General features: G+C 43.6%; 2 protein-coding genes across 2 annotated transcripts; both read left to right on the top strand.

The window, feature by feature from the left end:
- The first annotated feature begins 38,639 nt into the window (after positions 1 to 38,639).
- Positions 38,640 to 40,486, top strand: LOC125529047 (scopoletin glucosyltransferase). The gene has a single exon (XM_048693452.2). The coding sequence runs from the start codon at positions 38,775 to 38,777 to the stop codon at positions 40,248 to 40,250; it is 1,476 nt and encodes a 491-aa protein (XP_048549409.2). The 5' UTR covers positions 38,640 to 38,774; the 3' UTR covers positions 40,251 to 40,486.
- Positions 40,487 to 41,347: 861 nt separating this feature from the next.
- Positions 41,348 to 66,614, top strand: LOC147973195 (UDP-glycosyltransferase 73B1-like). Its single transcript, XM_087524602.1, has 3 exons — positions 41,348 to 41,445; positions 42,219 to 42,536; positions 66,230 to 66,614. Exons 1-3 carry the CDS (start codon positions 41,348 to 41,350, stop codon positions 66,612 to 66,614), a joined length of 801 nt encoding a protein of 266 aa, XP_087380728.1.
- Positions 66,615 to 72,089: the final 5,475 nt, after the last annotated feature.

Genomic DNA, 72,089 nt, shown 5'->3' with positions numbered 1-72,089 from the left:
ATCCCGTGATCAACTCCTTGGTCACATTGTGCACATTACGATGATTTCCTACCGAGTGGGCGCAGAGATACCTCTCCGTTTACACGGAGTGACAAATCCCAGTCTCGATTCGTGCCAACCCAACAGACACTTTCGGAGATACCTGTAGTGTACCTTTATAGCCACCCAGTTACGTTGTGACGTTTGGCACACCCAAAGTATTCCTACGGTATCCGGGAGTTGCACAATCTCATGGTCTAAGGAAATGATACTTGACATTAGAAAAGCTTTAGCATATGAACTACACGATCTTTGTGCTAGGCTTGGGATTGGGTCTTGTCCATCACATCATTCTCCTAATGATGTGATCCCGTTATCAACGACATCCAATGTCCATGGTCAGGAAACCGTAACCATCTATTGATCAACGAGCTAGTCAACTAGAGGCTTACTAGGGACATGGTGTTGTCTATGTATCCACACATGTATCTGAGTTTCCTATCAATACAATTCTAGCATGGATAATAAACAATTATCATGAACAAGGAAATATAATAATAATCAATTTATTATTGCCTCTAGGGCATATTTGCAACAGTGGGATGATGTATTACAGAACGAGTAAAGAGACTTGCCGGTAACGAGATTGAACTAGGTATTGAGATACCGACGATCGAATCTCGGGCAAGTAACATACCGATGACAAAGGGAACAACGTATGTTGGTATGCGGTTTGACCGATAAAGATCTTCGTAGAATATGTGGGAGCCAATATGAGCATCCAGGTTCCGCTGTTGGTTATTGACCGGAGACGTGTCTCGGTCATGTCTACATAGTTCTCGAACCCGTAGGGTCCGCACGCTTAACGTTTCGATGATAGTTATATTATGAGTTTATATGTTTTGATGTACAGAAGGTTGTTCGGAGTCCCGGATGTGACCACGGACATGACGAGGAGTCTCGAAATGGTCGAGACATGAAGATTGATATATTGGAAGCCTGTGTTTGGATATCGGAAGTGTTCCGGGTGAAATCGGGATTTTACCGGAGTACCGGGAGGTTATCGGAACCCCCCGAGGACTTAATGGGCCTTAGTGGGCCTAGGTGGAAGAGAGGAGAGGTGGCTAGGGCTGGGCCGCGTGCCCCTCCCCTTAGTCCGAATAGGACAAGGAGAGGGGGCGGCGCCCCCCTTCCTTCTTCTCCTCCACTCTTTCCCCCTCCCAAGTCCTAATCCTACTAGGAAAGGGGGGGGGTCCTACTCTTGATGGGAGTAGGACTCCTCCTGGCGCGCCTCTTCCCTGGCCAGCCACACCCCCTTGCTCCTATATATACAGAGGCAGGGGGCACCCCATAGACACAACAATTGATCGTTTGATCTTTTAGCCGTGTGCGGTGCCCCCCTCCACCATAGTCCACCTCGATATTATTGTAGCGGTGCTTAGGCGAAGCCCTGCGTCGGTAGAACATCAACATCGTCACCACGCCGTCGTGCTGACGAAACTCTCCCTCAACACTCGGCTGTATCGGAGTTCGAGGGACGTCATCAGGCTGAACGTGTGCTGAACTCGGAGGTGTCGTACGTTCGGTAATTGATCGGTTGGATCGTGAAGACGTACAACTACATCAACTGCGTTGTGCTAACGCTTCCGCTGTCGTTCTACGAGGGTACGTGGACAACACTCTCCCCTCTCGTTGCTATGCATCACCATGATCTTGCGTGTGCGTAGGAATTTTTTTGAAATTACTACGTTCCCCAACAGTGGCATCCGAGCCAGGTTTTATGTGTAGATGTCATATGCACGAGTAGAACACAAGTGAGTTGTGGGAGATATAAGTCATACTGCTTACCAGCATGTCATACTTTGGTTCGGCGGTATTGTTGGATGAAGCGGCCCGGACCGACATTACGCGTACGCTTACACGAGACTGGTTCTACGGACGTGCTTTGCACACAGGTGGCTGGCGGGTGTCAGTTTCTCCAACTTTAGTTGAACCGAGTGTGGCTACACCCGGTCCTTGCGAAGGTTAAAACAACACCAACTTGGCAAACTATCGTTGTGGTTTTGATGTGTAGGTAAGAACGGTTCTTGCTAAGCCCGTAGCAGCCACGTAAAACTTGCAACAACAAAGTAGAGGACGTCTAACTTGTTTTTGCAGGGTATGTTGTGATGTGATATGGTCAATACATGATACTAAATTTTATTTTATGAGCTGATCATGTTTTGTAACCAAGTTATCGGCAACTGGCAGGAGCCATATGGTTGTCGCTTTATTGTATGCAATGCAATCGCCCTGTAATGCTTTACTTTAGCGGTAGCGATAGTCGTGGAAGCATAAGATTGGCGAGACGACAACGATGCTATGATGGAGATCAAGGTGTTGCACCGGTGACGATGGTGATCATGACGCTGCTTTGGAGATGGAGATCACAAGCACAAGATGATGATGGCCATATCATATCACTTATATTGATTGCATGTGATGTTTATCTTTTATGCATCTTATCTTGCTTTGATTGACGGTAGCATTATAAGATGATCTCTCACTAAATTTCAAGATAAAAAGTGTTCTCCCTGAGTATGCACCGTTGCCAAAGTTCGTCGTGCCCAGACACCACATGATGATCGGGTGTGATAAGCTCTACGTCCATCTACAACGGGTGCAAGCCAGTTTTGCACACGCAGAATACTCAGGTTAAACTTGAGGAGCCTAGCATATGCAGATATGGCCTCGGAACACTGAGACCGAAAGGTCGAGCATGAATCATATAGTAGATATGATTGATACGTCTCCAACGTATCTATAATTTTTGATTGATCCATGCTATATTATCTACTGTTTTGGACATTATTGGGCTTTATTATCCACTTTTATATTATTTTTGGGACTAACCTATTAACCGGAGGCCCAGCCCAAAATTGCTGTTTTTGCCTGTTTTAGGGTTTTGAAGAAAAGGAATATCGAACGGAGTCCAAACGGAATGAAACCTCCGGGAACGTGATTTTCTCACCGAATACAACTCAGGAGACTTGGACCCTACGTCAAGCCAATCAACAGGAGGCCACGAGGTAGGGGGGCGCGCCCTCCACCCTCGTGGGAACCCTGTTGCTCCACCGACGTACTTCTTCCTCCTATATATACCCACGTACCCCAAACGATCAGATACAGAGCCAAAACCCTAATTCCACCGCCGTAACTTTCTGTATCCATGAGATCCCATCTTGGGGCCTGTTCCGGAGCTCCACCGGAGGGGGCATCGATCATGGAGGGCTTCTACATCAACACCATAGCCTCTCCGATGAAGTGTGAGTAGTTTACTTCAGACCTACGGTTCCATAGTTAGTAGCTAGATGGATTCTTCTCTCTTTTTGGATCTCAATACAATGTTCTCCCCCTCTCTTGTGGAGATCTATTCGATGTAATCTTCTTTTTGCGGTGTGTTTGTTGAGACCGATGAATTGTGGGTTTATGATCAAGTCTATCTATGAATAATATTTGAATCTTCTCTGAATTCTTTTATGTATGATTGGTTATCTTTGCAAGTCTCTTCGAATTATCAGTTTGGTTTGGCCTACTAGATTGATCTTTCTTGCAATGTGAGAAGTGCTTAGCTTTGGGTTCAATCTCGCGGTGTCCTTTCCCGGTGACAGTAAGGGCAGCAAGGCACATATTGTATTGTTGCCATCGAGGATAACAAGATGGGGTTTTCTTCATATTGCATGAGTCTATCCCTCTACATCATGTCATATTGCTTAAGGCGTTACTCTATTTTTAACTTAATACTCTAGATGCATGCTGGATAGCGGTCGATGAGTGGAGTAATAGTAGATGCAGGCAGGAGTCGGTCTACTTGTCTCGGACGTGATGCCTATATACATGATCATACCTAGATATTCTCATAACTATGCTCAATTCTGTCAATTGCTCAATAGTAATTTGTTCACCCACCGTAGAATACTTATGCTCTCGAGAGAAGCCACTAGTGAAACCTATGGCCCCCGGGTCTATCTTTATCATATCAATCTCCTACTACTTAGTTATTTACTTTGCTATTTTACTTTGCCTTTATTTTACTTTGCATCTTTATAATAAAAATACCAAAAATATTATCTTATCATATCTATCAGATCTCACTCTCGTAAGTGGCCCTATAGGGATTGACAACCCCTATTTGCGTTGGTTGCGAGGATTTATTTGTTTTGTGCAGGTACGAGGGACTTGCGTGTAGCCTCCTACTGGATTGATACCTTGGTTCTCAAAAACTGAGGGAAATACTTACGCTACTTTGCTGCATCATCCCTTCCTCTTCGGGGAAAACCAACGCAGTGCTAAAAGAGGTAGCAAGAAGGATTTCTAGCGCCGTTGCCAGGGAGGTCTTCGCAAAAGTCAACATACCAAGTACCCATCACATACCCTTATCTCCCGCATTACATTATTTGCCATTTGCCTCTCGTTTTCCTCTCCCCCAATTCACCCTTGCCGTTTTATTCGCCCTCTCTCTCTATCCTTCCTCTCTTTCCGCTTGCCTTTCTTCCGCTATGTCTGAGTCAAAAAGGGTTGGGGGTTCTCTCCAGAGCTTTAGTATTTTGGACAACCCCTCTATCCTTGCTAAACTTATAAATAAGGATACTATGGAAAAACCTACCGGCGTTATCAATGAGTCTTAATAATTTTGTTGAAGATGATTCTGGAATTTTTCGTTATTTACTTGATGAATCTTTGAAAGATGCTTGGTATAGGCTATTAAGGATCAGGGCCAGCTATGTTCCTCAATATCAAATTGAAGTTTACCTAATAAGCTTTTATATTGCCCTTCCTTCTTCTTTTAAGCATGTCCTAGATTCTATATTTGAAGAAGGTTTCCTTGAAGGGGATGTCGTAGACACTTATGAAAAAATGAAAACTATAATTGGGCACCCCATGAATGAGAAAGTTGAATCTACATCTCTTTTTCTCTCTTACCAAAATGAATCTATTAAAGAGATAAAGGCTAGCCTAGATACAAACTTCCGTAACATACTTAATCTTTCTTCTACCATCAATAGCCATGTGCTTTATCAAAATAGAAGGATTAATTCTATAGATAGCAAGTTTGCTCTTTTCTTTCCTACTACCAAAGATGGCAATACCTAGATCTATTCTTGCTTGTTATGCCTAGCTAGGGGCGTTAAACAATAGCGCTTGTTGGGAGGCAACCCAATTTTATTTTTATTCCTTGCTTTTTGCTCCTGCTTAGTAATAAATAATTTATTTAGCCTCTGTTTTGGTTGTGTTTTTTGTGTTTAATTAGTGTTTGTGCCAAGTAGAACCGTTGGGAAGACTTGGGAAAAGTCTTGTTGAACTTGCTGTAAAAAACAGAAACTTTAGCGCTCACGAGAACTGCTGTCATTTTTATTTGGGAAGTGCTATTGAAGGAAATATGCCCTAGAGGCAATAATAAAGTTATTATTTATTTCCTTATATCATGATAAATGTTTATTATTCATGCTAGAATTGTATTAACCGGAAACATAATACATGTGTGAATACATAGACAAATAGAGTGTCACTAGTATGCCTCTACTTGACTAGCTCGTTGATCAAAGATGGTTATGTTTCCTAACCATAGACATGAGTTGTCATTTGATTAAAGGGATCACATCATTAGGAGAATGATGTGATTGACTTGACCCATTCCATTAGCTTAGCACTTGATCATTTAGTTTGCTGCTATTGCTTTCTTCATAACTTATACATGTTCCTATGACTATGAGATTATGCAACTCCCGTTTACCGGAGGAACACTTTGTGTGCTACCAAACGTCACAACGTAACTGGGTGATTCTAAAGGTGCTCTACAGGTGTCTCGGAAGGTACTTGTTGGGTTGGCGCATTTTGAGATTAGATTTGTCACTCCGATTGTCGGAGAGGTATCTCTAGGCCCTCTCGGTAATGCACATCACTTAAGCCTTGCAAGCATCACAACTAATAAGTTAGTTGCGGGATGATGTATTACGGAACGAGTAAAGAGACTTGCCGGTAACGAGATTGAACTAGGTATTGCGATACCGACGATCAAATCTCGGGCAAGTAACATACCGATGACAAAGGGAACAACGTATGTTGTTATGCGGTCTGACCGATAAAGATCTTCGTAGAATATGTGGGAGCCAATATGAGCATCCAGGTTCCTCTATTGGTTATTGACCGGAGACATGTCTCGGTCATGTCTACATAGTTCTCGAACCCGTAGGGTCCACACGCTTAAAGTTTCAGTGACGATTATATTATGAGTTTATGTGATTTGATGTACCGAAGGTAGTTCGGAGTCCCGGATGAGATCGGGGACATGACGAGGAGTCTCGAAATGGTCGAGACATAAAGATCGATATATTGGATGACTATATTCGGACATCGGAAAGGTTCCGAGTGATTCAGGTATTTTCGGGGGTACCAGGGAGTTACGGGAATACGAGGAAGAAGTAATGGGCCTCATGGGCCAAGTGGTGGAAGAGAGGAGGCAGGGCGCGCGGCCCCCCTAGCCCAAACCGAATTGGACTAGGGGGCCGGCCCCCCTTTCCTCCTTTTCCTCCTTCTCCTTCCTTCTCCTTCTCCTCCTTCCTTTCCTCCTCCTAGTAGGAGTAGGAAAGGGGAGTCCTACTCCTACTAGGAGGAGGACTCCTCCTCCTGGCGTGCCCATAGAGGGCCGGCCGGCCTCCCCCTTGCTCCTTTATATACATGGGCAGGGGGCACCTCTAGACACACAAATTGATCAGTTGATCTCTCCCAGCCATGTGCAGTGCCCCCCTCCACCATATTCCACCTCGTTCATATCATAGTGGTGCTTAGGCGAAGCCCTGCGTCGGTAGCAACATCATCACCGTCACCACGCCGTCGTGCTGACGGAACTCTCCCGTTAAGCTCTGCTGGATCGGAGTTCGCGGGACGTCATCGAGCTGAACGTGTGCTGAACTCGGAGGTGCCGTGCGTTCGGTACTTGGATCGGTCGTATCGTGAAGACGTACGACTACATCAACCGCGTCGTGCTAACGCTTCCGCTTTCGGTCTACGAGGGTACGTGGACAACACTCTCCCCTCTCGTTGCTATGCATCACCATGATCTTGCGTGTGCGTAGGATTTTTTTGAAATTGCTACGTTCCCCAACAGTGGCATCCGAGCCTGGTTTTATGCGTTGATGTTATGCACGAGTAGAACACAAGTGAGTTGTGGGCGATATAAGTCATATTGCTTACCAGCATGTCATACTTTGGCTCGGCGGTATTGTTGGATGAAGCGGCCCCGACCGACATTACGCGTACGCTTACGCGAGACTGGTTCTACCAACGTGCTTTGCACACAGGTGGCTGGCGGGTGTCAGTTTCTCCAACTTTAGTTGAACCGAGTGTGGCTACGCCCAGTCCCTGCGAAGGTTAAAACAGCACCAACTTGACAAACTATCGTTGTGGTTTTGATGCGTAGGTAAGAACGGTTCTTGCTTAGCCCGTAGCAGCCACGTAAAACTTGCAACAACAAAGTAGAGGACGTCTAACTTGTTTTTGCAGGGCATGTTGTGATGTGATATGGTCGAGACGTGATGAGATATAAGTTGTTGTATGAGATGATCATGTTTTGTTGAAGTTATCGGCAACAGGCAAAAGCCTTATGGTTATCTCTCTATTGCATAAGATGCAAGCGCCAATAGATGCGATAGCAATAGTTGCAAGAGCAATTGTTGGCGAGACAACCATGTGACGACACATTGATATAGATCAAGATGATGGAGATCATGGTGTCATGCCGGTGACGATGGAGATCATGACGATGCTTTGGAGATGGAGATCAAAGGCACAAGATGATGATGGCCATATCATGTCACATATTATGTTTGCATGTGATGTTTATCTTTTATACATCTTATCTTGCTTTGATTGACGGTAGCATTATAAGATGATCTCTCACTAAATTTCAACATAAAAGTGTTCTCCCTGAGTATGCACCGTTGCCAAAGTTCGTCGTGCCCAGACACCACGTGATGATCGGGTGTGATAAGCTCTACGCCCATCTACAACGGGTGCAAGCCAGTTTTGCACACGCAGAATACTCAGTTTAAACTTGACGAGCCTAGCATATGCAGATATGGCCTCGGAACACTGAGACTGAAAGGTCGAGCGTGAATCATATAGTAGATATGATCAACATATTGATGTTCACAATTGAAAGCTACTCCATTTCACGTGATGATCAGTTATGGTTTAGTTGATTTGGATCACGTGATCACTTAGAAGATTAGAGGGATGTCTTTCTAAGTGGGAGTTCTTAAGTAATATGATTAATTGAACTTAAATTTATCATGAACTTAGTACCTGATAGTATTAGCATATCTATGTTGTAGATCAATAGCTCGCGATGTTGCTCCCAGTTTATTGTGTTCCTAGAGAAAATTATGTTGAAAAATGTTAGTAGCAATGATGCGGATTGGATCCATGATCTGAGGATTATCCTCATTGCTGCATAGAAGAATTATGTCTTTGATGCACCGCTAGGTGACAGACCTATTGCAGGAGTAGATGCAGACGTTATGAACGTTTGGCTAGCTCAATATGCTGACTACTTGATAGTTTAGTGCAACATGCTTAACAACTTACAATCGGGACTTCAAAGACGTTTTGAACGTCATGGAACATATGAGATGTTCCAGGAGTTGAAGTTAATATTTCAAGGAAATACCCGAGTTGAGGGATATGAAGTCTCCAACAAGTTCTATAGCTAAAAGATGGAGGAGAATAGCTCAATGAGTGAGCATGTGCTCAGATTGTCTGGGTACTACAATCGCTTGAATCAAGTGGGAGTTAATCTTTCAGATAAAATAGTGATTGACAGAATTCTCTAGTCACCATCACCAAGTTAGTAGAACTTCGTGATGAACTATAATATGCAAGGGATAACGGAAACGATTCCCAAGCTCTTCGTGATGCTGAAATCGACGAAGGTAGAAATCAAGAAAAGCATCAAGTGTTGATGGTAAACAAAACCACTAGTTTCAAGTAAAGGGAGAAAGGGAAGAAAGGGGAACTTCAAGAAGAACGGCAAGCAAGTTGCTGCTCAAGTGAAAAACCCAAGCCTGGACCTAAGCCTGAAACTGAGTGCTTCTACTGCAAAGGGACTGGTCACTGGAAGCGGAACTACCCCAAGTAATTGGCGGATAAGAAGGATGGCAAAGTGAACATAGGTATATTTGATATACATTTTATTGATGTGTACTTTACTAGTGTTTATAGAAACCCCTCAGTATTTGATACTAGTTCAGTTGCTAAGAATAGTAACTCGAAACGGGAGTTGCAGAATGAACAGATAGTAGTTAAGGGTGAAGTGACGATGTGTATTGGAAATGGTTCCAAGAATGATATGATCATCATCGCACACTCCCTATACTTTCGGGATTAGTGTTGAACCTAAATAAGTGTTATTTGGTGTTTGCGTTGAGCATGAATATGATTTGATCATGTTTATTGCAATACGGTTATTCATTTAAGTAAGAGAATAAATTGTTGTTCTATTTACATGAATAAAACCTTCTATGGTCATACACCCAATGAAAATGGTTTGTTGGATCTCGATTGTGGTGATACACATTCTCATAATATTGAAGCCAAAAGATGCAAAGTTAATAATGATAGTGCAACTTATTTGTGGCACTCCCGTTTAGGTCATATTGGTGTAAAGCGCATGAAGAAAACCCATGCTGATGGGCTTTTGGAATCACTTGATTATGAATCAGTTGATGCTTGCGAACCGTGCCTCATGGGCAAGATGACTAAGACTCCGTTCTCCGGAACAATGGAGCAAGCAACTGACTTATTGGAAATAATACATACTGATGTATGCGGTCCGATGAGTGTTAAGGCTCACGTCAATTATCGTTATTTTCTGACCTTCACAGATGATTTGAGCAGATATGGGTATATCTACTTAATGAAACACAAGTCTGAAACATTTGAAAAGTTCAAAGAATTTCAGAGTGAAGTGGAGAATCATCATAACAAGAAAATAAAAGTTTCTACGATATGATCGCAGAGGTAAAATATTTGAGTTAAGAGTTTGGCCTTCAGTTAAAACAATGTGAAATAGTTTCACTACTCACGCCACCTGGAACACCACAATGTAATGGTGTGTCCGAACGTCATAACCGTACTTTATTAGATATGGTGCGATCTATGATGTCTCTTACCGATCTACCACTATCTTTTTGGGTTTATGCATCAGAGACAGCTGCATTCACGTTAAATAGGGCACCATCTAAATCCATTGAGACGACACCGTATGGACTATGGTTTGGCAAGAAACCTAAGCTGTCATTTCTTAAAGTTTGGGGCTGCGATGCTTATATGAAAAAGTTTCATCCTGATAAGCTCAAACCCAAATCGGAGAAATGTGTCTTCATTGGATACCCAAAGGAGACTGTTGGGTACACCTTCTATCACAGATCCGAAGGCAAGACTTTTGTTGCTAAATTCGGAGTCTTTCTAGAGAAGGAGTTTGTCTCGAAAGAAGTGAGTGGGAGGAAAGTAGAACTTGATGAGGTAACTGTACCTGCTCCCTTATTGGAAAGTAGTTCATCACAGAAATCTGTTCCTGTGACTACTACACCAATTAGTGAGGAAGCTAATGATGAAGATCATGTAACTTCAGATCAAGTTATTACCGAAACCTCATAGGTAAACCAGAGTGAGATCCGCACCAGAGTGGTACGGTAATCCGGTTCTGGAGGTCATGTTACTTGACCATGACGAGCCTACGAACTATGAGGAAGCGATGATGAGCCCAGATTCCGCAAAATGGCTTGAGGCCATGAAATCTGAGATGAGATCCATGTATGAGAACAAAGTATGGACTTTAATTGACTTGCCCATTGATCGGCGAGCCATTGATATTAAATGGATCTTCAAGAGGAAGACGGACGCTGATAGTAGTGTTACTATCTACAAAGCTAGAATTGTCGCAAAAAGGTTTTCGACAAGTTCAAGGTGTTGACTACGATGAGAGTTTCTCACTCGTATCTATGCTTAAGTTTGTCCGAATCATGTTAGCAATTGCCGCATTTTATGAAATCTGGCAAATGGATAAACAAAACTGCATTCCTTAATGGATTTATTAAAGAAGAGTTGTATATGATGCAACCAGAAGGTTTTGTCAATCCTAAAGGTACTAACAAAATATGCAAGCTCCAGCGATCCATCTATGGACTGGTGCAAGCATCTCGGAGTTGGAATATACGCTTTGATAAGTTGATCAAAGCATATAGTTTTATACAGACTTGCGGTGAAGCCTGTATTTACAAGAAAGTGAGTGGGAGCACTACAACATTTCTGATAAGTATATGTGAATGACATATTGTTGATCGGAGATAATGTAGAATTATTCTGCAAAGCATAAAGGAATGTTTGAAAGGAGTTTTTCAAAGAAAGACCTCGGTGAAGCTGCTTACATATTGAGCATCAAGATCTATAGAGATAGATCAAGATGCTTGATAAGTTTTTCAATGATTACATACCTTGACAAGATCTTGAAGTAGTTCAAAGTGGAACAGTCAAAGAAGGAGTTCTTGCCTATGTTACAAGGTGTGAAGTTGAGTAAGACTCAAAACCCGACGACGGCAGAAGATAGAGAGAGAATGAAAGTCATTCCCTATGCCTTAGCCATAGGTTCTATAAAGTATGCCATGTTGTGTACCAGACCTATTGTATACCCTGCCCTGAGTTTGGCAAGGGAGTACAATAGTGATCTAGGAGTAGATCACTGGACATTGGTCAAAATTATCCTTAGTGGAATAAGGATATGTTTCTCGATTATGGAGGTGACAAAAGGTTCGTCGTAAAGGGTTACATCGATGCAAGTTTTGACACTGATCCAGATGACTCAAAGTCTCAATCTGGACACATATTTAAAGTGGGAGCAATTAGCTAGGGTAGCTCCGTGCAGAGCATTGTTGACATAGAAATTTGCAAAATACATACGGATCTGAATGTAGCAGACCCGTTGACTAAACTTCCCTCATAAGCAAAACATGATCACACCTTAGTACTCTGTGGGTATTAATCACATAGCGATGTGAACTAGATTATTGACTCTAGTAACCTCTTTGGGTGTTGGTCACATGACGATATGAACTATGGGTGTTAATCACATGGTGATGTGAACTATTGATGTTAAATCACATGGCGATGTGAACTAGATTATTGACTCTAGTGCAAGTGGGAGACTGAAGGAAATATGCCCTAGAGGCAATAATAAAGTTATTATTTATTTCCTTATATCATGATAAATGTTTATTATTCATGCTAGAATTGTATTAACCAGAAATATAATACATGTGTGAATACATAGACAAACAGAGTGTCACTAGTATGCCTCTACTTGACTAGCTCGTTGATCAAAGATGGTTATGTTTCCTAACCATAGACATGAGTTGTCATTTGATTAACGGGATCACATCATTAGGAGAATGATGTGATTGACTTGACCCATTCCATTAGCTTAGCACTTGATCATTTAGTTTGCTGCTATTGCTTTCTTCATAACTTATACATGTTCCTATGACTATGAGATTATGCAACTCCCGTTCACCGGAGGAACAGTTTGTGTGCTACCAAACGTCACAACGTAACTGGGTGATTATAAAGGTGCTCTACAGGTGTCTCCGAAGGTACTTGTTGGGTTGGCGTATTTCGAGATTAGGATTTGTCACTCCGATTGTCGGAGAGGTATCTCTGGGCCCTCTCGGTAATGCACATCACTTAAGCCTTGCAAGCATTGCAACTAATAAGTTAGTTGCGGGATGATGTATTACGGAACGAGTAAAGAGACTTGCCAGTAACGAGATTGAACTAGGTATTGCGATACCGACGATCGAATCTCGGGCAAGTAACATACCGATGACAAAGGGAACAACGTATGTTGTTATGCGGTCTGACCGATAAAGATCTTCGTAGAATATGTGGGAGCCAATATGAGCATCCAGGTTCCGCTATTGGTTATTGACTGGAGACATGTCTCGGTCATGTCTACATAGTTCTCGAACCCGTAGGGTCCGTACGCTTAAAGTTTCAGTGACGATTATATTATGAGTTTATGTGATTTGATGTACCGAAGGTAGTTCGGAGTCCCGGATGAGATCGGGGACATGACGAGGAGTCTCGAAATGGTCGACACGTAAAGATCGATATATTGGATGACTATATTCGGACATCGGAAAGGTTCCGAGTGATTCGGGTATTTTCGGGGGTACCAGGGAGTTCCGGGAATACGAGGAAGAAGTAATGGGCCTCATGGGCCAAGTGGTGGAAGAGAGGAGGCAGGGCGCCCCCCCCTAGCCCAAACCGAATTGGACTAGGGGCCCGGCCCCCCTTTCCTCCTTTTCCTCCTTCTCCTTCCTTCTCCTTCTCCTCCTTCCTTTCCTCCTCCTAGTAGGAGTAGGAAAGGGGAGTCCTACTCCTACTAGGAGGAGGACTCCTCCTCTTGGCGCGCCCATAGAGGGCCGGCCGGCCTCCCCCCTTGCTCCTTTATATACAGGGGTATGGGGCACCTCTAGACACACACGTTGATCAGTTGATCTCTCCCAGCCGTGTGCGGTGCCCCCCTCCACCATATTCCACCTCGGTCATATCGTAGCGGTGCTTAGGCGACGCACTGCGTCGGTAGCAACATCATCACCGTCACCATGCTGTCGTGCTGGCGGAACTCTCCCGTGAAGCTCTGCTGGATCGGAGTTCGCGGAACGTCATCGAGCTGAACGTGTGCTGAACTCGGAGGTGCCATGCGTTTGGTACTTGGATCGGTCGGATCGTGAAGACATACGACTACATCAACCGCGTTGTGCTAACGCTTCCGCTTTTGGTCTACGAGGGTACGTGGACAACACTCTCCCTTCTCCTTGCTATGCATCACCATGATCTTGCGTGTGCGTAGGAATTTTTTTGAAATTACTACGTTCCCCAACAGCTCTTTAGTTAATTCTTTTTGAAGATGATTAATAGATAAATTCCTCACGTCCAGCAATTTATTTTAGAATTTTTGGGGTTCTAGATCTTGCACTAGCTACAGATTACTATAGATTGTTCTATTTTTGACAGATTCTGTTTTGCGTGTGTTGTTTGCTTATTTTGATGAATCTATGGCTAGTAAATTAGTTTATAAACCATAGAGAAGTTGGAATACAGTAGGTATAACACCCATATAAATAAATAATGAGTTCATTACTGTACCTTGAAGTGGTCTTTTGTTTTCTTTCGCTAACTGAGCTCACGAGATTTTCTACTTTAAGTTTTGTGTTGTGAAGTTTTCAAGTTTTGGGTAAAGATTTGATGGATTATGGAACAAGGAGTGGCAAGAGCCTAAGCTTGGGGATGCCCATGGCACCCCGAAGATAATTTAAGGACACCTAAAATCCAAAGCTTGGGGTTGCCCCGGAAGGCATCCCCTCTTTCATCTACTTCTATCGGTAACTTTACTTGGAGCTATATTTTTATTTACCACATGATATGTGTTTTGCTTGGAGCGTCTTGTATGATTTGAGTCTTTGCTTATTAGTTTACCACAATCATCCTTGTTGTACACACCTTTTGAGAGAGTCATACATGATTTGGAATTTGTTAGAATACTCTATGTGCTTCGCTTATATCTTTTGAGTTATATAATTTTGCTCTAGTGCTTCACTTATATCTTTTAGAGCACGGTGGTGGATTTGTTTTATAGAAACTATTGATCTCTCATGCTTCACTTAGATTATTTTGAGAGTCTTAAATAGCATGGTAATTTGCTTAAAATCCTAATATGCTTGGTATGCAAGATTAATAATAAAAATTCTCTTATGAGTGTGTTGAATACTATGATAAGTTTGATACTTGATAATTGTTTTGACACATGGAGATGGTGATATTAAAGTCATGCTAGTTGAGTAGTTGTGAATTTGAGAAATACTTGTGTTGAAGCTTGTGATTCCCATAGCATGCACGTATGGTGAACCGTTATGTGATGAAGTCGGAGCATGATTTATTTATTGATTGTCTTCCTTATGAGTGGCGGTCGGGGACGAGCGATGGTCTTTTCCTACCAATCTATTCCCCCTAGGAGCATGCGCGTAATACTTTGCTTTGATAACTTGTAGATTTTTGCAATAAGTATATGAGTTCTTTATGACTAATGTTGAGTCCATGGATTATACGCACTCTCACCCTTCCACCTTTGCTAGCCTCTCTAATACCGCGCACCTTTCGCCGGTATCATACACCCACCATATACCTTCCTCAAAACAGCCACCATACCTACCTATTATGGCATTTCCATAGCCATTCCGAGATATATTTCCATGCAACTTTCCACCGTTCCGTTTATGACACACTCCATCATTGTCATATTGCTTAGCATGATCATGTAGTTGACATAGTATTTGTGGCAAAGCCACCGTTCATAATTCTTTCATACTTGTCACTCATGCATCATTGCATATCCCGTTACACCGCCGGAGGCATTCATATAGAGTCATATCTAGTTCTAAGTATCGAGTTGTAAGAAAAATAAAAAGTGTGATGATCATCATTATTAGAGCATTGTCCCAAGTGAGGAAAGGATGATGGAGACTATGATTCCCCCACAAGTCGGGATGAAACTTCGGACAAAAAATAAAAAAGAAAAAGAAAAAAAAGAGGCCATAAAATAAGAGAAAAGGCCCAAATAAAAAAATGAGAGAAAAAGAGAGAAGGGATAATGTTACTGTCATTTTACCACACTTGTGCTTCAAAGTAGCACCATGATCTTCATAGTAGAGAGTTTCTCATGTTATCACTTTCATATACTAGAGGGAATTTTTCTTTATAGAACTTGTCTTGTATATTCCAATGATGGGCTTCCTCAAATTGCCCTAGGTCTTCATGAGCAAGCAAGTTGGATGCGCACCCACTTAGTTTCTTTTTGAGCTTTCATATACTTATAGCTCTAGTGCATCCGTTGCATGACAATCCCTACTCACTCACATTGATATCTATTGATGGGCATCTCCATAGCCCGTTGATATGCCTAGTTGATGTGAGACTATCTTCTCCTTTTTGTCTTCTCCACAACCACCACTCTATTCCACTTATAGTGCTATATCCATGGCTCACGCTCATGTATTGCGTGAAGATTGAAAAAGTTTTGAGAATGTCAAAAGTATGAAACAATTGCTTGGCTTTTCATTGGGGTTGTGCATAATTTAAATATTTTGTGTGGTGAAGATAGAGCATAGCCAGACTATATGATTTTGTAGGGATAACTTTCTTTAGCCATGTTATTTTGAGAAGACATAATTGCTTTGTTAGTATGCTTGAAGTATTATTTTTTATGTCAATATGAACTTTTGTCTTGAATCTTTCGGATCTGAATATTCATACCACAATTAAGAACAATTACATTAAAATTATGCCAAGTAGCACTCCGCATCAAAAATTCTGTTTTTATCATTTACCTACTCGAGGACGAGCAGGAATTAAGCTTGGGGATGCTTGATACGTCTCCAATGTATATATAATTTTTGATTGCTCCATGCTATATTATCTACTATTTTGGACATTATTGGGCTTTATTATCCACTTTTATATTATTTTTGGGACTAACCTATTAACCGAGGCCCAGCCCAGAATTGCTGTTTTTTGCCTGTTTTAGGGTTTCGAAGAAAAGCAATATCAAACGGAGTCCAAACGGAATGAAACCTTCGGGAACGTGATTTTCTCACCGAATACAACTCAGGAGACTTGGACCCTACGTCAAGCCAATCAACAGGAGGCCACGAGGAAGGGGGGCGCGCCTGCCCCCCAGGTGCGCCCTCCACCCTCATGGGCCCCCTGTTGCTCCACCGACGTACTTCTTCCTCCTATATACACCCACGTACCCCCAAACGATCAGATACATAGCCAAAACCCTAATTCCACCGCTATAACTTTCTGTATCCACGAGATCCCATCTTGGGGCCTGTTCCGGAGCTCCGCGCGGAGGGGGCATCGATCACGGAGGGCTTCTACATCAACACCATAGCCTCTCTGATGAAGTGTGAGTAGTTTACTTCAGACCTACGGGTCCATAGTTAGTAGCTAGATGGCTTCTTCTCTCTTTTTGGATCTCAATACAATGTTCTCCCCCTCTCTTGTGGAGATCTATTCGATGTAATCTTGTTTTTGCTGTGTGTTTGTTGAGACCGATGAATTGTGGGTTTATGATCAAGTCTATCTATGAATAATATTTGAATCTTCTCTGAATTCTTTTATGTATGATTGGTTATCTTTGCAAGTCTCTTCGAATTATCAGTTTGGTTTGGCCTACTAGAATGATCTTTCTTGCAATGGGAGAAGTGCTTAGCTTTGGGTTCAATCTTGCGGTGTCCTTTCCCGGTGACAATAAGGGCAGCAAGGCACATATTGTATTGTTGCCATCGAGGATAACAAGATGGGGTTTTCTTCATATTGCATGAGTCTATCCCTCTACATCATGTCATCTTGCTTAAGGCGTTACTCTGCTTTTAACTTAATACTCTAAATGCATGCTGGATAGCGGTTGATGAGTGGAGTAATAGTAGTAGATGCAGGCAGGAGTCGGTCTACTTGTCTCAGACGTGATGCCTATATACATGATCATACCTAGATATTCTCATAACTATGCTCAATTCTGTCAATTGCTCAATAGTAATTTGTTCACCCACCGTAGAATACTTATGCTCTCGAGAGAAGCCACTAGTGAAACCTATGGCCCCCGGGTCTATCTTTATCATATCAATCTCCTACTACTTAGATATTTACTTTGCTATTTTACTTTGCCTTTATTTTACTTGGCATCTTTATCATAAAAATACCAAAAATATTATCTTATCATATCTATCAGATCTCACTCTCGTAAGTGGCCCTATACGGATTGAGAACCCCTATTTGTGTTGGTTGCGAGGATTTATTTGTTTTGTGCAGGTACGAGGGACTTGCATGTAGCCTCCTACTAGATTGATACCTTGGTTCTCAAAAACTGAGGGAAATACTTACGCTACTTTGCTGCATCATCCCTTCCTCTTCAGGGAAAACTAACGCAGTGCTAAAAGAGGTAGCAATGATCAACATAGTGATGTTCACCATTGAAAACTACTCCATTTCACGTGATGATCGGTTATGGTTTAGTTGATTTGGATCACGTGATCACTTAGAAGATTAGAGGGATGTCTTTCTAAGTGGGAGTTCTTAAGTAATATGATTAATTGAACTTAAATTTATCATGAACTTAGTACCTAATAGAATCTTTCTTGTCTATGTTTGATTGTAGATAGATGGCCCGTGTTGTTATTCTGTTGAATTTTAATGCGTTCCTTGAGAAAGCAAAGTTGAAATATGATGGTAGCAATTACACGGACTGGGTCCGTAACTTGAGGATTATCCTCATTGCTGCATAGATGAGTTACGTCCTGGAAGCACCGCTGGGTGTACCACCTGCGCCAGCAACTGGAGACATTGTGAATGCCTGGCAGTCATGTGTTGATGACTACTCGATAGTTCAGTGTGCCATGCTTTACGGCTTAGAACCGGGACTTCAACGATGTTTTGAACGTCATGGAGCATATGAGATGTTCCAGGAGTTGAAGTTAATATTTCAAAAGAATGCCTGGATTGAGAGATATGAAGTCTCCAATAAGTTCTACAGCTGCAAGATGGAGGAGAATAGTTCTGTCAGTGAACATATACTCAGAATGTCTGGGGTACCATAATCACTTGACTCAGCTCGGAGTTAATCTTCCGGTTGATAGTGTCATTGACAGAGTTCTACAATCACTGCCACCAAGCTACAAGAGCTTCATGGTGAACTATAATATGCAAGGGATGGATAAGACAATTCCCGAGCTCTTCGCAATGCTAAAGGCAGCGGAGGTAGAAATCAAGAAGGAGCATCAAGTGTTGATGGTCAATAAGACCACCAGCTTCAAGAAGGGCAAAGGAAAGAAGAAAGGGAACTTTAAGAAGAACAGCAAGCAAGTTGCTGCTTGATACGTCTCCAACGTATCTATAATTTTTGATTGCTCCATGCTATATTATCTACTGTTTTGGACTATATTGGGCTTTATTTTCCACTTTTATATTATTTTTGGGACTAACCTATTAACCGGAGGCCCAGCCCAGAATTGCTGTTTTTTGCCTATTTCAGTGTTTCGAAGAAACGGAATATCAAACGGAGTCCAAATGGAATAAAACTTCGGGAACGTGATTTTCTCACTGAACGTGATCCAGGAGACCTGGACCCTACTCCAAGGAACAAAAGAGGCGGTCATGAGGGTGGGGGGCGCCCCCCTAGGGCGCGCCCCCTGCCCCGTGGGCCCCTCGATGCTCCACCGACGTACTTCTTCCTCCTATATATACACACGTACCCCCAAACGATCAGAACAGGAGCCAAAAACCTAATTCCACCGCCGCAACTTTCTGTATCCACAAGATCCCATCTTGGGGCCTGTTCCGGAGCTCCGCCGGAAGAGGGCCGTCATCACGGAGGGCTTCTACATCATCATAGCCTCTCCGATGAAGTGTGAGTAGTTTACCTCAGACCTTCGGGTCCATAGTTAGTAGCTAGATGGCTTCTTCTCTCTCTTTGAATCTCAATACAAAGTTCTCCCCCTCTCTTGTGGAGATCTATTCGATGTAATCTTCTTTTTGCGGTGTGTTTGTTGAGACCGATGAATTGTGGGTTTATGATCAAGTCTATCTATGAATAATATTAGAATCTTCTCTGAATTATTTTATGTACGATTGGTTATCTTTGCAAGTCTCTTCGAATTATCCGTTTGGTTTGGCCAACTAGATTGGTAGTTCTTGCCATGGGAGAAGTGCTTAGCTTTGGGTTCGATCTTGCGGTGTCCTTTCCCAGTGACAGAAGGGGCAGCAAGGCGCGTATTGCATCGTTGCCATCGAGGATAACAAGATGGGGTTTATTTCATATTGCATGAATTTATCTCTCTACATCATGTCATCTTGCTTAAGGCGTTACTCTGTTTTTAACTTAATACTCTAGATGCATGCTGGATAGCGGTCGATGAGTGGAGTAATAGTAGTAGATGCAGAATCGTTTCGATCTACTTGTCACGGACGTGATGCCTATATACATGATCATGCCTAGATATTCTCATAACTATGCTCAATTCTGTCAATTGCTCAACAATAATTTGTTCACCCACCGTAGAATACTTATGCTCTTGAGAGAAGCCACTAGTGAATCCTATGGCCCCGGGTCTATTCTCATCATATCAATCTCCATCACTTTAATCTTGCTTTGCTTTTTTACTTTGCCTTTACTTTTTACTTTGCATCTTTATACCAAAAATACCAAAAATATTATATCTATCAAATCTCACTCTCATAAGTGACCGTGAAGGGATTGACAACCCCTAATCGCGTTGGTTGCAAGTAGCTATCATTTTATGCAGGTACGAGGGACTTGAGCGTGGCCTCCTGCTGGATTGATACCTTGGTTCTCAAAAAATGAGGGAAATACTTACACTACTCTACTGCATCATCCCTTCCTCTTCGGGGAAAACCAACGCAAGCTCAAGACGTAGCAAGAAGGATTTCTGGTGCCGTTGCCGGGGAGTCTACGCAAAAAGTCAACATACCAAGTACCCATCACAATCCATATCTCTCGCATTACATTATTTGCCATTTGCCTCTCGTTTTCCTCTCCCCCCAATTCACCCTTGCCATTTTATTCACCCTCTCTCTCTCTATCCCCCCTCTCTATTTGCCTCTTTTGCCCGTTTGCTCTTGTTTGCTTGTGTGCTAGTTTGCTTGTTTGTCGCGACGGCTCAAGATACTACCAAATTGTGTGACTTCACCAATACCAATAATAATGATTTCCTTAGCACTCCGATTGCTCCTCTTACCGATGCTGAATCTTGTGAAATTAATGCTGCTTTGTTGAATCTTGTTATGAAAGATCAATTCGCTGGCCTTCCTAGTGAAGATGCCGCTACTCATCTAAATAGCTTCGCTGATTTATGTGACATGCAAAAGAAAAAGGATGTCAATAATGATGTCGTTAAATTGAAGCTATTTCCTTTTTCGCTTAGAGATCGTGCTAAAGCTTGGTTTTTGTCTTTGCCTAAAAATAGTATTGATTCATGGAACAAGTGCAAAGATGCTTTTATCTCTAAGTATTTTCCTCCCGCTAAGATCATCTCTCTTAGAAACGATATTATGAACTCCGCGGGAGGCACTTTTATGGAAATCACTTTAGGAGATTCTACAAAACTCCTAGATAATATTATGGTTAATTATTCTCAATGGCATACTGAAAGATCTTCTAATAAAAAAGTGCATGCGATAGAAGAAATCAATGTGTTGAGTGGAAAGATAGATGAACTTATGAAATTATTTGCTACTAAGAGTGTTTCTTCTGATCCTAATGATATGCCTTTGTCTACTTTGGTTGAGAATAACAATGAATCTATGGATGTGAATTTTGTTGGTAGGAATAATTTTGGTAACAACGCTTATAGAGGGAATTTTAATCCTAGGCCATATCCTAGTAATCCTTCTAATAATTATGGGAATTCCTACAACAACTCTTATGGAAATTATAATAAGATGCCCTCTGAATTTGAGAAGAGTGTTAAAGAGTTTATGAATTCACAAAAGAATTTTAATGCTTTGCTTGAAGAGAAATTGCTTAAAGTTGATGATTTGGCTAGGAACATTGATAGAATTTCTCTTGAGATTGATTCTTTAAAGATTAGATCTATTCCTCCTAAGCATGATATCAATGAGTCTCTCAAAGCCATGAGAATTTCCATTGATGAGTGCAAGGAAAGAACCGCTAGGATGCGTGCTTCCAAAGATGCCTTTATTAAAGCGTGTTCTTCCAATTCCTATAAAAATCAAGATGAAGATCTAAAATTTATTGATGTGTCCCCTATTAAATATTTGTTTTGCAATATGAATCTTTATGAAACTGAATATGATCTTCCTTTACCTAGAAGGCGTTCTAAAAATTCGGAGTATTTAGATCTTAATGATGAAATTGATGAAAGTGGGATTGAAAGAAATAAAAATCTAGATGTTGCTAAACTCACTATATTGGATTTCAAGGAATTTAATTATGAAAGTTGCTCTTTAATTTATTGTATTTCCTTGTTGCAATCCGTGCTAAATTCTCCACATGCTTATAGTCAAAAGAAAGCCTTCACCGAACATATTGTTGAGGCCTTGAAGCAATCTTATGAAGAAAAACTTGAGTTGAAAGTTTCTATCCCTAGAAAACTCTATGATGAGTGGGAACCAACTATTAAAATTAAAATTAAAGATCATGAGTTTTATGCTTTGTGTGATTTGGGTGCTAGTGTCTCTACTATTCCCAAGACTTTGTGTGATTTACTAGATTTCCACGATTTTGATGATTGCTCTCTAAACTTGCATCTTGTGGATTCCACTATTAAGAAACCTATGGGAAGAATTAATGATGTTCTTATTGTTGCAAATAGGAATTATGTTCCCGTAGATTTCATTGTTCTTGATATAGATTGCAATCCTTCTTGCCCTATTATTCTTGGTAGACCTTTCCTTAGAACGGTTGGTGCGATTATTGATATAAAGGAAGGGAATATTAGATTTCAATTTCCATTAAAAAAGGTCATGGAACACTTTCCAAGAAAGAAAATAAAATTACCATATGAAACTATCATGAGAGCCACTTATGGATTGCCTACCAAAGATGGCAATACTTAGATCTATCCTCGCTTTTATGCCTAGCTAGGGGCGTTAAACGATAGCGGTTGTTGGGAGGCAACCCAATTTTATTTTTATTCCTTGCTTTTTGCTCCTGATTAGTAATAAATAAATTATTTAGCCTATGTTTTGGTTGTGTTTTTTGTGTTTAATTAGTGTTTGTGCCAAGTAGAACCGTTGGGAAGACTTGGGGAAAGTCTTGTTGAACTTGCTGTAAAAAACAGAAACTTTAGCGCTCACGAGAACTGCTGTAATTTTTATTTGAAGAGTGCTATTTAGTTAATTCTTTTTTCAGATGATTAATAGATAAATTCCTCACGTCCAGAAATTTATTTTAGAATTTTTGGGGTTCCAGATCTTGCTCTAGCTACAGATTACTACAGACTGTTCTGTTTTTGACAGATTCTGTTTTTTGTGTGTTGTTTGCTTATTTTGATGAATCTATGGCTAGTAAAATAGTTTATAATCCATAGATAAGTTGGAATACAGTAGGTTTAACACCAATATAAATAAATAATGAGTTCATTACAGTACCTTGAAGTGGTTTTTTGTTTTCTTTCGCTAACGGAGCTCACGAGTTTTCTATTTTGAGTTTTGTGTTGTGAAGTTTTGAAGTTTTGGGTGAATTCTTTTGATGGATTATGGAACAAGGAGTGGAAAGAGCATAATATTGGGGATGCCCATGGCACCCCCAAGATAATCCAAGGACACCAAGAAGTCAAAGCTTGGGGATGCCCCGGAAGGCATCCCCTCTTTCGTCCACTTCCATCGGTAATTTACTTGGAGCTATATTTTTATTCACCAACATGATATGTGTTTTTCTTGGAGCGTCTTGTATTATTTGTGTCTTTGTGTCTTAGTATGACACAATCATCCTTGCTTTACACACCTTTTGAGAGAGCCATACACGAATTAAAATTTGATAGAATACTCTATGTGCTTCACTTATATCTTTTGAGCTAAGTAGTTTTGCTCTATGTGCTTCACTTATATCTTTTGAGCGTTATAATTTTGCTCTATGTGCTTCACCTACATCTTTTAGAGCACGGTGGTGGATTTGTATTAAAGAAACTATTGATCTCTCATGCTTCGCTTAAATTATTTTGAGAGTCTCTTAATAGCATGATAATTTGCTTAATAATAATATGCTCGGTATTCAAGATTTGTGAAACTTTCTTTTGAGTGTGTTGAATACTAAGAAAAGATTGAAGCATGATAATTGTTTTGAGATATGGAGGTAATAATATTAAAGTCATGCTAGTTGAGTATTTGTGAATTTAAAGAATACTTGTGTTAAAGTTTGTGATTCCCGTAGCATGCACGTATGGTGAACCGTTATGTGATGAAGTCGGAGCATGATTTATTTATTGATTGTCTTCCTTATGAGTGGCGGTCGGGGATGAGTGATGGTCTTTTCCTACCAATCTATCCCCCTAGGAGCATGCGCGTAATACTTTGCTTTGATAACTTCTAGATTTTTGCAATAAGTATATGAGTTCTTTATGACTAATGTTGAGTCCATGGATTATACGCACTCTCACCCTTCCACCTTTGCTAGCCTCTCTAATACCGTGCACTTTTCGCCGGTATCATACACCTACCATATACCTTCCTCAAAACAGCCACCATACCTACCTATTATGGCATTTCCATAGCCATTCCGAGATATATTGCCATGCAACTTTCCACCGTTCTGTTCATGACACATTCCATCATTGTCATATTGCATATCCCGGTACACCGCCGGATGCATTCACATAGAGTCTTATTTTGTCCTAAGTATCGAGTTGTAATTGTTGAGTTGTAAGGAAAATAAAAGTGTGATGATCATCATTATTAGAGAATTGTCCCAGTGAGGAAATAATGATGGAGACTATGATTCCCCCATAAGTCGGGATGAGACTCCGGACGAAAAATAAATAAAAGAGGCCAAAGAATCCCAAATAAAAAAAGAGGCCATAAAAAAAGAGAGAGAAAAGGCCCAAATAAAAAAAATGAGAGAATTAGAGAGAAGGTACAATGTTACTATCTTTTTACCACACTTGTGCTTCAAAGTAGCACCATGATCTTCATAGTAGAGAGTCTCTCATGTTATCACTTTCATATACTAGTGGGAATTTTAAATTATAGAACTTGGCTTGTATATTCCAATGATGGGCTTCCTCAAATTGCCCTAGGTCTTCATGAGCAAGCAAGTTGGATGCACACCCACTTAGTTTCTTTTTGAGCTTTCATATACTTATAGCTCTAGTGCATCCGTTGCATGGCAATCCCTACTCACTCACATTGATATCTATTGATGGGCATCTCCATAGCCCGTTGATACGCCTAGTTGATGTGAGACTATCTTCTCCTTTTTGTCTTCTCCACAACCACCATTCTATTCCACCTATAGTGCTATATCTATGGCTGACGCTCATGTATTGCGTGAAGATTGAAAAAGTTTTGAAAAAGTTAGAGTATGTAACAATTGCTTGGCTTGTCATCGGGGTTGTGCATGATTTAAATATTTTGTGAGGTGAAGATAGAGCATAGCCAGATTATATGATTTTGTAGGGATAACTTTCTTTGGCCATGTTATTTTGAGAAGACATAATTGCTTTGTTAGTATGCTTGAAGTATTATTATTTTTATGTCAATATGAACTTTTGTCTTGAATCTTTCGAATCTGAATATTCATATCACAATTAAGAAGATTTACATTGAAATTATGCCAAGTAGCACTACGCATCAAAAATTCTCTTTTTATCATTTACCTACTCGAGGACGAGCAGGAATTAAGCTTGGGGATGCCTGATACGTCTCCAACGTATCTATAATTTTTGATTGCTCCATGCTATATTATCTACTGTTTTGGACTATATTGGGCTTTATTTTCCACTTTTATATTATTTTTGGGACTAACCTATTAACCGGAGGCCCAGCCCAGAATTGCTGTTTTTTTGCCTATTTCAGTGGGGGCGCGCCCCCTGCCTCGTGGGCCCCTCGATGCTCCACCGACAAACTTCTTCCTCCTATATATACACACGTACCCCCAAACGATCAGAACAGGAGCCAAAAACCTAATTCCACCGCCGTAACTTTCTGTATCCACGAGATCCCATCTTGGGGCCTGTTCTGGAGCTCTGCCGGAAGAGGGCCGTCATCACGGAGGGCTTCTACATCATCATAGCCTCTCCGATGAAGTGTGAGTAGTTTACCTCAGACCTTTGGGTCCATAGTTAGTAGCTAGATGGCTTCTTCTCTCTTTTTGAATCTCAATACAAAGTTCTCCCCCTCTCTTGTGGAGATCTACTCGTTGTAATCTTCTTTTTGCGGTGTGTTTGTTGAGACTGATGAATTGAGGGTTTATGATCAAGTCTATCTATGAATAATATTTGAATTTTCTCTGAATTCTTTTATGTATGATTGGTTATCGTTGCAAGTCTCTTCGAATTATCCGTTTGGTTTGGCCAACTAGATTGGTAGTTCTTGCCATGGGAGAAGTGCTTAGCTTTGGGTTCGATCTTGCGGTGTCCTTTCCCAGTGACAGAAGGGGCAGCAAGTCACGTATTGTATCGTTGCCATCGAGGATAACAAGATGGGGTTTATTTCATATTGCATGAATTTATCTCTCTACATCATGTCATCTTGCTTAAGGCGTTACTCTGTTTTTAATTTAATACAATAGATGCATGCTGGATAGCGGTCGATGAGTGGAGTAATAGTAGTAGATGCAGAATCATTTCGATCTACTTATCACGGACGTGATGCCTATATACATGATCATGCCTAGATATTCTCATAACTATGCTCAATTCTGTCAATTTCTCAATAGTAATTTGTTCACCCACCGTATAATACTTATGCTCTTGAGAGAAGCCACTAGTGAAACCTATGGCCCCCGGGTCTATTCTCATCATATCAATCTCCATCACTTTAATCTTGCTTTGCTTTTTTACTTTGCCTTTACTTTTTACTTTGCATCTTTATACCAAAAATACCAAAAATATTATATCTATCAGATCTCACTCTCGTAAGTGACCGTGGAGGGATTGACAACCCCTAATCATGTTGGTTGCGAGTAGCTATCGTTTTGTGCAGGTACGAGGGACTTGAGCGTGGCCTCCTACTGGATTGATACCTTGGTTCTCAAAAACTGAGGGAAATACTTATGCTATTCTGCTGCATCATCCCTTCCTAAGCCTGAAGAAACCCAAGTCTGGACCTAAGCCTGAGACTGAGTGCTTCTACTGCAAGCAGACTGGTCACTGGAAGCGGAACTGCCCCAAATATTTGGCGGATAAGAAGGATGGCAAGGTGAACAAAGGTATATGTGATATACATGTTATTGATGTGTACCTTACTAGAGCTCGAAGTAGCACCTGGGTATTTGATACTGGTTCTGTTGCTAATATTTGCAACTCAAAACAGGGACTATGGATTAAGCGAACACTGGCAAAGGATGAGGTGACGATGCGCGTGGGAAATGGTTCCAAAGTCGATGTGATCGCGGTCGGGATGCTACCTCTACATCTACCTTCGGGATTAGTATTATACCTAAATAATTGTTATTTGGTGCCAGCGTTGAGCATGAACATTATATCTGGATCTTGTTTGATGCGAGACGGTTATTCATTTAAATCAGAGAATAATGGTTGTTCTATTTATATGAGTAATATCTTTTATGGTCATGCACCCTTGAAGAGTGGTCTATTTTTGATGAATCTCGATAGTAGTGATACACATATTCATAATGTTGAAGCCAAAAGATGCAGAGTTGATAATGATAGTGCAAGTTATTTGTGGCACTGCCGTTTAGGTCAAATCGGTGTAAAGCACATGAAGAAACTCCATACTGATGGACTTTTGGAACCACTTGATTATGAATCACTTGGTACTTGCGAACAGTGCCTCATGGGCAAGATGACTAAAACGCCGTTCTCCGGAACTATGGAGAGAGCAACAGATTTGTTGGAAATCATACATACAGATGTATGTGGTCCGATGAATGTTGAGGCTCGTGGCGGATATCGTTATTTTCTCACTTTCACAGATGATTTAAGCAGATATGGGTATATCTACTTAATGAAGCACAAGTCTGAAACATTTGAAAAGTTCAAAGAATTTCAGAGTGAAGTTGAAAATCATCGTAACAAGAAAATAAAGTTTCTACGATCTGATCGTGGAGGAGAATATTTGAGTTACGAGTTTGGTCTACATTTGAAACAATGCGGAATAGTTTCGCAACTCACGCCACCCGGAACACCACAGCGTAATGGTGTGTCCGAATGTCATAATCATACTTTACTAGATATGGTGCGATCTATGATGTCTCTTACAGATTTACCGCTATCATTTTGGGGTTATGCTTTAGAGACGGCCCCATTCACATTAAATAGGGCACCATCGAAATCCGTTGAGACGACGCCTTATGAACTGTGGTTTGGCAAGAAACCAAAGTTGTTGTTTCTGAAAGTTTGGGGCTGCGATGCTTATGTGAAAAAGCTTCATCCTGATAAGCTCGAACCCAAAATCGGAGAAATGTGTCTTCATAGGATACCCAAAGGAGACAGTTGGGTACACCTTCTATCACAGATCTGAAGGCAAGACATTCGTTGCTAAGAATGGATCCTTTCTAGAGAAGGAGTTTCTCTCGAAAGAAGTGAGTGGGAGGAAAGTAGAACTTGATGAGGTAACTATACCTGCTCCTCTATTGGAAAGTAGTTCATCACAGAAACCGGTTTCTGTGACGCCTACACCAATTAGTGAGGAAGTTAATGATGATGATCATGGAACTTCAGATCAAGTTGCTACTGAACCTCGTAGATCAACCAGAGTAAGATCCGCACCAGAGTGGTACGGTAATCCTGTTCTGGAAGTCATGCTACTAGATCATGATGAACCTACGAACTATGAAGAAGCGATGGTGAGCCCAGATTCCGCAAAATGGCTTGAGGCCATGAAATCTGAGATGTGATCCATGTATGAGAACAAAGTGTGGACTTTGGTTGACTTGCCCGATGATCGGCAAGAGATTGAGAATAAATGGATCTTCAAGAAGAAGAATGACGCTGACGGTAATTTTACTGTCTGCAAAGCTCGACTTGTTGCAAAAGGTTTTCGACAAGCTCAAGGGATTGACTACGATGAGACTTTCTCACCTGTAGAGATGCTTAAGTCTGTCCGAATCATATTAGCAATTGCCGCATTTTATGATTATGAAATTTGGCAAATGGATGTCAAAACTGCATTCCTGAATGGATTTCTGGAAGAAGAGTTGTATATGATGCAACCGGAAGGTTTTGTCGATCCAAAGGGATCTAACAAAGTGTGCAAGCTCCAGCAATCCATTTATGGACTGGTGCAAGCCTCTCGGAGTTGGAATAAACGCTTTGATAGTGTGATCAAAGCATTTGGTTTTGTACATGCTTTTGGAGAAGCCTGTATTTACAGAAAGGTGAGTGGGAGCTCTGTAGCATTTCTGATATTATATGTGGATGACATATTACTGATTGGAAATGATATAGAATTTCTGGATAGCATAAAGGGATACTTGAATAAGAGTGTTTCAATGAAAGACCTCGGTGAAGCTGCTTACATATTGGGCATTAAGATCTATAGAGATAGATCAAGACGCTTAATTGGACTTTCACAAAGCACATACCTTGACAAAGTTTTGAAGAAGTTCAAAATGGATCAAGCAAAGAAAGGGTTCTTGCCTGTGTTACAAGGTGTGAAGTTGAGTAAGACTCAATGTCCGACCACTGTAGAAGATAGAGAGAAAATGAAAGATGTTCCCTATGCTTCAACCATAGGCTCTATCATGTATGCAATGCTGTGTACCAGACCTGATGTGTGCCTTGCTATAAGTCTAGCAGGGAGGTACCAAAGTAATCCGGGAGTGGATCACTGGACAGCGGTCAAGAACATCCTGAAATACCTGAAAAGGACTAAGGATATGTTTCTCGTTTATGGAGGTGACAAAGAGCTCATCGTAAACGGTTACGTTGATGCAAGCTTTGACACTGATTCGGACGATTCTAAATCGCAAACCGGATGCGTGTTTACATTGAGCGGTGGAGTTGTCAGTTGGTGCAGTTCTAAACAAATCGTTATGGTGGGATCTACATGTGAAGCGGAGTACATAGCTGCTTCGGAAGCAGCAAATGAAGGAGTCTGGATGAAGGAGTTCATATCCGATCTAGGTGTCATACCTAGTGCATCGGGTTCAATGAAAATCTTTTGTGACAATACTGGTGCAATTGCCTTGGCGAAGGAATCCAGATTTCACAAGAGAACCAAGCACATCAAGAGATGCTTCAATTCCATCCGAGATTTAGTCCAGGTGGGAGACATAGAAATTTGCAAGATACATACAGATCTGAATGTTGCAGACCCGTTGACTAAGCCTCTTCCACAAGCAAAACATGATCAGCACCAAGGCTCCATGGGTGTTAGAATCATTACTGTGTAATCTAGATTATTGACTCTAGTGCAAGTGGGAGACTGAAGGAAATATGCCCTAGAGGCAATAATAAAGTTATTATTTATTTCCTTATATCATGATAAATGTTTATTATTCATGCTAGAATTGTATTAACCGGAAACATAATACATGTGTGAATACATAGACAAACAGATTGTCACTAGTATGTCTCTACTTGACTAGCTCGTTGATCAAAGATGGTTATGTTTCCTAACCATAGACATGAGTTGTCATTTGATTAATGGGGTCATATCATTAGGAGAATGATGTGATTGACATGACCCATTCCGTTAGCTTAGCACCCGATCGTTTAGTATTCTGCTATTGCTTTCTTCATGACTTATACATGTTTCTGTGACTATGAGATTATGCAACTCCCGTTTACCGGAGGAACACTTTGTGTGCTACCAAACGTCACAACGTAACTGGGTGATTATAAAGGTGCTCTACAGGTGTCTCCAAAGGTACTTGTTGGGTTGGCGTATTTCGAGATTAGGATTTGTCACTCCGAATGTCGGAGAGGTATCTCTGGGCCCTCTCGGTAATGCACATCACTTAAGCCTTGCAAGCATTGCTACTAATGAGTTAGTTGCGAGATGATGTATTACAGAACGAGTAAAGAGACTTGCCGGTATCGAGATTGAACTAGGTATTGAGATACCGACGATCGAATCTCGGGCAAGTAACATACCAATGACAAAGGGAACAACGTATGTTGTTATGCGGTTTGACCGATAAAGATCTTCGTAGAATATGTGGGAGCCAATATGAGCATCCAGGTTCCGCTGTTGGTTTTTGACCGGAGACGTGTCTCGGTCATGTCTACATAGTTCTTGAACCCGTAGGGTTTGCACGCTTAACGTTTCGATGACAGTTATATTATGAGTTTATATGTTTTGATGTACCGAAGGTTGTTCGGAGTCCAGGATGTAATCACAGACATGACGAGGAGTCTCGAAATGGCCGAGACATGAAGATTGATATATTGGAAGCCTATGTTTGGATATCGGAAGTGTTCCGGGTGAAATCGGGATTTTACCGGAGTACCGGGAGGTTACCGGAACCCCCCGGGGACTTAATGGGCCTTAGTGGGCCTAGGTGGAAGAGAGGAGAGGCGGCTAGGGCTGGGCCGCGCGCCCCGAATAGGACAAGGAGAGGGGGGCGGCGCCCCCCTTCCTTCTTCTCCTCCACTCTTTCCCCCTCCCAAGTCCTAATCCAACTAGGAAAGGGGGGAGTCCTACTCCCGGTGGGAGTAGGACTCCTCCTGGCGCGCCTCTTCCCTGGCCGGCCGCACCCCCCTTGCTCCTTTATATACGGGGGCAGGGGGCACCCCATAGACACAACAATTGATCGTTTGATTTTTTAGCCGTGTGCGTTGCCCCCCTCCATCATAGTCCACCTCGATATTACTGTAGCGGTACTTAGGTGAAGCCATGCGTCGGTAGAACATCAACATCGTCACCACGTTGTTGTGCTGACGAAACTCTCCCTCAACACTCGGTTGGATCGGAGTTCGAGAGACATCATCGGGCTGAACGTGTGCTGAACTTGGAGGTGCCGTACGTTTGATACTTGATCGGTCGGATCGTGAAGACGTACGACTACATCAACCGCGTTGTACTAACGCTTCTGCTTTCGGTCTATAAGGGTACATGGACAACACTCTCCCCTCTCATTGCTATGCATCACCATGATCTTGCGTGTGCGTAGGATTTTTTTTGAAATTACTACATTCTCCAACAAGATTACCAATGGTGGGCGTGGTAAATAGACCGTCCATTAGTATGTGATGTACAAGCATCGAGCCTCTTGTCAATTTCACTATTCGTAAGTTTGGCCCACGACTAACCTGGGACCAGCCATACTAGTGGCGAGTAGGCCGAGTCATCCGCCTTTGGTATCCGACCATATTGTGAATGTGCATGTTTGCCACTTGGTATAACTCCATCTATAAGTAGCTTCCCAATAGTGCTTCTTTTGGTATGGTTCGGCAACTTCTTCGGAAATGAAAAACCGGCGGTCATGGTTTCTATCGGGGTAGTGGGATGCTGCACATTTCGTTTGAGGATGTGTGCGTACAGTCGTACACACATTAGATACGAAGTATTCCACTGTTTGGCAGCAGGAATTTATTGCACTCGACATATTTTATTCTTTTAGCCCAAGGTCACCCACCCATACTTTATTTGATTCCACACTCCGCAACACTTTACACTTTTGAACCAATGATCCGTTTTTCAATCCGTTTGCAGATTTGGGTTCATTCATGACAATTAAATCTTTAAAACATAATTTTGGACATGGTTTGAACAAATTCAAATTCAAATGTTGATACAATAATGAAACTTATAGGACCCTGATAAATCCCAAAGATTCGGATTTTAAGCATGTCATCCCTAGCATTTTTCATGGCAACTTTAGTTGATGCGAGGTGGCAAGTTTAGTTGTTAAGACATGGCGATTTTGTCCCAGTTTATTTTTCTATCAGAAAATTGCCATGTTTGCCAACCTCGCGTGAACTAACATTGCCATGAAAAATGTTCGGTTGCCATGCTTAAAAACCAAATATTTGGGATTTATCATTTCCGAACTTATATGATACTCCCTCCATCCACATATATAGGGGCTAATACGTCTTTCGAGGTAGCCTTTAACCAATGATAAAATTATTAATACATGAGATGTATGATATAGAAATTATATCATCACAAACTCATTTCACATACGAATTCGAGGGTATGCTATGTGTGACATGCATGCCATATAATATTGTGCTAACCAGAGTAATGGAGGGTCCTATATATGTGGATGGAGAGAGGTACATTAATGAAACGACCGGAGTGAACCAATAATGAAAACATGCAAAAAAACCATAATAAAACTTATATCACATCAAAGATGAAATATTAATGATGTATAGAATGAAGCAATGAAGAAAAACATGCAAAAGAGAATGCATGAAAGAATGATGAGAACATGTAAAATAGTCGTGCAACAGAAATGAAATTGTATAGGAAAATATAAAAATAACACCTTTAGAACACAGCCAACCCATACAAGATAATTTAACAAAATGACATGAAAACATATTTCGACACTCCAAAAATAGAAATGAAATCTGAATGAATTAGTACCAATTTCCGGAATGAAAAAGCAATGAAAACATGCAATGGAAAAATAATTAGAATTTTAGAAAAATCAACCGTGTCTAAATTGATCTTGTTTTAAAGATTTAATACCGTGAGTACAAATATCCAAACGGTTTGTCAATCGAATATTTTGTTCAAAAGATATAATTGTATGTAATCAGACTGAAAAGCATGGGTGGATGGGATGTAATACTATCTTTTTTACTTGAAAATACCCGCTAGTCACTTTGTCATGAGGCTTCCTCGCTTGCTGTCCCACACGTCATAGAGGTGGGTAAGAACGTTAGCTGGATTGAAGGAGACAGAAGATAGTGTCAGGCAACGTATGATATTGTCATAATAGACCAATACATGCACACATCTCCAAGCGAAAAGTGCCCTTAGAAAAATCAGTGTCCAACTCCTTGGCTTGATTCAAAGTCTTGGTGGCCTCGATGATGTGGAGTTCTGGTCCGGACATCGGGCATGGCCCATGGCACGTTGTCGATGTGTGCAAGAGAAAGATGTCGTTGGCTTCTGCAAGGACCCGATTATACTTTCTATTTCTTTTCGAGATGCCTTAGACTACCCACAGTGAAAGTAATATAGGTGATAACATCAGACATATCTAAATAAAATAGATAATATGACAAATGATTAATGAAAAAAGAGAGACATATGATAACATAGCTAGTTACTTATAGTATGAATAACATCATATATCAAAACAAAAAGAGTCTACAAACTAATAAATACAGTGTTATATAACATCACACATATATTACTCCACACTATAGAAGTAGTAGTATAGACTACTCCTCTGTCCCATAATATAAGAACGTTTTTGAAACTATTGTAGTATCAAAAACGTTCTTATATTACGGGATGGAGGGAATAGTAAACATATGCATGTTATTAATCTAAGTTACTCCCTATTATGACTGAAATATGCATGAGAAGGCGATGCTAACTCGCGCGCGGCCCACTACGGCACTACAGTGTTCTGATTAGAGTGCCTCCCCCATTCCTCACTTGAAATCACGGGGTGGGGAGATTAGACGTGCACTAGTAAGGTCTTCTTTGGTTCATAGGATAGGAATTTTATAGGAATAGGAAAATCATAGGAAGTGAGATGACATGCATGTCAATTCATATAGAGAAAGAGATGTCATTTGATGCATAGGATATGATTTTTTCCATTGAGTCTAGGCTAATGTTTTTTCCCTCCAAAACATGAAGGATTGATTCCTATCCTACATAGGAATAGGAATCCATTCCTACAAATCAAAGAGTTTCAAAGGAATTTTTCCTGTGCAAATCATATCCTATAGAATTCCTACAAAAATCCTACAAACCAAAGGAGGCTGGCATGCACGCATGTGTTCACTAGCCATTTAGCTGCACGTACGACTGCATCCACTAGATGGGCCCCAACGGAAAAGGTTTGTCGGCTGAGTACCCCGTGTTCGATAAATCGCTCGCTCCAACGCGCGGGCGTGGAGGTCTTTTCGGCATGAGAATGTCACTAGAATCAGTACGATGAAGTCACTGGTGACATAAGCATGCAGACAAGTCAAACCTTTTGTATACACCCATGTGTTTTTTGCGCGCGCTACTACTCCGGGCGGTTCAGCGGAGGTGCAAAATCAAGCACGCGGCATATCTAGTTCAGTGCGCAAGCCAAAATGCCATCGCGCGCCGCTTATTTGCTACGCCCGCTCACGCGCGCTGAACTCTCGAGCGCTCGCTTGCAACTCCACCTACCCCATCCAGCCGCGGCGCCGACACCGCCTGCGCCACCTCATTTTATTCCGGCGACCGTTCCGGCGCTTCCTTGGCCTATCCCCGCGCCGCGGCGGCTTCCTCCGTCTCCCTCTAGTCACCGCCGCCCCTCGCGCACGGCAGTCCTCCGATGAACAGTGCCCGGCCGCTCACTGTCGCTCGGCGCCCGCAAGGTGTTCGACAAAACACCCGCAAGGTATGTATTGCTCAAACTTCATAAGTTTGGTGCATGTTGATTGTAGTTTTTTATAGCCTAGTTTATATTGAATATTGTAGATGAGTTCGTCATATGATTCTTCCGAAGAAGAATTTGATATGAAAGAGAAGGAGGATCTTGCAATTATCCTAACTATGCACATCAATAGAAAACTGAAGCACGGTGGTTCGGTTTTGGGTCGGCAGAAAATTTGGAGGGATATGATCGATGCCCGCAACAGATTGATGAGACACTATTTTGTGGAGAATCCCACATACCCGGGGTCGTACTTTCATCGTCGGTTTAGGATGAGCACCGAGTTGTTCAGGCGCATTGCAGAGAAACTAGCGAGCCATGACCGTTTTTTTCAGCAAAGGAGGAATGCCGTCGTAGAGCTCGGGCATAACACCTTTCAGAAGGTGACAGCCGCTTTGCGTATGCTAGCATACGGTATCTCGACTGATCTAGTTGATGATCACTTGGCCATGGGTGAGAGCCAAGCCATCATATGTGTCAAGCGCTTCGCAGTCGGAATTGTGCAAGTGTTTGGCCAGGAGTACTTGAGATCTCCCAATGCTGAAGACGCCGCAAGGCTATTGGAGATGAACAAAGCTCGCGGCTTCCCAGGTATGCCTGGCTCAATAGATTGCATGCATTGGAGTTGGAAGAATTGTCCAATGACATGGCATGGGTAATTCCACAGCCAAAAAAAGGATTCCACTATAATCCTTGAAGCGGTAGCCGGTCAAAAGACTTGGATTTGGCATGCTTTTTTTGGAATGCCTGGATCTTTGAATGACATCAACGTTGTCAACCGGTCACCACTGATGAATAAGATTGCAAATGGTGAACTGCCACCGGCGCAGTTTGTAGCAAATGGTCGTACATACAACTTTGACTACTATCTTGCGGATGGCATCTACCCAAAGTGGCAAACATTTGTGAAGCCGTTGAAAAAACCGGAAGGTAAGAAAAATCTTGATTTCCACAATGCTCGGGCGGCGGCTAGAAAACATGTGGAGAGAGCTTTTGGGATTTTGCAAGCCCAATTTGCTATTGTGGAAGGACCGGCTAGATTTTGGGATCAAAAGATGCTTTAGTACATCATGCACGCTTGTGTGATCATGCACAACATGATCATCGAGAATGAACGTGGCCATGATGTAGACTACTCTCACTATGAGCTCTTGGGACATCTCGTGTGAGTGCGGCGGATGGCTGAAAGGGTGACCCGTTTTGTTGCCTTCTATTATGCCATTCGACGTCCCGCCGCGCATGATGATCTTCAAAAGAATTTCATTGAGTGATGGGTTTAGAATGGCCGACAAAGAGCGTCATGATTTGTGCGTTTGATGTTGTATTTTTGAACTATTTATTGTATTGAATGATAAACTATTTGTTTGAGTTGTAATAAACAAAATTAAAACTATTTATTGTTGATTTATTTTGTTTATGTTTGATCTTTTTGCTTGTGTTTGGAGCACATATGTTGTTTGTGCGAGAGTCACGCGCGCTGTATTTTAACGCGCTGCTGGAGCTACGCGCCTTGCATTTTAGCGCGGCTGCTGGAGTCAGCGCTGCCTGCCACGCCAAACCAGACGATGTGCGTGCTACAAAGTAATTTTTAACGCGCCGCACATTGGGCGGCTATTGGAGATGCTCTAAGGGAGGAAGGAACTAAAATAAAGATTTGCACAGGTAAATGCAACATCTATAGTCTTCGCATAGATAACTTTGTATGTTGGGCATCTGAACCCCACATGTAGGATTTTGTTTTTGATGGAATTCCGAATGGATTGATGGAAAACCAAGATAGTTAAGACTATTTTTGCACACATTTGCATCACAAATATTTATCCATTTATGGTTTCAAGTGTGCCAAAAATGTGGAAACGCCCAAAATCTACAAATTATAGTACTTTATATGCGCAAGTATTTCATCCAAAACGCTTCCTAACATGTGTGTTTTCCGGCCTCACAAAAATAGGTGTTTACGTCTGTAGATACGCTGATGGTTTGTCTACATATATAGTCCAAGCTTACTGAATGATGCATATAATTAATTACAATTCCATTCAATTCGATGACCATCTCAAGAAAATGACGGTGACACTTTTTAAGCCACAATAACAGTGAACATTGCTGTATATGCTTTGCGGTCTAAAAATGAATATCGCCATGGATGTTTTTTTCCACATCTGTTATGTTTGCCTTGGGGAAGATTGTCATGATAAGAGTGGTTTTTTTCTTCGATGACAGAAACAGACAGTGACTAATTTAATTTGTAAAAATAATCATTACGGTACATCGGAACCATTGCAGATTGAGTGGATTTGTCAACGTTATAGCATATTCTAAGGCGGAGGGAAACTTTTGGTCTATGGGGACATATGCACTTTATATGGAATTTTTTTTAGTAATTCAACAAAAAGTTGAAAATTCCTGAAAATATTTTTGAAATAAACTTGATCTTCTATTGTATTCGTGAGAAAAAATCCACAAAAAAATATCCCTTTGACTTCTTTTCAAAAAAGACAAATGTTTGGCTAAAATAGTGTGAATAGTGACCTATAATAGCAAATAAATTGTCTTTTTTGCTGTGAGGTCAACTTTTGTTTTTTTTTCGTCGGGATTTTTATACTAGTGCAAAAGTAAGTCAAGTATTTTGTCAAAATAGTTCTTACCTATTTTGACTTTTTATTAAAAAATTAAAAATAAATCCCCATATAGGGTGCATATACCACCAGGAACACAAGTGTATTTCCCATTTTAAGGCCCCTCCCAATGCTCCACCTTATACAGGTGCTAAGGCTGCCACGTAGGCAAAAAATCTGATGTGGCAAGGTCATAAAAAGAAGAGAAGTGAGTTTAGTGACCCCAGGAAGAATCAATACTAAGCACGCGAACCTAGACAAAAACAATTAAATGAAAGAAATCCACCAATGCATGAAATAGTTTAGTTGCTAAAGCATTAAATGAGGAGAGCTTAACACCAACAAGTGAAGCACCTATGCATTATGGACATTAGTTGCTAAACTTTTTAATATGCTTAACACCTCATCTAAGCACCCATGCATTAAAAGCAGCCTAACAAGATCCATCAAACAAGGTACTCCCTCCGTTCATTTTTATAAGTTGTTTCAGACAACTGAAATTAAATTGTTGTGCACAATGTCTGAAATGTCTGCGTGAACGGTGGGAGTACCAAAATCTTGAACGTCACTCCAAACGCTTCGCTTCTGGAAGACGGAGATCACCAAGCCTGAAGCCACTTCTCCCGCTCCCCTTCCTCGTTGGTTCCATCAGACAACGAGAGCCCAAACTTTTACGTATGACTTTATAAATAGTCCTCTACACGACTCTCATCTTAATCGCACCGAGGCTTGTGTCTGATCTGCATCTGTACTCGATCTATCTCCTCCACGCCGGCCGTAGTGCTTTCTGTCGGTCACGGGACGCGGCTAGCTCGCCGGCCATGGCTGTCCGCGACGAGCCGCTGCATATCCTCTTCTTCCCGTTCCTGGCGTCCGGCCACCTCATCCCTATCGCCGACATGGCCGCGCTCTTCGCCGGCCGCGGCGTCAGGTGCACCATCCTCACCACGCCCGTCAACGCCGCTATCATCCGCTCTGCCGTCGACCGGGCCAACGACGCCTTCGCCGGCACTGGCTCCCCGGCCATCGACATCGCCGTCGTGCCCTTCCCAGACGTCGGGCTCCCGCCGGGCGTCGAGAACGGCACGGCCCTCGCGTCCCAGGACGACCGCGACAAGTTCTACCAAGCGGTCAGGCTTCTCCGGGAGCCCTTCGACCGGTTCCTGGCCGACCACCGCACCGACGCCGTCGTGTCCGACAGCTTCTTCGACTGGTCCGTCGACGCCGCCGCGGAGCGCGGCGTCCCGCGCATCGCGTTCCTCGGCAGCAGCATGTTCGCGCGCGCCTGCAGCGACAGCATGCTGCGGCACAACCCGCTGGAGAACGCCCCCGACGACCCCGACGCCCTCGTTTTGCTGCCGGAGCTGCCGCACCGCGTCGAGCTGAGGCGGAGCCAGATGCTGGACCCGGCGAAGAGGCCGTGGCACTGGGAAATCTTCAAAAGCATGAACGCCGCCGACCAGAGGAGCTTCGGCGAGGTGTTCAACAGCTTCCACGACCTCGAGCGGGACTATGTCGAGCACTTCCAAAAGACGCTCGGCCGGCGCGTGTGGCTCGTCGGGCCGGTGGCCCTCGCCAGCAAGGACATGGCTGTGAGAGGCACCGATGTGCCCTCGCCGGACGCGAGCAGCTGTCTCCGGTGGCTGGACGCCAAGCCGGCCGGCTCGGTGGTGTACGTCTCCTTCGGCACACTGACCAGGTTCGCTCCGGCGGAGCTGCACCAGCTCGCCCGCGCCCTCGACCTCTCAGGCCTGAACTTCGTGTGGGTGATCGGCGCCGCCGCAGGCCAAGACTCTTCGGAGTGGATGCCCGAAGGCTTCGCCTACCTGATCGCGAGCGGCGACCGCGGCTTCATGGTCCGTGGCTGGGCGCCGCAGATGCTGATCCTGAGCCACCCCGCCCTCGGTGGGTTCGTGACACACTGCGGCTGGAACTCGGTGCTGGAGGCCGTGACCGCCGGCGTGCCGATGGCGACGTGGCCGCGGTACGCGGACCAGTTCAACAACGAGACGCTCGTCGTGGAGCAGCTCAAGGTTGGCGTCAGCATCGGGGCCAAGGACTACGCGTCAGGCATCGAGGCCCACGAGGTGATCGCCGGCGAGGTGATCGCGGAGTCCATCCAGAGGTTGATGGAGAGCGACGCCATCCAGAAGAAGGCTAAGGACCTCGGTCTGAAGGCAAGGAGCGCGATGGAGAAGGGAGGATCCTCGTACGATGACGTTGGCCGGCTAATGGACGAGCTGGCGGCCCGCCGGAGCACCGTCAAGGTTGTAGAAGACATCCAGGCCAGCTGCTGATTGGTATTGGTCCGACACAATGGCGGAGCTTGACTGACATAACAAGGGGCAACAGGCAAATTATGAAAGTTTGGAGGTGCCAAATGAGAATAGTTTCTTCAGCTTTGGACTTTCCTTTTGGCATATTAGTGGCCAGTCAGATCCGATGGCGATATTTGCTACGACAGCCATGACCCATGGCGTCTTGTTTTTCTTTGGAAACTTGCTGCCTTTATTATTGGACGCTGTTAAGAGCATCTCCAACAGTCGCCTAACGCGCGGCGCGCTAAAAAACAGTTTGCAACGTGTTGCTTATTTGGTTTGGCGCGGTGGGGAGCGCTGGCTCCAGCAGCTGCGGTAAAATGCAGCGCGCGTAGCTCCAACAACGCATAAAAATGCAGTGCGCGAGCAGCCGGCGCATGCCATATATTGCATTTTGGATATAAAATGAATTTCAAACATCTCAAAACAAAGACATGGCATAATTTGAATCACACAAACAAGTTGATGACATAAAAGTTCATGCCCACAAATTCAAATTCATGCCCACAACATCATCCAACCAAGTTCAAAATCCAAACCAAGTTCATGACACAAAAGTTCACACCAACGAAAGGCACATTAACAATCAAGCCTCGTCCTCGTCTTCATCCTCATCTTCCTTCGATTCATCCGACTCCGAAGACGATTCTTCCTCCTCCTCTTCATTGCCGGGCACCGCATCATCATGTGAAGCTCGAAAGATGTTGGCAAGATTTTCAACGGCGTCTTTATGCGAAGGTGTGTGAGGCACACCGAAAGACATTCCGGCCATGGCGCCCGGAGGTGCTCCGAAGCCACCCATGCCTCCCATGGTCTCCATGGTAGCTCCAAAGCCACCCATGGCACCCATGCCCCTCATGGTAGCTCCGAAGCCATCGATGCCTCCCATGCAGCCAAGGCCACCACCACCCATGCTGCCAAGGCCACCGTCACCCATGCCACGAATCATGGCCCTTTTTTGGATCAAGATTTCTTCACGGGCAAGATTGACATACTCCTTTTGCGCCTCATTGAGGATAGATGTGTCCAAGAAGAATAAGTACTTCTCCCACTCCAACAATCTAGATCGCTCTTCCATGCCCACCTTCCTCTCCTCCAATGTCACCTTCCTCTCCTCGGCCACCACCCTCCTCTCCTCGTCCGCCAACCTCCTCTCCTCGGCCGCGACATCTTGGTTCCTTTACATCTTCCTCACCTCGTTGACTTATTTTCTTGGCTTCACAATAGCTTCCATAGCATTTTTGAGCTCATCATCTCCTTTCCTCTTCTTTTTTTCTTTTGCGTTTATGTTGGTCCCATCTGGTCATTTTGGCTTCGAGTATGAAACCGAGTTTGGTGTGGGGCTTCTCTTGCCGTCATCACTTGATGCCTCCTCCTCATCATCATCCAAATCAATTGTTCGCTTGCGTTTGTTGCTCAAATCCAAATCATCCATACTTCTTCCATTTCTCATCACCCTTCAATGCTTCATAGCAATGAGACAAGGTGAATGGTCGTCCTTTCTTGATGTTCCCCTTCTTGCTCTTATTCTCCTCTCCTTTGAACAATTTTTGTGCAATATTCAACTACATAAAAACAAAACAAGTTAGCACTACAAACACCAACAACAAGTATGATGACCATGATCGAACATGGATGAAATGGTACTTACCCTATCTTCATCATTAGTGCCACTTGGGTTCAACTTGTCAACCGCCTTTTGTGCGGCCGCCCACTTTTGACAATCCTTGTTGATTGTCGACCACTGGGAGCAAATAGATCGAGCGGAGCGGTCAATTCCACTCTCGTTGCGTAGATTAAAGTGTTCCTTCATCCGGTTTCAATAAGCATCTCTACTTTGATCACCTCCAACGGATGGATCCCTCGACACTTGCAACCAAGTAGTGCATAGCAAGACGTCTTCTTCGTTGGTGTAGTTGCCTCCTCTTTCTTTCGGTGCGCTGACAGTGCCCTCACCATCCTCGTCCACCTCGAACTCATGGTCATCGAAATGCATGTCATTGGTTTGAGACCAATGCGAATCGTTGGACCCATCACCCATACTAGGCATGTATGCCTCTTCCTTTCGGAGCTGCACCAGCTCGCCTGCGCCCTCGGCCTCTCAGGCCTGAACTTCGTGTGGGTGATTGGCGCCGCCGCAGGCCAAGACTCCTCGGAGTGGATGCCTGAAGGCTTCGCCGACCTGATCGCGAGCGGCGACCGCGACTTCATGGTCCGTGGCTGGGCGCTGGAGATGCTGATCCTGAGCCACCCCGCCCTCGGTGGGTTCTGATACGTCTCCAACGTATCTATAATTTTTGATTGCTCCATGCTATATTATCTACTGTTTTGGACATTATTGGAATTGCTGTTTTTTTTGCCTATTTTAGGGTTTCGAAGAAAAGGAATATCAAACAGAGTCCAAACGGAATGAAACCTTCGGGAACGTGATTTTCTCAACGAACAAGACTCAGGAGACTTGGACCCTATGTCAAGAAACAAAGGAGGAGGCCACGAGGTAGGGGGCGCGCCTACCCCCCCCCCCTAGATGCACCCTCCATCCTCGTGGGCCCCCCGTTGCTCCACCGACATACTCCTTCCTCCTATATATACCTACGTACCCCCAAACGATCAGATACGGAGCCAAAACCCTAATTCCACCGCCGCAACTTTCTGTATCCACGAGATCCCATCTTTGGGCCCGTTCCGGAGCTCCACCGGAGGGGGCATCGATCACGGAGGGCTTCTACATCATCACCATAGCCCCTCCGATGAAGTGTGAGTAGTTCACCTCAGACCTACGGGTCCATAGTTATTAGCTAGATGGCTTCTTCTCTCTTTTTGGATCTCAATACAATGTTCTCCCCCTCTCTTGTGGACATCTATTCGATGTAATCTTCTTTTGCGGTATGTTTGTTGAGACCGATGAATTGTGGGTTTATGGTCAAGTCTATCTATGAACAATATTTGAATCTTTTCTGAATTATTTTATGTATGATTGGTTATCTTTTCAAGTTTCTTCGAATTATCAGTTTTGTTTGGCCTACTAGATTGATCTTTCTTGCAATAGGAGAAGTGCTTAGCTTTGGGTTCAATCTTGCGGTGTCCTTTTCCAGTGACAGTAGTGGCAGCAAGGCACGTATTGTATTGTTGCTATCGAGGATAACAAGATGGGGTTTTGATCATATTGCATGAGTTTATCCCTCTACATCATGTCATCTTGCTTAAGGCGTTACTCTGTTTCCATGAACTTAATAGTCTAGATGCATGCTGGATAGCGCTCCATGAGTGGAGTAATAGTAGTAGATGCAGGCAGGAGTCGGTCTACTTGTCTCGGACGTGATGCCTATAAACATGATCATACCTAGATATTCTCATAACTATGCTCAATTCTGTCAATTGCTCAACAGTAATTCGTTCACCCATCGTAGAATACCTATGTTCTTGAGAGAAGCCACTAGTGAAATCTATGGCCCCCGGGTCTATCTTCATCATATTAATCTCCTAATACTTAGTTATTTCCTTTGCTTTTTACTTTGCATCTTTATCATAAAAATACCAAAAATATTATCTTATCATATCTATCAGATCTCACTATCATAAGTGGCCATGTAGGGATTGACAACCCCTATTCGCGTTGGTTGCGAGGATTTATTTGTTTTGTGCAGGTACGAGGGATTCGCGCGTAGCCTCCTACTGGATTGATACCTTGGTTCTCAAAAACTGAGAGAAATACTTACGCTAGTTTGCCGCATCATCCCTTCCTCTTCGAAACTCGTGAGCTCCGTTAGCAAAAGAAAACAAAAGACCACTTCAAGGTACTGTAATTAACTCATTCTTTATTTATATGGGTGTTATATCTACTGTATTCCAACTTCTCTATGGTTCATAAACTATTTTACTAGTCATAGATTCATCAAAATAAGCAAACAACACACGCAAAACAGAATCTGTCAAAAACAGAACAGTCTGTAGTAATCTGTAGCTAGCGCAAGATATGGAACCCCAAAAATTCTAAAATAAATTTCTGGACGTGAGGAATTTATCTATTAATCATCTGCAAAAATAATTAACTAAATAGCACTTTCCAAATAAAAATGACAGCAGTTCTCGTGAGCGCTAAAGTTTCTGTTTTTTACAGCAAGTTCAATAAGACTTTCCCCAAGTCTTCCCAACGGTTCTACTTGGCACAAACACTAATTAAACACAAAAAACACAACCAAAATAGAGGCTAGATAATTTATTTATTACTAAGCAGGGGCAAAAACCAAGGAATACAAATAAAATTGGGTTGCCTCCCAACAAGTGCTATTGTTTAACGCCCCTAGCTAGGCATAACAAGCACGAATAGATATAGGTATTGCCATCTTTGGTAGGCAATCCATAAGTGGCTCTCATAATAGATTCATCCTTGCTTTTATGAGGCAATACCTAGATTTATCCTTGCTTTTTATGCCTAGCTAGAGGCGTTAAACGATAGCGCTTGTTGGGAGGCAACCCCATTTTATTTATATTCCTTGCTTTTTGCTCCTGTTTAGTAATAAATAATTTATCTAGCCTCAGTTTAGGTTGTTTTTTTGTGTTTAATTAGTGTTTGTGCCATGTAGAACCGTTGGGAAGACTTGGGGAAAGTCTTGATATCTTGCTGTAAAAAACAGAAACTTTAGCGCTCACAAGAACTGCTGCCATTTTTATTCGGAAAGTGTTATTTAGTTAATTCGTTTTGAAGATGATTAATAGATAAATTCCTCACGTCCAGAAATTTATTTTAGAATTTTTGGGGTTCCAGATATTGCGCTAGCTACAGATTACTACAGACTGTTCTGTTTTTGACAGATTCTGTTTTTCGTGTGTTGTTTGCTTATTTTGATGAATCTATGGCTAGTAAAATAGTTTATAAACCATAGAGAAGTTGGAATACAGTAGGTTTAACACCAATATAAATAAATAATGAGTTCACTACATTACCTTGAAGTGGTCTTTTGTTTTCTTTCGCTAACGGAGCTCACGAGATTTTCTACTTTGAGTTTTGTGTTGTGAAGTTTTCAAGTGTTGGGTAAAGATTTGATGGATTATGGAACAAGGAGTGGCAAGAGACTAAGCTTGGGGATGCCCATTGCACCCCCAAGATAATCTAAGGACACCTAAAAGCCAAAGCTTGGGGATGCCTCAGAAGGCATCCCCTCTTTTCATCTACTTCTATCGGTAACTTTACTTGGAGCTATATTTTTTATTCACCACATGATATGTGTTTTTCTTGGAGCGTGTTGTATGATTTGAGTCTTTGCTTTTTAGTTTACCACAATCATCCTTGCTGTACACACCTTTTGAGCGAGCCATACATGATTTGGAATTTGTTAGAATACTCTATGTGCTTCGCTTATATCTTTTGAGTTATATAGTTTTGCTCTAGTACTTCACTTATATCTTTTAGAGCACGGTGGTGGATTTGTTTTATAGAAACTATTGATCTCTCATGCTTCACTTAGATTATTTTGAGAGCATTAAATAGCATGGTAGTTTGCTTAAATAATCCTAATATGTTAGGTATACAAGATTAGTAAAAAAATTCCTATGAATGTTTTGAATACTAAGAGAAGTTTGATGCTTGATGATTGTTTTGAGATATGGAGGTAATAATATCAAAGTCGTGCTAGTTGAGTAGTTGTGAATTTGAGAAGTGCTTGTGTTGAAGTTTGCAAGTCCCGTAGCATGCACGTATGGTAAACGTTATGTAACAAATTTGAAACATGAGGTGTTATTTGATTGTCTTCCTTATGAGTGGCGGTCGGGGACGAGCGATGTGTTGGGGAACGTAGCAGAATTTTAAAATTTTCTACGCATCACCAAGATCAATCTATGGAGTCATCTAGCAACGAGAGAGAGGATTGCATCTACATACCCTTGTAGATCGCGAGCGGAAGCGTTCAAGAGAACGGGGTTGATGGAGTCGTACTCGTCGTGATCCAAATCACCGATGACCGAGCGCCGAACGGACGGCACCTCCGCGTTCAACACACGTACGGTTGGGGAAGACGTCTCCTCCTTCTTGATCCAGCAAGGGGGAAGGAGAGGTTGATGAAGATCCAGCAGCACGACAGCGTGGTGGTGGAAGAAGCAGGGATCTCGGCAGGGCTTCGCCAAGCTCAGCGAGAAGGAGAGGTGTTACGAGGGGAGAGGGAGGCGCCAGGGGCTAGGGTGCGGCTCCCATGCGCCTCCCCACTATATATAGGGGTGGAGGGGGCTGGTTTCTTGCCCTCCAAGTCCATTGGGGTGTTAGCAAAGGTGGGGGAAAGAAATCCCATCATTTCCCTTCCCCACTGATTGTTATCCCCCCTTTTTAGGGATCTTGATCTTATCCCTTCGGGATATGATCTTATTCCTTCTAAGGGGGATCTTGGTGCGCCTTGACCAGGGGTGTGGGGCCTTGCCCCCACTACCCACGTTCATGTGGGTCCCCTCATGCAGGTGGGCCCCACTCCAGAACCTTCTAGAACCTTCCCGGTACAATACCAAAAAATCCCGAACATTTTCCGGTGGCCAAAATAGGACTTCCTATATATAAATCTTTACCTACGGACCATTCCGGAACTCCTCGTGACGTCCGGGATCTCACCCGGGACTCCGAACAACTTTCGGGTTACCGCATACTAATATCTCTACAACCCTAGCGTCACCGAACCTTAAGTGTGTAGACCCTACGGGTTCGGGAGACATGCAGACATGACCGAGACGACTCTCCGGTCAATAACCAATAGCGGGATTTGGATATCCATGTTGGCTCCCACATGTTCCACGATGATCTCATCGGATGAACCACGATGTCAATGATTCAATCAATCCCGTATTCAATTCCCTTTGTCCAGCGGTATTATACTTTCCCGAGATTCGATCGTCGGTATCCAATACCTTGTTCAATCTCGTTACCGGCAAGTCTCTTTACTCGTTCCGTAACACATCCTCCCGTGATCAACTCCTTGGTCACATTGTGCACATTATGATGATGTCCTACCGAGTGGGCCCAGAGATACCTCTCCGTCACACGGAGTGACAAATCCCAGTCTTGATTCGTGCCAACCAACAGACACTTTCGGAGATACCCGTAGTGCACCTTTATAGCCACCCAGTTACGTTGTGACGTTTGGCACACCCAAAGCATTCCTACGGTATTCGAGAGTTGCACATTCTCATGGTCTAAGGAAATGATACTTGACATTTAGAAAAGCTTTAGCATACGAACTACACGATCTTTGTGCTAGGCTTAGGATTGGGTCTTGTCCATCACATCATTCTCCTAATGACGTGATCCTGTTATCGACGACATCCAATGTCCATGGTCAGGAAACCGTAACCATCTATTGATCAACGAGCTAGTTAACTAGAGGCTTACTAGGGACATGGTGTTGTCTATGTATCCACACATGTATCTGAGTTTCCTATCAATACAATTCTAGCATGGATAATAAACGATTATCATGAACAAGGAAATATAATAATAACCAATTTATTATTGCCTCTAGGGCATATTTCCAACAGTCTCCCACTTGCACTAGAGTCAATAATCTAGTTCACATCGCCATGTGATTAACACTCACAGGTCACATCGCCATGTGACCAACATCCAAAGAGTTTACTAGAGTCAATAATCTAGTTCACATCACTATGTGATTAACACTCAATGAGTTCTGGGTTTGATCATGTTATGCTTGTGAGAGAGGTTTTAGTCAATGGGTCTGCAACATTCAGATCCGTATGTACTTCGCAAATCTCTACGCTATATTTGGAGCCATTTCAAATAACTATTCTACATGGAGCTATTCTAAATTGTTGCTCCATTATACGTATCCGGTATCTCTACTCAGAGCTATCCGGATAGGTGTTAAGCTTGCATCGATGTAACTCTTTACGTCGAACTCTTTATCACCTCCATAACCGAGAAACATATCCTTATTCCTCTAAGGATAATTTTGACCGCTATCTGGTGATCTACTCCTAGATAACCTTTGTACCCTCTTGCTAGACATGTGGCAAGGCACACATCAGGTGCGGTACTCAGCATGGCATACTGTATAGAGCCTATGACAAAATCATAGGGGACGACCTTCGTCCTTCCTCTTTCTCCTGCCGTGGTCGAGCTTTAACTTCATAACTTCATACCTTACAACTCAGGCAAGAACTCCTTCTTTGACTGATCCATCTTGAACACCTTCAAGATCATGTCAAGGTATGTGCTCATTTGAAAGTACCATTAAGCGTTTTGATCTATCCTTATAGATCTTGATGCTCAATGTTCAAGTAGCTTAATCCAGGTTTTCCATTGAAAAACACTTTTCAAATAACCCTATATGCTTTCCAGAAATTCTACATCATTTCTGATCAACAATATGTCAACAACATATACTCATCAGAAATTCTATAGTGCTCCCACTCACTTCTTTGGAAATACAAGTTTCTCATAAACTTTGTATAAACCCAAAAGCTTTGATCATCTCATCAAAGCATGCATTCCAACTCCGAGATGCTTACTCCAGTCCTTAGAAGGATTGCTGGAGCTTTGCATACTTGTTAGCATTTTTCAGGACTGACAAAACCTTCTGGTTGTATCACATACAACCTTTCCTCAAGAAAATTGTCAAGGAAACAATATTTTGACATCGTATCTGCAAGATTTCATAAACAATGAAGTAACTGCTAACATAATTCCAACAAACTCTTAGCATCGCTACGAGTGAGAAAGTCTCATCGTAGTCAACTCCTTGAACTTGTCAGAAAACATATTAACGACAAGTCGAGCTTTCTTAATGGTGATACTTACCACCATTGTCCGTCTTTCTTTTAAAATCCATATGTACCCAACAGCCTTATGACCATCAAGCAGTTCTTCCAAAGTCTACACTTTGTTTTCATACATGGATCCTCTCTCGGATTTTATGGCCTCGAGCCAATTTTTGGAATCTGGGCCCACCATCACTTCTCCATAGCTCGTAGGTTCATTGTTGTCTAGCAACATGACTTCCAAGATAGGATTACGTACCACTCTAAAGTAGTACGCATCCTTGTCATCCTATGAGGTTTGGTAGTAACTTGATCCGAAGTTTCATGATCACTATCATAAGCTTCCACTTCAATTGGTGTAGGTGCCACAGGAACAACTCCCTGTGCCCTGCTATACACTGGTTGAAGTGACGGTTCAATACCCTCATCAAGTCTCCACCATCCTCCCACTCAATTCTTTCGAGAGAAACTTTTCCTCGAGAAAGGACCCGATTCTAGAAACAATCCCTATTGCTTTCGGATATGAGACAGGAGGTATACCCAACTGTTTTGGGTACTCTATGAAGATGCATTTATCCGCTTTGGGTTCGAGCTTATCAGCCTAAAACTTTTTCACATAAGCGTTGCAGCCCCAAACTTTTAAGAAATGACAGCTTAGGTTTCTCTAAACCATAGTTCATACTGTGTCATCTCATCGAAATTACGTGGTGCCCTATTTAAAGTGAATGTGGTTGTCTCTAATGCCTAACCCATAAACTATCGTGGTAATTCGATAAGAGACATCATGGTATGCATCATATCCAATAGGGTCCAGTTATGATGTTCGGACACACCATCACACTATGGTGTTCCAGGCTGTATTAGTTGTGAAACAATTTCCACAATGTCGTAATTCTGTGCCAAACTCGTAATTCAGATATTCATCTCTATGATCATATCATGGATATTTTATCCTCTTGTCACGACGATCTTCAACTTCACCCTGAAATTACTTGAACCTTTCAATAATTTAGGCTCGTGATTCATCAAGTAAATATACTTAGCATCTACTCAAATCATCTGTGAAGTAAGAATATAACGATATCCACTACATGCCTCAGCACTCATTGGACTGCACACATCAAGATGTATTACTTCCAACAAGTTGCTTTCTTGTTCCATCTTACTGAAAACAAGGGCTTTCAGTCATCTTGCTCATGTGGTATGATTTGCATGTCTCAAGTGATTCAAAGTCAAGCGAGTCCAAAGATCCATCAACATGGAGCTTCTTCATGCGTTTTATACCATTGTGACTAAAATTGCAGTGCCACAAGTATGTGGTACTATCATTACTATCTTATATCTTTTGGCATGAACATGTGTATCACTACTATCGGGATTTGATAAACCATTCATTTTAGGTGCAAGACCATTGAAGGTATTATTCAAATAAACAGAGTAACCATTATTCTCCTTAAATGAATAACCGTATTGCGATAAGCATAATCCAATCATGTCTATGCTCAACGCAAACACCAAATAACACCAATCCCGATGGTAAATGGAGCGTGCGATGCTTGATCACATCAACCTTGGGAACACTTCCAACACATATCATCGTCTCACCTTTGACTAGTCTCCGTTTATTCCGTAGCCTTTCATTTTGAGTTACCAACACTTAGCAACCGAACCGGTATCTAATACCCTGCTGCTACTAGGAGTACTCGTAAAGTACACATTCAATATAATGTATGTCCAATACATACTTCTTTCAACCTTGCCAGCCTTCTCATCTACCAAGTATCTGTTGGGGAACGTAGCAGAAATTCCAAATTTTCTACGCATCACCAAGATCAATCTATGGAGAAGTCTACCAACGAGGGAAGGAGAGTGCATCTACATACCCTTGTAGATCGCTACGCGGAAGCGTTCAAGTGAACGGGGTTGATGGATTCGTACTCGTCGTGATCCAAATCACCGATGATCCTAGTGCCGAACGGACGGCACCTCTGTGTTCAACACACGTACAGCCCGGTGACGTCTCCTACGCCTTGATCCAGCAAGGGGAGAAGGAGAGGTTGGGGAAGACTCCATCCAGCAGCAGCACGATGGCATGGTGGTGGTGGAGGAGTGTGGTACTCCAGCAGGGCTTCGCCAAGCACCGCAAGAGACGAGGAGGGAGAGGGGTAGGGCTGCGCCAAGAAGGAGATTGAATCGTGTCTATGACAGCCCAAAACCTCAAGTATATATAGGGGGAGGGGAGGGGCTGCGCCCCCACCTAGGTTTCCACCCCTAGGGGTGGCGGCCAGCCCTAGATCCCATCTAGGGGGGGGCAAGGGGGGAGAGAGGGGGGCGCACCACTAGGTGGGCCTTGGGCCCATCTGAGCCTAGGGTTTGCCCCCTTCCACTCTCCCTTGCGCCTTGGGCCTTGGTGGGGGGGCGCACCAGCCCACCTGGGGCTGGTCCCCTCCCACACTTGGCCCATGCAGCCCTCCGGGGCTGGTGGCCCCACTTGGTGGACCTCCGGGACCCTCCCGGTGGTCCCGATACATTACCGATAAAACCCGAAACTTTTTCGGAGACCAAAACAGGACTTCCCATATATAAATCTTTACCTACAGACCATTCCGGAACTCCTCGTGACGTCCGGGGTCTCATCCAGGACTCCGAACAACATTCGGTAACCACGTATATCTATTCCCTATAACCCTAGCGTCATCGAACCTTAAGTGTGTAGACCCTACGGGTTCGGGAGACATGCAGACATGACCGAGATGACTCTCCAGTCAATAACCAACATCGGGATCTGGATACCCATGCTGGCTCCCACATGCTCCACGATGATCTCATCGGATGAACCACGATGTCAAGGACTTAATCAATCCCGTATATAATTCCCTTTGTCTATCGGTACGATACTTGCCCGAGATTCGATCGTCGGTATCCCGATACCTTGTTCAATCTCGTTACCGGCAAGTCTCTTTACTCGTTCCATAACACATCATCCCGTGATCAACTCCTTGATCACATTGTGCACATTATGATGATGTCCTACCGAGTGGGCCCAGAGATACCTCTCCGTTTACACGCAGTGACAAATCCCAGTCTCGATTCGTGCCAACCCAACAGACACTTTCGGAGATACCTGTAGTGTACCTTTATAGCCACCCAGTTACGTTGTGAAGTTTGGCACACCCAAAGCACTCCTACGGTATCCGGGAGTTGCACAATCTCATGGTCTAAGGAAATGATACTTGACATTCGAAAAGCTTTAGCATACGAACTGCATGATCTTGTGCTAGGCTTAGGATTGGGTCTTGTCCATCACATCATTCTCCTAATGATGTGATCCTGTTATCAACGACATCCCATGTCCATGGTTAGGAAACCGTAACCATCTATTGATCAACGAGCTAGTCAACTAGAGGCTTACTAGGGACATGGTGTTGTCTATGTATCCACACATGTATCTGAGTTTCCTATCAATACAATTCTAGCATGGATAATAAACGATTATCATGAACAAGGAAATATAATAATAACCAATTTATTATTGCCTCTAGGGCATATTTCCAACAGTCTCCCACTTGCACTAGAGTCAATAATCCAGTTCACATCGATATGTGATTAACACTCAAGGTCACATCCCCATGTGACTAACACCCAAAGAGTTTTGGGTTTGATCATGTTATGCTTGTGAGAGAGGTTTCAGTCAACGGGTCTGCAACATTCAGATCCATATGTACTTCGCAAATTTCTATGTCATCTTGTAGATGCAACTACTACGCTACATTTGGAGCCATTTCAAATAACTGTTCTACTTGGAGCTGTTCTAAATTGTTGCTCCATTATACGTATCCGGTATCTCTACTCAGAGCTATCCGGATAGGTGTTAAGCTTGCATCGACGTAACTCTTTACGTCGAACTCTTTATCACCTCCATAACCGAGAAACATATCCTTATTTCTCTAAGGATAATTTAGACCGCTATCTGGTGATCTACTCCTAGATTACCTTTGTACCCTCTTGCCAAATATGCGGCAAGGCACACATCAGGTGTGGTACTCAGCATGGCATACCGTATAGAGCCTATGACAAAAGCATAGGGGACGACCTTCGTCCTTCCTCTTTATTCTGCCGTGGTCGAGCTTTAAGTCTTAACTTCATACCTTACAACTCAGGCAAGAACTCCTTCTTTGACTGATCCATCTTGAACACCTTCAAGATCATGTCAATGTATGTGCTCATTTGAAAGTACCGTTAAGCGTTTTGATCTATCCTTATAGATCTTGATGCTCAATGTTCAAGTAGCTTAATCCAGGTTTTCCATTGAAAAACACTTTCTAAATAACCCTATATGCTTTCCAGAAATTCTACGTCATTTCTGATCAACAATATGTCAACAACATATATTCATCAGAAATTTTATAGTGCTCCCACTCACTTCTTTGGAAATACAAGTTTCTCATAAACTTTGTATACACCCAAAACTTTGATCATCTCATCAAAGCATACATTCCAACTCCGAGATGCTTACTCCAGTCCTTAGAAGGATTGCTGGAGCTTTGCATACTTGTTAGCATCTTTCAGGATTGACAAAACCTTCCGGTTGTATCACATACAACCTTTCCTCAAGAAAATCGTCGAGGAAACAATGTTTTGACATCCTATCTGCAAGATTTCATAAATAATGCAGTAATCGCTAATATAATTCCAATAGACTCTTAGCATCGCTACGAGTGAGAAAGTCTCATCGTAGTCAACTCCTTGAACTTGTCGGAAAACATCTTAATGACAAGTCGAGCTTTCTTAATGGTGATACTTACCATCATTGTCCGTCTTCCTTTTAAAATCCATATGTACCTAACAGCCTTACGACCATCAAGTAGTTCTTCCAAAGTCTATACTTTGTTTTCATATATGGATCCTCTCTCGGATTATATGGCCTCGAGCAATTTTGGAATCCAGGCCCACCATCGCTTCTCCATAGCTTGTAGGTTCATTGTTGTCTAGCAACATGACTTCCAAGACAGGATTACGTACCATTCTGAAGTAGTACGTATCCTTGTCATCCCACGAGGTTTGGTAGTGACTTGATCTGAAGTTTCATGATCACTATCATAAGGTTCCACTTCAATTGGTGTAGGTGCCGCAGGAACAACTCCCTGTGCCCTGCCACACACTAGTTCAAGAGACGGTTCAATAACCTCATCAAGTCTCCACCATCCTCCCACTCAATTCTTTCAAGAGAAACTTTTCCTCGGGAAAGGACCCGATTCTAGAAACAATCCCTTATTGCTTTCGGATCTGAGACAGGAGGTATACCCAACTGTTTTGGGTGTCCTATGAAGATGCATTTATCCGCTTTGGGTTCGAGCTTATCGGCCTGAAACTTTTCACATAAGCGTCGCAGCCCCAAACTTTTAAGAAATGACAACTTAGGTTTCTCTAAACCATATTTCATATGGTGTCATCTCATCGGAATTACGTGGTGCCCTATTTAAAGTGAATGTGGTTTTCTCTAATGCCTAACCCATAAACTATCGTGGTAATTCGATAAGAGACATCATGGTATGCATCATATCCAATAGGGTGCAGTTATGATGTTCGGACACACCATCACACACTATGGTGTTCCAGGCTGTATTAGTTGTGAAAAAATTTCCACAATGTCTTAATTCTGTGCCAAACTCGTAATTCAGATATTCATCTCTACGATCATATCATAGACATTTTATCCTCTTGTCACGACGATGTTCAACTTCACTCTGAAATTACTTGAACCTTTCAATAATTCAGACTTATGTTTCATCAAGTAAATATACTCAGTATCTACTCAAATCATCTGTGAAGTAAAAACATAACGATATCCATTACATGTCTCAGCACTCATTGGACTGCGCACATCAAGATGTATTACTTCCAACAAGTTGCTTTCTTGTTCCATCTTACTGAAAACGAGGCTTTTCAGTCATCTTGCCCATGTGGTATGATTTGCATGTCTCAAGTGATTCAAAATCAAGTGAGTCCAAACGATCCATCTGTATAGAGTTTCTTCATGCATATCTACCAACAAACATGGTTCGCATGTCTCAATCCTTTCAAAATGAGTGAGTCCAAAGATCCACCAACATGGAGCTTCTTCATGCGTTTTATACCAATATGACTCAAATTGCAGTGCCACATTTGTGTGGTACTATCATTACTATCTTATACCTTTGGCATGAAAATGTGTATCACTACGATCGGGATGGTATTATTCAAATAAACAGAGTAACCATTATTCTCCTTAAATGAATAACCGTATCGCGATAGACATAATACAATCATGTCTATGCTCAACGCAAACACCAAATAACAATTATTTAGGTTTTAATACCAATCTCGATGGTAGAGGGAGCGTACGATATTTGATCAACCTTGGAAATACTTCCAACACATATCGTCATCTCACCTTTTAGCTAGTCTCCGTTTATTTCGTAGCCTTTTGTTTCGAGTTACTAACACTTAGCAACCGAACTGGTATCTAATACCCTGGTGCTACTAGGAGTACTAGTAAAGTACACATTATAATGCATATCCAATATACTTCTGTCGACCTTGCCAGCCTTCTCATCTACCAAGTATCTAGGATAATTCTGCTCCAGTGGCTGTTCCCCTTATTACAGAAGCACTTAGTCTCGGGTTTGGGTTCAACCTTGGGTTTCTTCACTAGAGCAGCAGCTGATTTGCCGTTTCACGAAGTATCCCTTCTTGCCCTTCTTGAAACTAGTGATTTCACCAACCATCAACAATTGATGCTCCTTCTTGATTTCTACTTTTGTGGTGTCAAACATCGCGAATATCTCAAGGATCATCATATATGTCCCTGATATATTATAGTTCATCACGAAGCTCTAGCAGCTTGGTGGTAATGACTTTGGAGAAACATCACTATCTCATCTGGAAGATCAACTTCCACTCGATTCAAATGATTATTGTACTTAGACAATCTGAGCACAAGCTCAACAATTGAGCTTTTCTCCCTTAGTTTGCAGGCTAAGAAAATCGTCAGAGGTCTTATACCTCTTGACGTGGGCACGAGCCTGAAATCCCAATTTCAGCCCTCGAAACATCTCATATGTTTCGCGACGTTTCAAAACGTCTTCGGTACCTCAACTCTAAACCGTTTAACTGAACTATCACGTAGTTATCAAAATGTGTATGTCATATGTTCGCAACATCCACAGACGACATTCGAGGCTCAGCACACTGAGCGGTGCATTAAGGACATAAGCCTTCTATGAAGCAATGAGGACAATCCTCAGTTTACGGACCTAGTCCGCATAATTGCTACTATCATCTTTCAACTAAATTTTCTCCAGGAACATATCTAAACAGCAGAACTGAAGCGCGAGCTACGACATAATTTGCGAAGACCTTTTGACTATGTTCAGGATAATTAAGTTCATCTTATGAACTCCCACTCAGATAGACATCCCTCTAGTCATCTAAGTGATTACATGATCCGAGTCAACTAGGCCGTGTCCGATCATCACGTGAGATGGACTAGTCATCATCGGTGAACATCTTCATGTTGATCGTATGTACCATACGACTCATGCTCGACCTTTCCGTCTCTTGTGTTCCGAGGCCATGTCTGTACATACTAGGCTTGTCAAGTCAACCTAAGTGTTTCGCGTGTGTAAATCTGTCTTACACCCGTTGTATGTGAACGTTAGAATCTATCACACCCGATCATCACGTGGTGCTTCAAAACGACGAACTTTCGCAACGGTGCACAGTTAGGGGGAACACTTTCTTGAAATTTTAATGAGGGATCATCTTATTTACTACCGTCGTTCTAAGTAAACAAGATGCAAAAACATGATAAACATCACATGCAATCAAATAATAGTGACATGATATGGCCAATATCATATAGCTCCTTTGATCTCCATCTTGGGGCTCCATGATCATCTTGTCACCGGCATGACACCATGATCTCCATCATCGTGTCTCCATGAAGTTGCTCGCCAACTATTACTTCTACTACTATGGCTAACATGTTTAGCAATAAAGTAAAGTAATTTACATGGCGTTTCTCAATGACACGCAGTTCATACAAAAAATAAAGACAACTCCTATGGCTCCTGCCGGTTGTCATACTCATCGACATGCAAGTCGTGATTCCTATTACAAGAACATGATCTCATACATCACATATATATCATTCATGACATCCTTTGGCCATATCACATCACAAAACACTTGCTGCAAAAACAAGTTAGACGTCCTCTAATTGTTGTTGCAAGTTTTTACGTGGCTGCTATAGGTTTCTAGCAAGAACGTTTCTTACCTACGCGAAAACCACAACGTGATATGCCAATTTCTATTTACCCTTCATAAGGACCCTTTTCATCGAATCCAATCCGACTAAAGTGGGAGAGACAGACACCCGCTAGCCACCTTATGCAACTAGTGCATGTTAGTCGGTGGAACCAGTCTCACGTAAGAGTACGTGTAAGGTTGGCCCGGGCTCCTTCATCCCACGATGCCGCCGAATCAAGATAAGACTAGTAACGACAAGATAATTGACAATATCGACACCCACAACTACTTTGTGTTCTACTCGTGCATAGTAACTACGCATAGACCTAGCTCATGATGCCACTGTTGGGGAACGTAGCAAAAATTCAAAATTTTCTACGCATCACCAAGATCAATCTATGGAGTAATCTAGCAACGAGGGGAAGGAGAGTGCATCTACATACCCTTGTAGATTGCTAAGCGGAAGCGTTCAAGTGAACAGGGTTGATGGAGTCGTACTCGTCGTGATCCAAATCATCGATGATCCTAGTGCCGAACGGACGGCACCTCCGTGTTCAACACACGTACAGCCCGGTGACGTCTCCTACGCCTTGATCCAGCAAGGGGAGAAGGAGAGGTTGGGGAAGACTCCATCCAGCAGCAGCACGACGGCGTGGTGGTGGTGGAGGAGCGCGGGACTCCAGCAGGGCTTCGCCAAGCACTACGAGAGACGAGGAGGGAGAGGGGTAGGGCTGCGCCAAGAAGGAGAGGAACTCGTGTCTCTGGCAGCCCAAAACCTCAAGTATATATAGGGGGAGGGGAGGGGCTGCGCCCCCACCTAGGTTTCCACCCCTAGGGGTGGCGGCCAGCCCTAGATCCCATCTAGGGGGGCGGCCAAGGGGGGAGAGAGGGGGGCGCACCACTAGGTGGGCCTTAGGCCCATCTGAGCCTAGGGTTTGCCCCCTTCCACTCTCCCTTGCGCCTTGGGCCTTGGTGGGGGGGCGCACCAGCCCACCTGGGGCTGGTCCCCTCCCACACTTGGCCCATGCAGCCCTCCGGGGCTGGTGGCCCCACTTGGTGGACCTCCGGGACCCTCCCGGTGGTCCCGGTACATTACCGATAAAACCCGAAACTTTTCCGGTGACCAAAACAGGACTTCCCATATATAAATCTTTACCTCCGGACCATTCGGGAACTCCTCGTGACATCCGGGGTCTCATCTGGGACTCCGAACAACATTCGTAACCACGTATATCTATTCCCTATAACCGTAGCGTCATCGAACCTTAAGTGTGCAGACCCTACGGGTTCGGGAGACATGCAGACATGACTGAGATGACTCTCCGGTCAATAACCAACAGCAGGATCTGGATACCCATGCTAGCTCCCACATGCTCCACGATGATCTCATCGGATGAACCACGATGTCAAGGACTTAATCAATCCCGTATACAATTCCCTTTGTCTATCGGTACGATACTTGCCCGAGATTCGATCGTCGGTATCCCGATACCTTGTTCAATCTCGTTACCGGCAAGTCTCTTTACTCGTTCCGTAACACATCATCCCATGATCAACTCCTTGATCACATTGTGCACATTATGATGATGTCCTACCAAGTGGGCCCAGAGATACCTCTCCGTTTACACGGAGTGACAAATCCCAGTCTCGATTCGTGCCAACCCAACAGACACTTTCGGAGATACCTGTAGTGTACCTTTATAGCCAACCAGTTACGTTGTGACGTTTGGCACACCCAAAGCACTCCTACGGTATCCGGGAGTTGCACAATCTCATGGTCTAAGGAAATGATACTTGACATTCGAAAAGCTTTAGCATACGAACTACATGATCTTGTGCTAGGCTTAGGATTGGGGCTTGTCCATCACATCATTCTCCTAATGATGTGATCCCGTTATCAACGACATCCAATGTCCATGGTCAGGAAACCGTAACCATCTATTGATCAACGAGCTAGTCAACTAGAGGCTTACTAGGGACATGGTGTTGTCTATGTATCCACACATGTATCTGAGTTTCCTATCAATACAATTCTAGCATGGATAATAAACGATTATCATGAACAAGGAAATATAGTAATAACCAATTTATTATTGCCTCTAGGGCAGTGGTTCTGCTTCAGTGACCGTTCCCCTTATTACAGAAGCACTTAGTCTCGGGCTTGGGTTCAACTTTGGGTTTCTTCACTAGAGTAGCAACTGATTTGTCGTTTCATGAAGTATCCCTTTCTTGCCCTTGCCCTTCTTGAAACTAGTGGTTTTACTAACCATCAACAATTGATGCTCCTATTTGATTTCTACTTTCGCGGTGTCGCGAATAGCTCAAGGATCATCATATCTATCCCTGATATGTTATAGTTCATGACGAAGCTCTAGTAGCTTGGTGGTAGTGACTTTGGAGAACCATCACTATCTCATCTGGAAGATCAACTCCCACTCGATTCAAGCGATTGTAGTACTCATACAATCTGAGCACATGCTCAACGATTGAGCTTTTCTCCTTAGTGTGCAGGCTTAATAAACTTGTCAAAGGTCTCATACCTCTTGACGTGGGCACTAGCCTGAAATCCCAATTTTAGTCCTTGGAACATCTCATATGTTCTGCGATGTTTCAAAAACGTCTTTGGTGCCTTAATTCTAAACAATTTAGCATTACGCACTGAACTATCATGTAGTCATCAAAACGTGTATGTCAGATGTTCGCAACATCCACAACCGACGTTCGAGGTTCAGCTCACTGAGTGGTGCATTAAGGACATAATCCTTCTGCGCAACAATGAGGATAATCCTCTGTTTATGGACCCAGTCCGCATAATTGCTACTATCAACTTTCAACTAAATTTTCTCTAGGAACATATATAAAATAGTAGAACTAAAGCGTAAGCTACGACATAATTTGCAAAGTCCTTTTGAATATGTTCATGATAATTAAGTTCATCTGATTATTTAATGAACTCCCACTTAGATAGACATCCCTCTAGTCATCTAAGTGATACATGATCCGAGTCAACTAGGCCGTGTCCGATCATCACGTGAGACGGACTAGTCATCATCGGTGAACATCTTCATGTTGATCGTATCTTCTATACGACTCATGTTCGACCTTTCGGTCTTCTGCGTTCCGAGGCCATGTCTGTATATGCTAGGCTCGTCAAGTCAACCTAAGTGTATTGCGTGTGTAAATCTGGCTTACACCCGTTGTATTCGAACGTTAGTATCTATCACACCCGATCATCATGTGGTGCTTCGAAACAACAAACCTTCGTAACGGTGCACAGTTAGGGGGAACACTTTTCTTGAAATTATTGCGAGGGATCATCTTATTTTAGCTACCGTCGTTCTAAGCAAATAAGATGAAAAACATGATAAACATCACATGCAATCAAATAGTGACATGATATGGCCAATATCATTTTGCTCCTTTTGATCTCCATCTTCGGGGCTCCATGATCATTGTTGTCACCGGCATGACACCATGATCTCCATCATCATGATCTCCATCATCGTGTCTTCTTGAAGTTGTCTCGTCATCTATTACTTCTACTACTATGGCTAATGCTTTAGCAATAAAGTAAAGTAATTACATGACGTTTAAGTTGACACGCAGGTCATAAATAAATTAAGACAACTCCTATTGCTCCTGCCGGTTGTCATACTCATCGACATGCAAGTCGTGATTCCTATTACAAGAACATGATCAATCTCATACATCACATATATCATTCATCACATCCTTTTGGCCATATCACATCACAAGGCATATGCTGCAAAAACAAGTTAGACGTCCTCTAATTATTGTTGCAAGTTTTTACATGGCTGCTATAGGTTTCTAGCAAGAATGTTTCTTACCTACGCGAAAACCACAACGTGATATGCCAATTTCCATTTACCCTTCATAAGGACCTTTTCATCGAATCCGATCCGACTAAAGTGGGAGAGACAGACACCCACTTGCCACCTTATGCAACTAGTGCATGTCAGTCGGTGGAACCAGTCTCACGTAAGAGTACGTGTAAGGTCGGTCCGGGCCGCTTAATTCCACGATGCCGCCGAATCAAGATAAGACTAGTAACGGCAAGTAAATTGACAAAATCGACGCCCACAATTGCTTTGTGTTCTACTCGTGCATAGAAACTACGCATAGACCTAGCTCATGATGCCACTGTTGGGGAACGTAGCAGAATTTTAAAATTTTCTACGCATCACCAAGATCAATCTATGGAGTCATCTAGCAACGAGAGAGAGGATTGCATCTACATACCCTTGTACATCGTGAGCGGAAGCGTTCAAGAGAACGGGGTTGATGGAGTCGTACTCGTCGTGATCCAAATTACCGATGACCGAGCGCCGAACGGACGGCACCTCCGCGTTCAACACACGTACGGTTGGGGAAGACGTCTCCTCCTTCTTGATCCAGCAAGGGGGAAGGAGAGGTTGATGGAGATCCAGCAGCACGACGGCGTGGTGATGGAAGCAGCGGGGATCTCGGCAGGGCTTCGCCAAGCTCAGCGAGAGGGAGAGGTGTTACGAGGGGAGAGGGAGGCGCCAGGGGCTAGGGTGCAGCTCCCATGCGCCTCCCCACTATATATAGGGGTGGAGGGGGCTGGTTTCTTGCCTCCAAGTCCATTGGGGCGTTAGCAAAGGTGGGGGAAAGAAATCCCATCATTTCCCTTCGCCACCGATTGTTATCCCCCCTTTTTAGGAATCTTGATCTTATCCCTTCGGGATATGATCTTATTCCTTCTAAGGGGGGATCTTGGTGCGCCTTGACCAGGGGTGTGGGTCCTTGCCCCCACCACCCACGTTCATGTGGGTCCCCCCATGCAGGTGGGCCCCACTCCAGAACCTTCTAGAACCTTCCCGGTACAATACCGAAAAATCCCGAACATTTTCCGGTGGCCAAAATAGGACTTCCCATATATAAATCTTTACCTCCGGACCATTCCGAAACTCCTCGTGACGTCCGGGATCTCATCCGGGACTCCGAACAACTTTCAGGTTACCGCATACTAATATCTCTACAACCCTAGCGTCACCGAACCTTAAGTGTGTAGACCCTACGGGTTCGGGAGACATGCAGACATGACCGAGACGACTCTCCGGTCAATAACCAACATCGGGATCTGGATACCCATGTTGCTCCCACATGTTCCACGATGATCTCATCGGATGAACCACGATGTCAAGGATTCAATCAATCCCGTATTCAATTCCCTTTGTCCAGCGGTATTATACTTGCCCGAGATTCGATCGTCGGTATCCGATACCTTGTTCAATCTCGTTACCGGCAAGTCTCTTTACTCGTTCCGTAACACATCATCCCGTGATCAACTCCTTGGTCACATTGTGCACATTATGATGATGTCCTACCGAGTGGGCCCAAAGATACCTCTCCGTCACACGGAGTGACAAATCCCAGTCTCGATTCGTGCCAACCCAACAGACACTTTCGGAGATACCCGTAGTGCACCTTTATAGCCACCCAGTTACGTTGTGACGTTTGGCACACCCAAAGCATTCCTACGGTATCCGGGAGTTGCACAATCTCATGGTCTAAGGAAATGATACTTGACATTTAGAAAAGCTTTAGCATACGAACTACACGATCTTTGTGCTAGGCTTAGGATTGGGTCTTGTCCATCACATCATTCTCCTAATGATGTGATCCCGTTATCAACGACATCCAATGTCCATGGTCAGGAAACAGTAACCATCTATTGATCAACGAGCTAGTTAACTAGAGGCTTACTAGGGACATGGTGTTGTCTATGTATCCACACATGTATCTGAGTTTCCTATCAATACAATTCTAGCATGGATAATAAACGATTATCATGAACAAGGAAATATAATAATAACCAATTTGTTATTGCCTCTAGGGCATATTTCCAACACGATGGTATTTTCCTACCAATCTATCCCCCTAGGAGCATGCGCGTAGTGCCGAGGTTTTTGATGACTTGTAGATTTTTGCAATAAGTATGTGAGTTCTTTATGATTAATGTCGAGTCCATGGATTATACGCACTCTCACCCTTCCATCATTGCTAGCCTCTTCGGTACTGTGCATTGCCCTTTCTCACATTGAGAGTTGGTGCAAACTTCGCCGGTGCATCCAAACCCCGTGATATGATACGCTCTTTCACACATAAACCGCCTTATATCTTCCTCAAAACAGCCACCATACCTACCTATTATGGCATTTCCATAGCCATTCCGAGATATATTGCCATGCAACTTTCCACCATTCCGTTTATCATGACACATTCATCATTGTCATATTGCTTAGCATGATCATGTAGTTGACATAGTATTTGTGGCAAAGCCACCGTTCATAATTCTTTCATACATGTCACTCTTGGTTCATTGCATATCCTGGTACACCGCCTGAGGCATTCATATAGAGTCATCTTTTGTTCTAGCATCGAGTTGTAATCATTGAGTTGTAAATAAATAGAAGTGTGATGATCATCATTTTCTAGAGCATTGTCCAAAGTGAGGAAAAAAAGAAAAAAAAAGAGAGGCCATAAAAAAAAGAGAAAGGCCCAAATAAAAAATGAGAGAAATGGAGAGAAGGGACAATGTTACTATCCTTTGCCACACTTGTGCTTCAAAGTAGCACCATAATCTTCATGATAGAGAGTCTTTTGTTTTGTCACTTTCATATACTAGTGGGAATTTTCATTATAGAACTTGGCTTGTATATTCCAACAATGGGCCTCCTCAAGTTCCCTAGGTCTTCGTGAGCAAGCAAGTTGGATGCACACCCACTTAGTTTCTTTTGTTGAGCTTTCGTACATTTATAGCTCTAGTGCATCCGTTGCATGGCATCTCCATAGCCCATTGATTAGCCTTGTTGATGTGAGATTTTCTCCCTTTTTTGTCTTCTCCACATAACCCCCATCATCATATTCTATTCCACCCATAGTGCTATGTCCATGGCACGCGCTCATATATTGCGTGAAAGTTTATAGGTTTGAGATTGCTAAGGTATGAAACAATTGCTTGGCTTGTCATCGGGGTTGTGCATGGTGAGAGCATTCTTGTGTGACGAAAATGGAGCATGAGTAAACTATATGATTTTGCTGGGATGATCTTTCTTTGGCCATGTTATTTTGAGAAGACATAATTGCTTTGTTAGTATGCTTGAAGTATTATTATTTTTATGTCACTATGAACTTTTGTCTTGAATCTTTCAAATCTGAATATTCATACCACAATTAAGAAGAATTAAATTAAAATTATGCCAAGTAGCACCCCACATCAAAAATTCTGTTTTTATCATTTACCTACTCGAGGACGAGCAGGAATTAAGCTTGGGGATGCTTGATACGTCTCCAACGTATCTATAATTTTTGATTGCTCCATGCTATATTATCTACTATTTTGGACATTATTGGGCTTTATTATCTGCTTTTATATTATTTTTGGGACTAACCTATTAACTGGAGGCCCAGCCCAGAATTGCTGTTTTTTTGCCTATTTTAGGGTTTCGAAGAAAAGGAATATCAAACGGAGTCCAAACGGAGTGAAACCTACGGGAACGTGATTTTCTCAATGAACAAGACCCAGGAGACTTGGACCCTACGTTAAGAAACAAAGGAGGAGGCCACGAGGTAGGGGGACACGCCTACCCCCTCCCCCCAGGCGCGCCCTCCACCCTCGTGGGCCCCCTATTGCTCCACCGACGTACTCCTTCCTCCTATATATACCTACGTACCCCCAAACGATCAGATACGAAGCCAAAACCCTAATTCCACCGCCACAACTTTATGTATCCACGAGATCCCATCTTGGGGCCCGTTCCGGAGCTCCGCCGGAGGGGGCATCAATCACGGAGGGCTTCTACATCATCACCATAGCCCCTCCGATGAAGTGTGAGTAGTTCACCTCAGACCTACAGGCCCATAGTTATTAGCTAGATGGCTTCTTCTCTCTTTTTGGATCTCAATACAATGTTCTCCCCCTCTCTTGTGGAGATCTATTCGATGTAATCTTCTTTTGCGGTGTGTTTGTTGAGACCGATGAATTGTGGGTTTATGATCAAGTCTATCAATGAACAATATTTGAATCTTCTCTGAATTCTTTTATGTATGATTGGTTATCTTTCCGAGTCTCTTCGAATTATCAGTTTTGTTTGGCCTACTAGATTGATCTTTCTTGCAATAGGAGAAGTGCTTAGCTTTGGGTTCAATCTTGCGGTGTCCTTTCCCAGTGACAGTAGGGGAAGCAAGGCACGTATTGTATTGTTGCCATCAAGGATAAGAAGATGGGGTTTTCATCATATTGCATGAGTTTATCCCTCTACATCATGTCATCTTGCTTAAGGCATTACTCTGTTTCCATGAACTTAATACTCTAGATGCATGCTGGATAGCGGTCAATGAGTGGAGTAATAGTAGTAGATGCAGGCAGGAGTCGGTCTACTTGTCTCGGACGTGATGCCTATATACATGATCATACCTAGATATTCTCATAACTATGCTCAACTCTGTCAATTGCTCAACAGTAATTCGTTCACCCACCGTAGAATACCTATGCTCTTGAGAGAAGACACTAGTCAAACCTATGGCCCCCAGGTCTATCTTCATCATATTAATCTCCTAATACTTGGTTATTTCCTTTGTTTTTTCCTTTGCTTTTATTTTGCTTTGCATCTTTATCATAAAAATACCAAAAATATTATCTTATCATATCTATCAGATCTCACTCTCGTAAGTGGCCGTGTAGGGATTGACAACCCCTTATCGCGTTGGTTGCGAGGATTTATTTGTTTTGTGCAGGTACGAGGGATTCACGCGTAGCCTCCTAATAGATTGATACCTTGGTTCTCAAAAAATAAGGGAAATACTTACGCTACTTTGCTGCATCATCCCTTCCTCTTCGGGGAAAACCAACAGTGCTCAAGAGGTAGCAGGTTCATGACACACTGCGGTTGGAACTCGGTGTTGGAGGCCGTGACCGCCGGCGTGCCGATGGCGACGTGGCCACGGTACGGGGACCAGTTCAACAACAAGGCACTCGTCGTGGAGCAGCTCAAGGTGGGCGTTAGCATCGGGGCCAAGGACTACGCGTCGGGTATCGAGGCCCACGATGTGATTGCCGGCGAGGTGATCGCCGAATCCATCCAGAGGTTGATGGAGAGCGACGCCATCCGGAAGAAGGCCAAGGACCACGGCGTGAAGGCAAGGAGCACGGTGGAGAAGGGCGGGTCTTCGTACGATGACGTAGGCCGACTGATGGGCGAGCTGACGGCCCGCCGGAGCTCCGTCAAGGTTGGAGAAGACATCCAGGCAAGCTGATTGGTATTGGTCCGACGCACTGGCCGAGCTTGACTGACATAACAAGGGGGCAACAGGCACATTATGAAAGTTTGGAGGTGCCAAATGATAATAGTTTCTTCCATCTGTACAAAACTGTGTTTGGGGCAGCTGTGGCCTTTCCTTTTGGCTGATTAAGATCATGGTTAATATTATAGCCAACAACCGGCTTCGTCTCTGCTATGCCGACATGTTCTCCAGTGTCGATGGGAAGCTGGTGGAGTCCTACACAGGAGTGCTCGGGCCGGCGTTGGTCACCTGTGCGGTGGCCGCGGCAGCTGGCGAGAGATTTGGTGGCCCGGCACTCGGGTGGTGATTTGTGGAGGCAGATATGGTGATTCTCCCTCGACTTTGTCGATCAAAGGTGCCAGAGCTGGACCCGAGGATTTGCACGGGGACGTTCCCCAGTCGACGTGCCACAACGGTTATGCCTCACTGAGGGAGTCCTGGATTAGGGGGTCTCCGGATAGCTGGACTATCTCCATTGGCCGGACTGTTAGACTATGAAGATACAAGATTGAAGACTTCGTCTCGTGTCCGGATGGGACTCTACTTGGCGTGGAAGGCAAGCTAGGCAATACGTATATGGATATCTCCTCCTTTGTAACCGACCTTGTGTAACCCTAACCCTCTCCGGTGTCTATATAAACCAAAGGGTTTTAGTCCGTAGGACAACAATGACAACATACAATCGTACCATAGGCTAGCTTCTAGGGTTTAGCCTCTCTGATCTCGTGGTAGATCTACTCTTGTAACACACATATCATCAATATTAATCAAGCAGGACGTAGGGTTTTACCTCCATCAAGAGGGCCCGAACCTGGGTAAAACTTCGTGTCCCTTGCCTCCTGTTACCATCCGGCCTAGACGCACAGTTCTGGACCCCCTACCCGAGATCCGCCGGTTTTGACACCAACATTGGTGATTTCATTGAGATTTCCACTGTGCCGTCGCCACCAGGAAGGATGTCTCGTCCCGTCTTTAAAGACGGCACTATCGCTGAGGGAGCTCGGGCTATCGGCCAAACTCTCCGGCTAGGTGGTTTCCTTATGACCGCTTGTTCGGCCGCTGCGCCGACGATGACTTCTCGGGTCATCGAAAGCAATCTTCACGTCAACTCGGAACTCGCCGAGCAGTTAGATCCAATGGAGCTCTCTTCCCTGAACGAGCTCTTGGATCGCATCGCCGCCCTGGGAGTCGCTACAGACTACGATCATATTGGGCCTAAACCCGACCTGAGAGAAATTAACTCTCCCCAGGTCACCCATCACGTTGCAGTGGTGGAAGAACAATGCGGCAACCCTTCATCCATCTTAACGACTAGCTATGTCCGGATTCCCGATCCCTCCAAGCCGGATACCCGCGTAGGGGAGGATGTCACTCAAAGCCTGAACCCAGAATCAGGCAGCGGGCTAGATTAACTGGAAAACATCCAAGAATCCAAACTTTCGAGTTCGGAAACTCCTTGGCCACTGAGCCTCAGATTGGGTGAGGATTCGGATTCAATTCCACCCACCCACCCAAACATACGCGATCTATACCAAATTAGGCAAGAGCCCGAAGAAACAGTACACCATTACTGGGCCAGATTCCTCCTGGTCAAGAACAGGATAAAGGACTGTCGCGAGGAAGACGCAATTTCATTCTTCTGCAATAATTGCACGGACAAGGGAATCCTCAACGCCATAAGTCGTCGCGAAATTACACGCTTTGCCGACTTGGTGTCCATAGTACGAAAGTACTGTGCGATGGAAAGCGCCTGGAAAACCGAAATAAAATTTTGGGATAATCCGGCCCTGAATACAAACCCAGTCCGAAATAAAAGGGTGCATTATCACAATACACCTGGGTTAACTACCAAAAAGCAAAAGCCCTCTACGAGGCAAGGAACCGTACTGGAGGGATGGCTCAACGGACCCTGCAAAATTCATAGTACAGCGGATGCGATACCAACGCACAGCTTTAGAGCATGCTGGATACTCTGGCAGGTGGCCAAAAGTGGTGAGGATCTACTCCTCCCAAAAACCACAGAGCACCACCCCGAGGACAACGATACGGTCTTAACGGTCTTTGAGACCTTCGCGTCAAATAATAGACGGAAGCGAACACTCCGCAGCATGTCCGAAATCTGCCACATAGCAGAAATGAATCTTTGGAGCGACATGGCTATTACCTTCAATGCCAATGATGAACCTAAATTCCGAACAGCCCGAGTACCAGCCGCACTAGTCCTTAGTTCAATCGTGGACGGCTTTCGACTCACCAAGGTACTAATGGACGGCGGCAGCGGATTAAACCTCATCTATGAGGAAACTCTTGAAAAGATGGAAATAGACTGGAGCCGCGTTAAGCAAAGCAGCACAACCTTTAGAGGAGTCATCCCCAGTCGGGAAGCACGCTGCGCTGGAAAAATCACACTAGACATGGTATTTGGCACGCCGGATAATTACAGGTCCGAAGAAATTACATTCCAAGTGGCCCCGTTCAGCAGCGGATACCACGCTCTATTAGGACGGGAGGCGTTTACAATCTTCCAAGCCATACCCCATTACGGGTACATGAAGCTCAAAATGCCCGGGCCCAACGGAATCATCACTCTTGTTAGTGATCCGGACATAGCACTCCGCGCCGAAAATAAGACAGCTGCACTGGCCCTTGAGGCACTATCCGAAGCCCTAGCGGCCGAAGAACTAACTGCGCTGCGCTCCATGGTGAACAGGGACGACGTGATACTCGATAAAAGATCCAAGTCCACCTCCTTTAAGCCAGTGGACGAAATAGTCAAATTCCAAGTCCATCCAACGGACCCTACAAAAATAGCTTCCATCGGGGCACAATTAATCCCTGATGTCGATGCCGCACTGCGAGAGTTCCTACGCAAGAACTGGGACATTTTTGCCTGGCACCCTTCAGACATGCCAGGAATCCCACGCAGGCTGGCTGAACACAGCCTAAATATCCTAAAAGGATTCAAGCCAGTCAAGCAGGCTCTTCGACGTTTCTCCGAGCCTAAAAGACAAGCCATGGGAGAGGAACTAGCCAAGCTATTGGAGGCTGGATTCATCAGAGACATAAAACATCCGGACTGGCTAGCAAACCTCGTGATGGTACCAAAGAAGGACAAATCCTGGCGCTTGTCCGTCGATTTTAAGGACCTTAACAAGGCCTGCCCAAAGGATCCCTTCCCCCTCCCCCGCATCGATCAAATCATCGATGCTACCGCGGGACATGATTCATTGTGCTTCCTCGATGCATACTCCGGCTACCATCAAATCAAAATGGCAGAACCAGACCAAGCCGCAATGGCATTCATCACACCATACGGCCCATTCTGCTTCAACACAATGCCCTTCGGGCTAAAAAACGCCGGTGCAACATACCAGCGCATGATTCAGACATGCCTGGCAAACCAGATCGGCAAAACAGTGGAGGCATACGTGGATCAAGTGGTCGTTAAAACCAAGCATGTCGAAACTCTAGTAGACGACTTGAGGCTCACATTCGACAACCTCCGAACATATGACATCAAGCTCAATCCGGAAAATGCGTTTTCGGCGTACTAGCAGGAAAGCTCATGGGATTCATTGTCTCCAGTAGAGGTATTGAAGCTAATCCGGCCAAAATCCGAGCGTTGTCACAGTTGGCAACCCCAACAGACCTCAAACAAATACAAAAATTAACTGGATGCGTGGCGGCTCTAAGCCGCTTTATCTCCCGTTTGGGAGAAAAGGCATTACTCCTTTATCGCCTCCTCTGGCGCATCGAACACTTCGAGTGGACGGACGCCGCCACGGCCGGACTCAACGAAATAAAAGCCATATTGGCAACAAACCCAGTCCTGGCCGCGCCAAACATTGGCGAACCAATGCTATTATACATTGCGACAACTCATCAAGTAGTAAGCACAGTGCTTGTCATCAAGCGAGAAATGGACGGACACAAATTTCCCCTTCAAAAGCCAGTTTACTACATGTCCACTGTCCTTACTCCATGCAAATCACGGTACCTGCATTATCAAAAGATAGCGTACGCGGTATTTATGGCATCCCGGAAGCTGCGACACTACTTTCAAGAGTGTTTGATAACGGTAGCCTCGGAAGTACCACTTAACGATATTATAAACAACCGCGACGCGATGGGCCGGATCGCCAAATGGGCCATTGAGCTCCTCCCGTTCGATATAACTTACAAGCCACGGCGAGCTATTAAATCGCAAGTTTTGGCTGACTTCGTCGCTGAATGGACGGAAGCCGAACTCCCTAAAGAGTACGGCACATATTCAAACTGGATCATGCACTTCGACGGCTCCAAAATGTTGGCTGGTCTGGGGGCTGGCATTGTTTTGACGTCCCCAATAGGAGACACTGTTCAAATACATACTGCAGATAATGTATACGGACTCCAACAACGCAGCCGAATATGAGGCCCTTCTACATGGTCTCCGGATGGCAGTATCCATGGGCATTCAACGCCTAGAGGTGCGCGGGGATTCAAACCTCGCGATATCCCAAATAAATGGAGACTTTGATGCCAAGGATCCAAAAATGGCCGCTTATTGCAATGTCGTCCTAAAAATGTCAGCTCGGTTCGAGGGGCTCGAATTTCACCATGTGGCTCGGGAAAACAATCAGGCGGTGGATATCCTCGCCCGCATTGGCGCAAAACGCGACGCGGTCCCTCCCAACATTTTTCTGGAAAGGCTTTTCAAGCCATCCGTAGCATGGGAAGGGGACACCGGTAACAACAGTCCGGACCTGGCCAAAATACCCGATACCGAACTCTCTGACACAATCGGAGGCTCCGCCACCGAAATAACACAATCAGCCCATGAAATAATGGCCATTATTGCCCCGTGGACAGAACCATTCCTGGCCTACCTAATTAGGCAGGAACTTTCAGAGGACCAAAATGAGGCATGCTGCATAGTGCGGCGATCCAAAGCCTACAGGGTCCACGAGGGAGAATTGTACAAAAAAGCGCTACCGGAGTCCTTCAAAGGTGCATCTCCGAAGAGGAAGGGAGGAATCTTTTGGCAGAAATTCACGCCGGACTCGGCGGTCATCACGCCGCAGCCCGGGCTCTTGTAAGCAAGGCCTTCCGCACAGGATTTTATTGGCCAACGGCCCGGGCAGATGCACAGGATTTGGTCCAACGTTGCACCGGTTGCCAGCTCTTTGCAAATCAAAGCCACATGCCACCCACCACCCTCCAAACGATCCCCATTACATGGCCCTTCACGGTCTGGGGGCTTGACATGGTCGGACCCCTTAAAGGGGGAACCCACAAGAAAAAAATACTTATTGGTCATGGTGGATAAATTCACCAAATGGATAGAGGCTAAACCGGTAAAAACAGCCGAATCCGGACCGGTGATAGATTTCATATCCGGGGTTGTGCACCGTTACGGCGTCCCCCACAGCATCATCACTGATAATGGCACGAACTTCACGGCCGACG

The sequence above is a fragment of the Triticum urartu genome, chromosome 5A (genome assembly GCF_056163025.1).
Source record: "Triticum urartu cultivar PI428250 chromosome 5A, HENAU_Tu73, whole genome shotgun sequence".
Lineage (NCBI taxonomy): Eukaryota > Viridiplantae > Streptophyta > Magnoliopsida > Poales > Poaceae > Triticum > Triticum urartu.
Note: the sequence above shows the minus strand (reverse complement) of the source record. Positions and strands in the feature narration are given on the sequence as shown.

Excerpts from the sequence above, each read along its gene's own strand:
- LOC147973195 (XM_087524602.1), top strand. The coding sequence starts at position 41,348 with ATGCCCACCTTCCTCTCCTCCAATGTCACCTTCCTCTCCTCGGCCACC. Across the intron at positions 41,446-42,218 it reads TCCTCGGCCGCGACATCTTG|TGCCCTCACCATCCTCGTCC; the intron begins GTTCCTTTACAT and ends GTGCGCTGACAG. Across the intron at positions 42,537-66,229 it reads AGCCACCCCGCCCTCGGTGG|GTTCATGACACACTGCGGTT; the intron begins GTTCTGATACGT and ends AAGAGGTAGCAG.
- LOC125529047 (XM_048693452.2), top strand. The coding sequence starts at position 38,775 with ATGGCTGTCCGCGACGAGCCGCTGCATATCCTCTTCTTCCCGTTCCTG.